Here is a 72,089-nt window from a genome sequence, read left to right on the forward strand (position 1 = left end):
ACTCTCCTGGGCCGACGCTGCGTTTAGTACCGCCGAACTCTCGCTCTCCTGGGCACCCGCTGTGTTTAGTACTGCTGAACTCTCACTCTCCTGGGCGCCTGCTGTGTTTAGCACCGTTGAACTCTCGCTCTCCTGGGCCCCCGCTGTGCTTAGTACCGCTGAACTCTCGCTCTCCTGGGCCCCCGCTGTATTTAGTACCGCCGAACTCTCGCTCTCCTGGGCCCCTGCTGTGTTTAGTACTGCCGAACTCTCGCTCTCCTAGGCCCCCGCTGTGTTTAGTACCACCGAACTCTCACTCTCCTGGGTGCCGTGGGTTTAGTACCGCAGAACTCTCACTCTCCTGGGCCTCCGCTGTGTTTAGTACCACCAAACTCTCACTCTCCTCGGCCCCCGCTGTTTTTAGTACCGTCGAACTCTCGCTCTCCTGGGCCCCCGCTCTGTTTAGTACCGCCCAACTCTCACTCTCCTGGGCTCCCGCTGTGTTCAGTACCGCCCAACTCTCGCTCTCCTGGACTCCCGCTGTGATTAGTACCACCGAACTCACGTTCTCCTGGGCCCCCGGTGTGTTTAGTACAGCCATGCTCTCGCTCTCCTGGGCCCCCACTGTGTTTATTACCACCGAACTCTCGCTCTCCTGGACCCCCACTGTGTTTTGTACCACCGAACTCTCGACCTCCTGGGCCCCTGCTGTGCGTTGTACCACCAATCTCTCGCTCTCCTGGGCTCCCGCTGTGTTCAGTACCGCCCAACTCTCGCTCTCCTGGACTCCCGCTGTGATTAGTACCACCGAACTCACGTTCTCCTGGGCCCCCGGTGTGTTTAGTACAGCCATGCTCTCGCTCTCCTGGGCCCCCACTGTGTTTATTACCACCGAACTCTCGCTCTCCTGGACCCCCACTGTGTTTTGTACCACCGAACTCTCGACCTCCTGGGCCCCTGCTGTGCTTTGTACCACCAAACTCTCGCTCTCCTGGGCTCCCATTGTGTTTTGTACCACCGAACTCTTGCGCTCGCCTGGGCTCCCGCTGCTTTAGTATCTCTGAACTCTCACTCTCCTGGGCTCCCGCTGTGTTTTTTTTACCACCGAACTCTTGCGCTCGCCTGGGCTCCTGCTACTTTAGTAGCTCTGAACTTTTGCGCTCTTCTGAGCTCCCACTGTGTTTTGTACCGCCGAACTCTCATGCTCACCTATGCTCCAGCTGTGTTTTGTACCGACAAACTCAGATTTCCAGCATCCGCAGTATTTTGCTTTTGTATTTTTATTTTATCAACTAGCTGTTTCCTCTGTGTAATTGTGTGTGAGAGAGATATGTCAATGTATTAAATACAGGTGATAAATGTAAAGTCTGTGGGTTGTATTGCAAATAATACACAGACTCCAAGATTAACAAATAAAACAGGTCTTTACTATTCAGAGGTTCGGGCGAATCTGCCCTAGTTAACGTATCACAACCCTTATATACTGGTGTGGTCACTATCGGTATTACAGTATACATGAGCCAACAAATAGTGCCAAACCTAAAGTAGTGCTCTTAAAGGCGAACGGTTACATTCTATAGTTCCCTTAAAGATAAACGGGTACATACACTACAATCCTCCCTTTTTAGCTTTTTACTTACAGAATCCCGTTAAACATACAATCTTCAACTTTATATAAACAGTTTGCAGATATACTCTCGATGGAGTCAACGTCATATAACAGTTTACAGATATACTCTCGATGGAGTCAATGTCATATAACAGTTTACAAACATACTCTCAGTGGAAACAGTTTACAGGTTCAGTCTCTGTGGGAACAGTTCATAAATTCAGTCTCTGGTATTAATTCGTCCCAGACAGTATCTTTTTGGCGTAGCCGGTTCACCTGGTAAACGTGACTCCTCCATAGCCTTTTTAACAGCTTGTACTTTCGTCCTGTTGAACCAGCAGTGCGGACTTATACAACCCACTGGCTGTCTTGATAACGTCCCCGGAATTTTTTTTACAAATTTAGCACCTTTCGTAGTGTTCGGACTGAGGTAGTAGAAGTAATAATATTTTAAACAGTTATTATCTCCGGCTTCTTCTTTTTCTTTTCTGCCTTTTTGAAACTCTCGAAGCTCCTTTCTCGGCGGCCAGCTGTAGCGCCACCAACTCTCTATGTTCCTTAGACCTTAAGTGCTTCATCCGCATTTCAGCACTTTGGGAGTTTTCATCACACTTTGGGCAGACCACCTCCTCGTAATATTCAGTGTCACTCAACAGGTCATGGTAATATTCGGTGTCGTCCTGAACTAGTCTAGCGAGAGGGCCTGCTACTTCTTCCTTACCCAACTGGACGTTAGCCGACTGTTGTTCCTTCTCTATCTCTCTTTCTTTAAAAGACTTCCTCATGCGTTCATATTCATTCCGCTCTTCCTGGGTTTCCTGCAAATCCTTCACTAATGACCTCATTTGTGATTTCAATACTTCCCCTTCCATCGGGGATTGATTGATCGGGCTATTCAATCCTTCTACTGGAGCAGCTGTTTCAACATTCTGTTGTTCACATAGACGTGATTCAGCGTACTTTTGGCATCCCAGTAAAATCTGTGTTGCAACCTCAGCTATTTCCATAACTTTTGAGAGCTCCGAACTCCTTCCCTTTGAAGATTGAAGCTCGTGTTCAGATTGTTCCCATTGCAGAGTCTTGTCCCTCAACATATGAAGGAGTTGGCTGACCGTTAACTCTTCCACGGGAACACTGTGGATCAGAGTCTTCTCCATTTCATCCACCTTTTCCTCCAATGCTTTCACCTTCTTTTCCTCTTGTACTTTGGCTTTCAGCGCTCGGAGAAGTTGCGCCTTGATGCTCTCTAGCTCATGTTCAGGGGCCATTCTTACAGTCTCTGTGTTTCTTACAGTTTCCTTTTCTTCCACTGACAAGATTCCCAGTTGAATCTGTTCTTCAAGTTGTTGAACCTCGGTCATTGCCGCCTCATATTTGTCTTGGGTTTCCTTCAATATTTTTATGAGTCCTTGGACATCTTGTCTTTCATGTTCTGCCATGTCTTTCACCTCTAATTTCTCATCTATGGATGGAACTTCTACCGATGAGTCTGTCTTGGCCTTGAGCTCATCAAGAATTTCCTGCAGCCTTTGGACTTCTTGCTCATGTTCAACCTTTAGTTGCTCATATGCTTCTACTGAAACTAACTTTTCGGAGGTTGCCAAGTTAACCCCTTCCAGGATTGTAGTCTGAGCCTGTTCATACTGTTCTTTCAACTCGTTACACGCTGCTTGCAACAAGTCGTAGAGATGAACTGGAATACCATCCTGACTTCCTGAAGATTCCTCTTCCTTTGGATCGTTCTGTGCATATTCTAGTTCCTGAACAGCCTCAGGGAGATGTGATTGGTACTTGGCCCTGATGGCTCTATGGTCACTCTCTGCTTGAGCTAGCTGTCTCTGTTGTCTTTCCAGGGTCTCCCATTCGGTGTCCCAGAACTTTTTCATCTTTTCCATCTTGTGTACGAGACGGGCACTCAACTGTTCTAATTGTCGTTGTACTTTGACATAAGTTTGGGACCGAGCTCGGTGTTCTTCCGTCGTGGATGAATCCTTAGCTTGAGCAGGCTCAGAATTCTCTGTCACCCTGGGGTTCTGCTCTACAGCTTGATTTTGCTTGGTAACATGGGCCTGCCTGCCTGTCTTCGTTTCCTTTCCCCTCATCAGCAATTCCCTTTTTGCCTTGTCTTCCATGTTTACATTGGTCATCACGTCATCCATTTCAGAATCTGAGCTGATAGCTTGCACCGAGTCCTCCTTCCCTATGGCTTTTAGGTAGTGCCATTCTATGTTTATTTTCTGCATCCACTCCCGCCCTAGGAGTGGTGGTCCTCCCTCAGGTAATACGTACAGATTCATTCGTGGGTGTTCTTTGCCCCTATCTCTCACTTTGACTCGTATTTTTCCCATGGGGTATACATTATGCCCCGTGTATGTCTGTAATACGAATTTAGTATTTTTTAAGGGTATGTGAGAGAATAGCCGGTGGTAGTCCTTTTGGTTGATGACTGATACAGCTGATCCCGTGTCCAGCTCCATTTGTACTTGGATTCCAGCTATTTTTAGTGTGACCCAGATCGTCTGTAGATCAGTTACTTTACCCACATTGTGGATTCTCAGACTATCCAGCTCCTGGCTGTTTGGGTCTGAGTCTGAATTTTGTTCGTCTGAACTCTTTTCAGCCACCTGATGCACCTTGTTGTACTTTTCTTGTGGTGGTGGCTTCCTTTGCTTGTTGGTCTTCTTTCCGGACCTGCATACCTTCGCGATGTGACCCAGTTTGCCACATTTCCTGCACTCTTGGTTCTTAAACCAGCACTGATTCTGGTCGTGCGTTGTCTTTCCACAACGGTAGCATTTGGAAGTGCTTGCAGTAATTTGGTCCACCCCGAGTGCCGCCGCCTTTAGCTGCATTTCCGCCGTTCCTTTCGCTGCAGCTTCGTGCGATGAAGCTATGAGGACAACCCTGTCCAGTGTGAGGTCGCTTTCTTCCAGAAGTCGCTTCTGCGTTCCTTCTTTGGCCAAGCCGCATACGAACTTGTCCCGCAGCGCCTCTGTCAAATTCCCTCCAAACTGGCAGTATTTCGCTAGCTTACGCAGTTCGACTAAGTATTCAGCATTGCTTTCATCTTTCCTCTGGGTTCTTGCGTAAAATTTAAATCGTTCAGCCAGCATCAACGGTGTGGGGTTCAAGTGATCCTTCAGCACTGCTACGATCTCTTCGAAGGTCTGGTCCACTGGTTTAACTGGTGCTATTAGATGTTTCAAGAGCCCGTATGTTTTTGCTCCCATCGAATTTAACAAAGTTATTGCCTTGTCGTCATCCTCAATTTCGTTGGCTTTGCAATATATTTCTATACGTTCCACATACGTGGCCCAGTCCTCTATCTCAACATCAAAATCATTAATATTTCCTCACTTAGGCATCTTCTTCTCTTCTCGAGAACAACACAAATATTTCTTTACTTATTATTATTTTTCCTCTCTTCTTGAGAACAACACCAGTATTTCTTTACTTATTATTATTTTTCCTCTCTTCTTGAGAACAACACCAGTATTTCTGTAAATTCTTATTATTTTTCTAAGATGGCGGTTTCCCGCTTCTGTCTTCTTCCCCGGCGGTTTTCCCGCGAAAAATGGCGGCTTTCCCGCGCTTCTCGGCTCTCCCCGCCCACTTTAATGGCGGTTTTCCCCGCGCTTTTCTGTTCTCCCCGCCCACGGCAATGGCGGTTTCCCGCTTCTTCCCCTGGCGGGAGGGGTACACTTTCCCCCACGGGCGATGGCCGCTGGCTACCGGTCCCCAGCCTGTGCGTCGGCTTCAGCGCTCTCCGCTGGCTTTCAGACCCCCAGCCCGCGCGTCGGCTTCAGCGCTCTCCGCTGGCTTTCAGATCCCCAGCCCGCGCGTCGGCTTCAGCGCTCTCCGCTGGTTTTCAGATCCCCAGCCCGCGCGTCGGCATCAGCGCTCTCCTTCCCGCGGCAGGCAACCGGCTCCGGGTACCCCCGATGACGGCGGACAGTTACAGCCTCTGAACTGGCTCTCGGCCAATTCCCGATTTCTCGGCTCTGTCTCACCCGGCCTGCTCCCGGTCTCAGCGCCTCTGGACCCGACTTTGTCTGGCTCCTTTCCCCCTTGACCGTGGTCGAGTGTACCGCCCTTATCCTCTGGTTTTACTCCTTCCTTATTTTCTTTTACTGTTCTCTTACTCACAGTCCGTGGCAGCCTTGCCTCTCTTGTCGATCGGCTCGCTCCTCACTGTGGCAGAAGGGACCGTCAGTGCCTGTTGCAGATGGAAGTTTTCAATGCCAAAATCTTCCTCTTTGCTATCGCTGCAGCCTCGAGTTTTCACCCAGCAGAACGACGAGGGCGGGTGCCTCACTTCGACGCTCCTTAGTTGCTTAGGAACTACTGTTGCCGCAGGGTACGATCGGCCTCGTCGCCATTGTAAAGTCTGTGGGTTGTATTGCAAATAATACACAGACTCCAAGATTAACAAATAAAACAGGTCTTTACTATTCAGAGGTTCGGGCGAATCTGCCCTAGTTAACGTATCACAACCCTTATATACTGGTGTGGTCACTATCGGTATTACAGTATACATGAGCCAACAAATAGTGCCACACCTAAAGTAGTGCTCTTAAAGGCGAACGGTTACATTCTATAGTTCCCTTAAAGATAAACGGGTACATACACTACAATAAACGGCTTTAGAAAGATTCAAGGAGGGCTGGAAAGTGCATAGCACAAGTTTATCCCACTGCAACAATATCCTCACTATAACACTCCCCATTACCCAATAAGGACTAAGGAGCATGGGCAAAAGTTAACGTCCAATCAATCAATGCTAAATCATAAAATTACTCCGCTTTAAAGCACAATTAGCATATGCACTATTTCTAACACAGAGAGCAAATAAACCTCTTTGTGTTTTTGATCCGACAATAATGCCCATATTTCCATTCCTATAATTAAAAATGTTATTTCAGGTACATACATACTGAACTTGTTGATTTCATGAATTCCCCATATATAGTTAATACTATTTTGCAATAGAGTTATTTAGGTGATATCTATTAAGAGATAAGCTTGGCCTAGAAATTGAGCTCTGTTGTGCCCAATTTTCAGGTGCTAAGTGACCTACTAATTCCCCCACCATATTGGGTAAGAACAAACAAAAGGCGTCCTTTACTCATGCCCAAAACAGGTGTTAAACCCTTTACATATGGAAACAAGGGGCCTAACACCAGTTTGAGGTCCCCTCTCCAAGGGTGGTGTGCCCTGAGGCAACCAGTGCATCATAAGCTGTACTCAGGGAAACCAGCCCTAGGGATCGCCTGCAACAAAGAAGGTAAGTAACTTACCTGAATGTAAGCACTTCTGCTCCTCCAGGCCTGGATCAGCCTCTCCAGCCTTCTCTCCCGACCTCCGATCGGACAACCCAGCCTCCTTTCCTGACCATCGATTAGCACCCATGGCCTAACTCTCATGACTCCCCCAACTCCCGTTCCCCAGATCCCTGATTATCCCAACCCTGGACCCATGTGAGGGAATAAGCCATGTTTCCAAAAGATACACCATAACATGAACAGAATACTGATATTAATACATGATATACTGGGTTTAAAAGTCTGGAAAGCCTCGGAGATACAAGCTGTAAACAGAAATACAGGCTTCTGAGATAAAGATCAGTTGATAACAAAGTTGTAAACAAGCTTTGAAATGGGAATTAGTTAAATATACTAAAACAATGAAAAATTGAAGCAAACTATTGGTGCTTCCGAAAGGTCTAGAGTTTGGAGGTAACACAATCAGAATGCCCAGTTTAAAGTGTTAAGAACTAACATGTAAAACAGAAACACAAACATTAAAAGCACCATGTGCCTTTGAAACGGCGACATCAAGTAAAAGAAACAACCTGCTGGTCAAATAGTTTTTTTGTTAAACTTGGAAGTCAGGAAACACGATTAAATATGCAACCAATTGAGATAGCTAGAAATGCATGAAACACTCTGGTTATAAAGTGTCTTTAATTTATACATATAGTAAATATGATACCAACAAGAAGGCTTTGAAGATATAACTTCAATAGATACACCAAGCAATTACATTGTGTTTGTATTGAACTTGGAGCAGTAAGGAGAGTCACAATGTCTGCTAAAAACCAGTAAAGCCAATATTAAGAATTGAATGAAAGCATTTTGTAAGAATGACATCAAATAAAGATAGCTGTCATATTGTTTTTATGATGGTTTTTGAAACACCTAAAGGTAGAGAAATAATTATGCATGCAATAGTTGAATTGATAGTAAGATAGAAAGCATTCAAACAGAGGTATCAATAAAGACAATTAGCTAACATCAGCAGAGAACTTCAAAGAAGAAACCAATGCAAAAAGAGTATAAAACAAAGACCTTTACAACAGAAAGGCAGAACTTGCTGAATGGGAAAAGCATTTATCAACTCTTCAGAGGCATCTTTGTAAGTCTTTAACTATGAGTCTCGGGAAGTCAAAGTAATTGATTTTGGTGGATGTTCTGGAATTAGAAATAAGTAAGAAATAAGAAATGTAATGAAGTAAAGATTTGAGAATAAGGATCTCTGAGAAATAAGAAATGTAAGCTAATTGTATTTTGAATTGTTAATGTTGCGACTAATTTAACAGCTGTTAACTGAATGTCAGCTCTTAAATAAAACTATATATTTTTAGAATTGTCTCAAAGAGTAATTCTGTATAAACTCGTGAACACAAATTCTGTACACACTTTTGTAAGGAGTTGAAGAATTCTGGGGGAGTATTCCGCCGGACCCTCATAATATCCAGAAGGTTACAGTCTAGTTCAAATTATTAAAAGTACTATCTGGAGGATGGTAACATCTTCAGTCATTCCTTTCCTTTAGGGAGAAATAGCCTGAACCTTTAGAGCCATTTAAGCGTCTTATGGAATTCGGCTACCTCTAACTTAAGTTGAGGGTGAACGTCTGGGGAATACGCCTGATCTGGGATAGCCCGGGAAGGGCTAGGACTGTAATTATCCCTTCCAATGGCACCCAACGAGTGTGTTAATGAGTTGATACAGAACCTATACTTATATTAATATCTATATCCATGTTGTAGATTGTTAAGTATAGAAGGAGTGTTTACTGACAGTGGTTCTAAGACCCAGATTTAAGTCTCTAGAGATGAGTCAGCCTACAGGGAGGAGGTCCAGCATCTCGTGAAGTGGTGCGCCGATAACAACCTGGCCCTTAACATCAAGAAAACCAAAGAAATCATTGTGGACTTCAGGAAGTCTAAAGGCGGAAGTCACACCCCCATCCACATCAATGGGGCTGTGGTGGAAAGGGTGGACAGCTTTAAGTTCCTCGGAGTCCACATCACGGAAGACCTCTCCTGGTCCCTCAATACCTCCTCTCTGGTGAAGAAGGCCCAGCAGTGCCTATATTTCCTAAGGAGGCTGAAGGGATGTAACCTGTCACCCCTGATCCTCTCTAACTTTTACCGTTGCACAATAGAGAGCATCCTGACAAACTGTATCACAGTATGGTATAGCAGCTGTAGCTAATATGACTGGAAAGCCCTGCAGCGGGTAGTCAAAACTGCCCAACGCATTACCGGCACCCGGCTACCGACCATAGAGCACATATACCAGAAACGCTGTTTACGGAGGTCACGGTCCATCATCAAAGACCCTACCCACCCCAGCCACAGTCTGTTCACCCTCCTGCCATCTGGGAGATGCTACAGATGCATTCGCACCCGTATGACCAGAATTAGGAACAGCTTCTTTCCCAGGGCTGTCATCCTACTGAACTCCACAAATAAACTCTAAAGCCTGCACATCTGCCAATGCACTTTATTACGGTTATGTTTATGTTAATGTATTACAAGCCAAATGTATGTTGAATGTTTAAATGTCTTAATCTAAATGTACACTCTCGGGAGCCGCAAGCCTACATTTCGTTGTACTGCACTTGTGCACTAACAATGACAATAAAAGTTGATTTGATTTGATTTTGATTTGATTTGATTTGATTTGATTTGATCAGGCCTTTAGAACTTAAATCTGAACTCCCTCAAATACCATTGAGGTCTAGAAGCTTCTTATAAAGTTCATATTAAATCCTAACCGAGGTTAGGCCCTGACGAAATATTAAACCCTAACCGAGGTTAGGTCCTGATGACATATTAAACCCTAACTGAGGTTAGGTCTTGAAGAAATGGCAAATCCAGTCGGAATTGGCCAAGTTTTTTTATTAGAAGATTTAAACGATTGCTTTATTAGGGGAAATAATCCTATCCCTGTACCTCATAGAGTCATAGAGTTTTACAGCACAGAAAGAGGCCCTTCAGCCCATCGTGTCTGTGCCGCCCATCCATCCCTGTCCAGTCTAATCCCATTTTCCAGCATTTGGTCCATAGCCTTGTATGCAATGGCATTTCAAGTGCTCATCCAAATGCTTCTTGAATGTTGTGAGGGTTCCTGCCTCTACCACCCTTTTAGGCATTCAGTTCCACATTCCAACCACCCTCTGGGTGAAAAAGTTCCTCCTCAAATCCCCTCTAAATCTCCTGCCCCTAACCCTGAATCTATGCCCCCTTGTTATTGACCCCCCTACTAAGGGGAAAAGTTCCTCTTTGTCTACCCTATCTATGCCCCTCATCATTTTGTACACCTCAATCAGGTCCCCCCTCAGCCTTCTTTGCTCCAAGGAAAACAACCCCAGCCTGTTTAGTCTTTCTTCATAGCTGAGGCGCTCCATCCCAGGTAGCATCCTGGTGAATCTTCTCTGCACCCTCTCCAAAGCAATCACATCCTTCCTATAGTGAGGTGACCAGAACTGCACACAGTACTCCAGCTGTGGCCTCACCAGCATTTTGTACAGCTCCATCACAACCTCCCTGCTCTTATATTCTATGCCTCGGCTAATGAAGGCAAGTATCCCATATGCCTTTTTAACCACCTTATCTAACTGTTCCGCTGCCTTCAGGGATCTATGTACATGTACACCAAGGTCCCTCTGACCCTCTGTACTTCCTAGGGTCCTACCACTCATTGTGTATTCCCTTGCCTTATTTGTCCGTCCAAAATGCATCACCTCGCACTTTTCAGGGTTAAATTCCATTTGCCACTTTTCCGCCCATCTGACCAACCCGTTTATATCATCCTGTAGCCTGAGGCTTTCCTCCTCGCAATTTACCACCCCACCAATTTTCGCAAAATCAAGTGATAATTTTTGAAATAGAAGGCTTTGATGCTGAAGGAGCCGTTAGAACTCATTGCAGGATTAATGTTGATCCCTAGAACCAGGGAATACAGAATATCCTGTGGGATAATCAAACGAATACTCCAAATCCAATAAATTCCTTAATGATAAGGTGCACACCTGCACAATTGGGAGGCCTAATGAACAGTGCCCAAAAAGGTGGTGGCAACCATGGCTGAATAGCAGGACCCGGAGCAGCCTATGCTCCTGGGGGCCATGGATTCCGGTTAAGGTGGCAAACTCATGATGAAATAAATGACAACAATCTTTGAGAAAACTATAGACAGCTTAGAATCCATTATAATCAATGCTGACAGGCACTATTTCACTCTTATCTAAATGCTGGAGGTGCAATGATTAATGGTCCAGTAAATCAACCCCAGCAACCACAAATTGCACCCCAAGTCAAGTAAACCTGAGCTCTATCTACACAATGTGTGGTAAACCAGGAAACACCAACCAGGAAAAAACCTGCTGGATTCTAACTAACCTTGATAAATTGGAAACCTGCTGCCAAGATTGGAATGCTCAAAACCTGAGGCAACTACTACAAATGATATTAAGTTCAGACTTAATTCCCCCATTAAACCAGTGCAACAACTGGTTTCAAATATACACTTATGTTCTCATGGCAACTCAGGGTGGGCATGTAATGGGTTCAATCAAGGAAATACTCACTAATACAGCCACAACTAAAGGGCTGGTAGCTGCCTACAGATTAGGCAAAGTACTTACAAAGGATAATTGGGACATTGTTCATGGTTGCCTGGCCAATCAATATCAAAATACAGCCCTCAAACTTGCCTGTGAGGGTGCTAATCAACAAAGATGGGATAATGTCAATTGCATTATCCAATTAAATCATGACCTCTTAGGTCTACCCCAAACTAAACCTATAATGAGATCAGAAACTAGGGATAAAAAAATGAAGAAGGTACCTTTGGTACTCAGAAAGAAGGATTGTATAGACTCAAGTCTCAATCCACCCTGCCCAGACACAATCTCATGGCTCGGGACCCCCAAGAGGGTATTCCAAAAGGTTTACTCCCCCAACCCGCCCACAATATGAGACAGGTTTCTCCCTAGAAAGATGGGATAGACGAGGGGCTAGACCTCAAAAGGAAAGTGAGGACAGTGGACTCCCTATGGGGACAGCTTTTACACTGGCCAAAGTTATCAAAGAGCCATGGGAGGGTACCGAGAAAACCGAAATTGGGATCAAAAAGATCCTGGCAGAACCAACGTCCACCTCAACAGGAGGATCATCAAGAAAGTAAATGGTCTGACAAACCCCATCAGGGATCTGGAAAACACAAAATCCCCAAGAGGGAGGAACAAAAATCAGTTAAAATAAAGATAAAGCAGTAAATGAACCTTAGCATCTTGAGGATGATCAATCCCAGCATTGAGGGCCTGGCACCCAGCCAGGACCTTTTGAAATCCCCTATACCTTGGCAACCTTGCCCACAAATGAACACAGCTTGATTAAACTTGTCCAGAAGGGGGAGGCAAAGACCTCTTGGAGCAATTCATTAATAAATACTATCCTTATCTACAAGCCATCCAAAATTAATGTGGAAAGATAGACTATCTCTCCATCATGGAGGATGATGAAAAGCATGAAAGAATCAGACAAATACTTATGAGACCGCTTACAGAATACCATCAAGTTATTTACTGTGATGGAACGTCAATGACGATTAAAAAAGAGACACCCCAACAATCCTCAACTAGGATGGGGGTAGCAGGAGGGACTTTGAAATTCCTATTCTTTATATCCAAAAGAATGACTGTTTAAATCCCTTGGCCATAAGACAGCGCAATATGCTGAAGCCGCAGCATTACGGTATGTTTTAAAGAAAGCAGACTTTATTAAACCCACACTGTGGGAAGACATTCTCCATTCGAGAATGGAGAAAAAGAAGTGTCAGGTGATTCATATAAACGGGCATACCACTGGAACAGTACACTCAAAAGGAAACAGCCTTACAGATGAACAAGTGAAATGTTCGGTCTGCATGATACCCCCTCAAGAGGGGCCTGCCAATGTTAGTGTAATCACTAGGGCAGAACGGGCAGCTAATCAGGATGAGGAACTGATTCAGCTATTAGACCCAATAACAGAGAATCCACCAGAATGTCCACCACGGTACTTTTACTCGGAAACCCCTACGGGTATTGTACTAGTTAAGTTGCCCAAAGGAAACCGGAAAGTACCCCCGAGCCACAAACGAGAACAGCTTGTAAAAGAAGCTCACAAGGGCATAAGTCAATCATATTGTGGTGCCAGAATAACATTCTGCAAATTGACCCTCTTATATTGGTGGCCAGGCATGCTTAAAGCCTGTAAAACATACGTGACAAATTGTGAGCCATGCTATTCGACTAATAAGTCATCACTAAATTAAGCCACCACCATTGGCACCTGTGAAAGCTGATGAGCAAATGGGAAAATTCTTTATTGACTTTATTTGACCACTTCTCCCATGTTTGGGATATAGACATGTTCTCGTTTGTGCGGATGGATGCACTTCCCTCGCTGGCCCCTACAAACTGTTTCGGAAAACGCACTCGCCAGGGCTATTTTTGATATAATTACGTAGCTGGTGCACCCAAAATCTTACAATCCGATTAAGGCAGAGCCTTTGTCTCTAAGGTCTTCAAAGACTATTGCAAACAAAGGGGGATTGGGTTAGAGCACAGCACGCCACGTCATCCGCAATTAGCAGGGCTGGTGGAATGTAAAAAATCGGGAAGTAATAAATTTATTGGTCAAACTGTTGAGAATCAGGGAAATAAGTGGACCGCCAGCATTCCGGAAGTACAGCTATCACTCAATAATGTGCCCACATCTGCATCAGGGACAGTGTCCCCTAAGAAACGCCATATTATCTGATGTATGGGGTTGAGATGCATACACTGCTTACCCATAGTTCTTTTATTGCCTCTACACACTCTGAGTCCTTGACCTGACAGCGACAGTTAGAAAAAAAACGTAACAAAGGAGATTCATCAAATTGATCAGAGGATAAGGGAAGAAAATAGGCAGAAAAAATTGACAAATAAAGTATGGCAACCCATAGTAGGAGAATGGGTACAGGAAAAGAAGTTCGAGAAGAAACCTGGTTTAAGACTGAAGTGGAAAAGTCCTGTTCAAATACAGTCTGTTATTAACGAAAGAACAGTTCAAATACATATTAACCAGCTGAATGGCAAGTCTATTTTTAAAACTGTCTCCACAGGCAATATCAAAAGATATCCTGAAGGATACCGAAAAGGAGGAACAATACAAGGTGCAGTCGTACACTTGTCTTTAAAGACCCAGCTTGGGGCACGGCACAGGAAATGGATGCGATCAAATTACTGACGATGGGAAGTCAGAAGGTGTCGCCGACACTTCTACATGTTGCTTGGCAACGCATCAGGAATTGGATTTGCGAAAAGCAACAACCGAAACAAGGAAAGATCAACGATTACTTCAGTGAAGGAGGAGAACACAACGGATAAAGAATGAATCAACTGAGTGCCTGGTAAGGCCTTAACGACAACATGCATTGGTACACATACCGGATCGAAGGAACAGCGTGTAAAGCTTCAACTAGTTTCAACTGACGTTTTCTAGACTCGTATGAATAACTCACCACTACGGAACGTACATCTGCCGATTGGACACTCTAAGGACTTTGTTGTTTCGCTCATAGCATGACTATGTACTTATCATCCTTTTAAATTGCGTACAATTTAAAATAAGACAAAACATTGTCCTAGGATGACTTCAAAGGAATTTTCATGTAGCACATGATTTTGCATCTCGTGAACTTAATATGCTATTGTAACCTCATGAGGATCATTGACCAAGCTCTGCCCTGATGTTATTAGCTCATCTTTTGGTCAAGAAGGGGGTGTGAGGGAATAAGCCATGTTTCAGAGAGATACACCATAAGGTTGCAGTCTAGTTCAACTTATTAAAAGTACTATCTGGAGGATGGTAACATCTTCAGTCGTTCCTTTCCTTTAGGGAGAAATAGCCTAAACCTTTAGACCCATTTAAGCGTCTTATGGAATTCGGCTATCTCTAACTTAAGTTGAGGGTGAACGTCTGGGGAATATGCCTGATCTGGGATAGCCCGGGAAGGGCTAGGACTGTAATTATCCCTTCACCCAGACCCCATGTTGCCTTGCCTCCCGATCCCTGGCCCAACTCGATTCCAGACCCACTTAGCTGGGGGCCCTGCGACATTAGCAGCAACCTGATTTTTCGCTAGTCTTGGCCGGCAAGCTCTGATGCCACGTCAACTCCATTATAATGAGGCCTGATGACCAATATCTGGGGAGCCTCGGATCTCACCATTCTGGCGTAGGGCATGAACCCTGTGCCCCTTTCTGGGCCAAGATCTACAGTCCACTGTATTGTTGGCACATTTTAAAAGTTTCTGAAATTTTGTGGGAAATGAACAAATTCCCATCCTCCTGCTGTTGTTAATGTCATTGAAGGGTGGGGACGAACTAATGAGCACTTGAATCAGGCACTGTTTATCATCAGGATATTACACAGTTTTGTTTGATCTCTGCATTATGTAGGGTTATTTTTGTGATTCCGTGAAAGACAGAGATTGACACCGTTTTCTCTGCTTAACAAATAGTATTGCTATCATAGATGGTGTTTAATGTTCTGGATATAATTGAAACAGTCAACTGAATGGTAAATTCATTTACTAATTTGTCAAGGATTTTAATTGTCAACAAAGTGATCAATGCCATTGCTGAAGTACGGAATCTTGCCCACTTTGACACGCTAAGGGGAAGAACTGATAATGTCGCTCTCTGTAGCAAGAACATAAATACAGTCAAACAGAACCTGTTTCCGATGCTGCTACACATAGTGGCCAGAGCAATTTTTCCTCCACTGCATCAATGTCCAGCATTTCCAGGTCAGTCAAGGCACAGCTTAGATATGGCGTACAACTCTATGACACACAAAAAAATTAAGGCGGAGTGTAAAACAGACTGCTGATTCGCTATTGTCTTTTTTGCGCTACTGCTGAAGATGAATGTCTATCTCTATCTTTGCTGCCCCAAACAATGTGTATTAACTTTAACCACAGAATATCACCGCTAGCACCACACAAGACTTCTTTTCTTTCCCACACAGCCATCTTAAGGCCCATCTGAAATAGATCATCTGTTTCGTATGAAGTAGTCAGATTATGCGGAGCGTTTATTGTTGGAGACTCACATTCACTTGGAATTGCCTTGAAACTGCATAAATACCTACCACTGAGAACCATTACTTCCATCAGAGAGGAAGGAGACTTTTAGCTCATCCATTTGGGCTGGACTTGAACCCACAAACCAAAACTGAAAGAATAGTAATTCATTAAGACATCCAGACCCTTTTCTAAAAAAAGGATTTAAATATATTTAGCCATAATTTGCTGTGGCAGAGCATTTAATAGCATCTGCCATCAGTTAGACTTGCTGTTACACGTTTAGGTTATTAAATATTTTGCGTGGCAAGTTGCTGAAAGTGCAACCTGATAACATCACAACGAGGGAAGCAGAGCATCTGGGACATAAGTGAACAGGGCAAGCAACTGTCCTTAACCAATCAGATTGAAGGACTGTGAAATTGACAGCGCAAGGACTGATAAGGAAGTGTAAGTTAGAGTGGGTGAATTCAAGATCAAATCAGGTACAGAAAGAGAAATAAAGAGAGGGAAAGAAAGATTGTATTATGAGAGAGAAAAAAAAAGAAAGGAAAAGTAAACATTTTTTTTATTATTTAAAATTTACATCTTATAAATCTTCAACAACAATTTAAACCTGAAGGAATGAGATTCCACGCTTATAATAGTTAATTTTCAGTGCCAGAGAGGCTGCTTGGCAGTAATTAACACTTATCATATCGTTAAAACAATATTTAGACTGAAATGGCCAAGAGTTAACTTTCTGTGGCGCGTTTAGTTTGTATCCACCACGCAAATACAGGAACTTTACGCCATTCAATGCATTTCAATGGTGAGACAGATAGCTAGATGGCATTTTCGCGAAGCTAATGTCGGAGTGGCACAACTCCGACAGCAACTTTTGGATATTCACATTTAACCGCACATCTGGCCCTCACCTGAAGTTGCTTTACCATTTGCGCATAAATAATGGCGAGCACCATTAGCCTCACTGTTATATTGACGGCAAATTATGACTTTTTTTTACTGCTACCAAACAAAAGTGTCATTCTCAAGTAGGTAAAACATTCTACTTGGAAAGTGGATAGCAAAGAGAACAAACCTTTTTTTTAAACTAGTTACCGCATTTCTAGCCCTTGAAAAACACAAGGGCCGGAATTTTACCAGCGCTCAGAGTGCGGGTTTGGAAGCGGGTCCGCTGTCAAAATCACAAAGTTTGACAGCGGATCAGTATTCCGCTGTAAACCCGCCTCCTTGTCAGTTTCCCAAGTGTTGGGTCTGTCATCCCTGAACAGACCCGACACCAAGCGGCGGGTCAGCCAATTTAGATACTTAAAAGCTTGTTAAAAGATAGTTAAGCACCATTTTCCCATGTGCTTACCATTTTACCAGGTTTTTAATGAGGTTCCCGGAGAGCGCGGATCACGTTAGGTAAGTATGTCGTGTTCTCAATGACTCTGCATTGCTGTGAATAGGTGACAGATGCAAAAGTGGTATAAAACCTAACATTTCACAGCTGTTCATTTCCCAATCTTAGAAGCTGGAGCTTTCATGATTTGGAACCCACTTTTGAGCTTTATGGAGTTTGGAAGTGTTTGGAGTAAACTCTCTATCCACTGTCACCTCCTTGGAGCAAGCTCACTCACCATTGACAGATCGCTTCTGTCATCTCAACTTCAGCTGCCATCTATTCCAGCAGCATCAGTGTCCTTGAAAAAATCTCACCTTGGTCCTCAGAATCCCTCCACGATCAGCCCCAACACCAACATCACCAGGCACACCAACATCACCAACAACAACACCAACCTGCTCCTCAATCACCTGATGCTGCATTGGAAACCGGACATCAGCACCCGACCACATTGCTGCCCGGGAGGCCAGCGATGGCCTCACCATGTCCAGATATGCTTCACTTAACACTGTACAATGTGGCTGCCACATAATGCACCAGAATGGCACCATCCTACACCAGCACCATAAAGCATCCCTGCAATGCCCAAGCCATTCCTTTCACACTCATCGCCATTGTGGGGGGTAACGTTATGTCTCACCATTCACTGCAACTGACTAAGCCACTTCCAAAAGTGCACATAAATCTGTCCAAGATGGCAAAGTGTGGAAAATAAAGATTTCAATGTTTGACACCACATTAACAGAAACTTTACAGGAACCTTGGAGAAAACACCCAAGTGCCTACCATTATGTGTTGTTAGTTGGCATGATTGGACAAGGATGAGGGTGAGTGTGTGGGGTGGCTAGTGAGATGGGGATGTGATGATGTCAATAGAGAGAGAGGGATGGGTGGAGGCGCAAGGTAAGTTGGTGTGAGTAAGGATGTGCAGGGGTAGGGTAGGGAAGGCAGAGTGATGGGATGTGATGAGTGGCACAGCAGGATGAGGTTGAGTGTGGCTTTGCAGTAATGTTTCGTGATCTAATGGGATCATTGAATGGTTTGTGCCACTGCAGCCAGGTCCTCCTGACAATATCCCTGCTTGTGCCCTCCTGTGCAATGTGCAACCAGGCTGCTTTGATGTTCTGGGGAGGTCTCTTCCATCCTTTGGAAGGGAAGGAAACCTCCCTGCATCAGGTGACTCACCCTATAAGCATATGGAGGGAGTCATGAGAGAGCTTTAGTGCAGCCTACACCTTTGTGCAGTGCTTGTCAGTGTTTGCAGCACCTCAATACCGCAGAACACTGACAGCTCAACTGTCAAAATGAAAATGAACACAGTCCCCTTAAGGAAACTGGCTGATGGCGCATCATCAAATGACTTCATCAGACCTGCTTCCTTTTAATTGGCCGGGAATCTCGCAGGGCAAGCTTAACAAGCCCAATCAACAGAAAATTCTTCTCACACAGCAGGGTGGAACCGGGTGCAGGGTTGCCGTCCACCACCTACCTTGGCCTCACTTAGCCTGCCTCGGTAGGCGAAATCATGGTCTAGCAGTTCCCACCATAGATCTGAAACCTGTTATGTCTATAACAAATTTAAGCAATTTTGTATCTTGTAGCTATTGGAGCAGATCTGCAGGTGCTGCTTAATGAGGGCGATGGAGGGGAGGTAGCAGGTGGCCCTACACCATGCGGGTATTTAGTAATTGCAATTCCTACCTCAACCTGACTGAGGAGCAGTGTGTGAGCTACCTCCCCGAACCAAGGAAAGTTGCCACTGAGCTGTATCACCTGTTGCAGAACCAACTGAAGGCAAGGATAGCACTAGGGTATCGACAGCACTGCCTGTGGCTGCCAATGTGACTTACTTTCTATACCACGGGTCATTCCAGGCTGCAACAGGTGACATGTGTGACATCACCCAGTTTGCTGTCCACTGCTGCATCAGGGATGTGATGGAAGCACCGTTCTCCAAGAGGAATCAGAGATTCACTTCAGCCATCCCTCCCCTCCCCAATGCACCAACAGTCACCAATGCCCATCACATGAATGCCCTGAAAGTGTACACCTTCTTGGAGCAGGAAAATTGCTCGTCCCATGTGATTGGGTACATTTCCCAATCAGAAATGGACCAAAACCACTTTTGCCCCCTAATTCTCTTGATGTCTATCAAGAAGGACTAACACATCTTTGAACATATGCTGCACTGTTTTCTGAACAATTTGGCTCTAAATGGCCAAAAACTTGACAGAAATAATTATTTAGATAAAAACTAATAAAGAGATAAATAGCTATCCTAACGACTTTTCCTGTCACACAGCATCACTTCACTGGGCTTTCATCAACTGTATCAGATATTTTGGTAACATTCTCAGAACAGGAGATTAACTGGCAGGCTTCCTTTATTCTCATCATCACAGTGGTGTATTTTTCTTCCTGTGTGGCAGTCATTCCATGTAATAATTTTTTTTACAACAAAGAATAACAATCTACTTTTAATGTTTCCTGCCTTTAGTCCTGAGAAATGACACAAAGAATAAAAACAATTTTGAACCTATCTTTTAAATCCTAATTGACCTCACATACTGCATCGCTGTTAAGCCTCTGAAACTGGGCCGAGTGTGTGGTTCGACTCTCAGCTAATGAAGCCGGATAAACAACTTGCAGTTTTGCATCATCTAACTATGAGAAAAGTTCCAGCTGATTAAATGATAATACATTTAAACATTTAAATACATTTGATTCCTTTTTACAAGTTTTTGACTGTGCATGACAAACTCAACTGATACATAGGGCGATGTGGCCATAACAGACTTGCTAATGGAACATTACTGTCTGTCAGAGATCTAAGAATACTGTGGATATTTATTCCGTATAAATTAATAGAAACACGAGTGCGGAATTCCATGCACCATTTGGTCATTAACTATAAAACTCTAACTTTTAGAAATAAGAAAGGCTTGCATTTTTATAGTGACTTTGATGAATTCAGGCTGTCACAGAGCGCTTTACGGCCAATTAAGTACTTTGGAAGAGTAGTCATTGTTGTACTGTGGGAAATGCGGCAGGCATTCTGCGCACAGCAAGGTCCTACAAACAGCAGTGTGAGACTTTATAAATAGCTGAGAAAACAGAAAAAGAGGGTTATTTTGGCCAAAGGGTGAAAACAGGTACTAAAATGGGTGCAGTACTAATAAGATTAGCAGTTTAAAAGTCTGGATTTAGCACACAGTTTTGGTCTTCGTTGCTGATTATCATACTGTAACTTGAACTTGCCTGGAGGTGCTAAACCAGAAACCTGCAGGATTAGCACTCAAGTTTTGATAACACGCAATTTCCCTGGAGCAGTATATATGCGCTCCTCGCACCCACTTCAACTGAATGTGTGGAGTGCACTGGCTGGCACACAGCGGCACATTGCAGGATGGCTCAGGGACCGAGGGAGAGGGAGCACAGGTTCTCGGACGCGGCACTGGTGATCCTGGTGAAGGAGGTCCAGAGGAGGAGGGATGGCCTGTACCCGCAGGAGTGAAGGATGCCACCTCGCCCTCCTGTCCCTCTCTCCTGCAGCAGCTGGTGCTGTTCTGCCTGGCTTCATGTCCTCCACCAATTCCTCATGCAGACCAAGAGGAACCCCTAGCAAGATGTCGATGACCAAGCACCCACTTTCTCCTGGTGACTCCTATAAGGTGTCCAATCAGGTAGAGTAGCACAGCACTCTTTTTAGGTGAAGTCCTCAGAGAATTTCCAGAATAAATGTTGCTAGAGTGTTGGTGAAGTCTTGACAAATTGTCCTAGAAAGTCTCCCGATGTGTTTCAGAAGTCCTCTTCACAGCTCCAGCAGCAGTGAACATGAAATGGTGGGTATCCCTTTAAGTAGAGCTTGAAATCGACAGCAATGCCGTGTTTATTTACAAGCAGCTGGTTGCAGTTAGGAGAGGGGGTTAGTTGAAGTGCTAGCCACCAAAACGTCATACAGTTTCTTTAATGAGTGCTAGCAGGCATTTTAAGTGGCAATTAGCAGCTGTTCCTAGCGCACGCTTCAACTGTTTTACCAAGATGGCGTCTTGTGCTAAATGCAGCTAAACCAGCGTTGCAGCTTAAGACCTCATCTTGGCCACGTTGGAGGCTCTTTAGCTCCTAAAGCATTTGATGAAAATCAGCCCCTATAATGTTTTTTAACGGAGCAGCCAAATACGATGTATAAGTGTTTCTGCTTGTTGATGATGCTATATTGATAATTGTGACGAAAGATTTAACTTTGCAGATCCTATATACCCAGGTTAAGCACTACTGGAAGTCACATTTCAAGATCTCAACTCACAACAGTTTGTTTTTGAACAGATAATTTTCTATTTAGAGTTCAAATGTCATTAATGCTCTTTATTTTACTATGCCTCTTCAAAGTTGTTTGATTTCAAATGAATTTTTAAAAATTAAATTAAAAATTTGGAAATAATGTAATTCAAAGTACTTGTTACTAATTACAATAAAATGAGAAATTCCCTAGATTCTGGAATGGTCCCAGCGGATTGGAAGGTTGCAAATGTAACACCACTATTCAAGAAAGGAGGGAGAGAAAAAACAGGGAATTACCGGCCAGTTAGCCTGACATCAGTCATCGGGAAAATGCTGGAATCCATTGTTAAGGAAGTGGTAACAGGGCACTTAGAAAATCATAACATGATTAGGCAGTCAACATGGTTTTATGAAAGGGAAATCGTGTTTGACAAATTTATTAGAATTTTTTGAGGATGTAACTAGCAGGGTAGATAAAGGGGAACTAGTGGATGTAGTATATTTGGATTTCATAAAAGGTTATTACACAAGATTAGGGCTCATGGGGTTGGGAGTAATATAGTAGCATGGATAGAGGATTGGTTAATGGACAGAAAACAGAGTAGGGATAAATGGATCTTTTTCAGGTTGGCAGGCTGTAACTAGTGGGGTGCTGGAAGGATCAGTGTTGGGGCCTCAGCTATTTACAATCTATATTAATGACCTAGATGAAGGGACCAAGTGTAATGTATCCAAGTTTGCTGATGATACAAAGCTAGGTGGGACAGTAAGCTATAAGGAGAACACAAAGGGGGCGATTTTGCCTGCCCTGGGGAGGTGGGTATGCATGCCACCATGCCATATTCTGAGGAGGCGGGTAGCCATCCCATGCCGGGTCCCATCTCCTTGGAGGTGGGAAGAGATTAAAGCCTAGTAACTGCCTGTTAACAGGTAGTTAACAGGCAGAAAATAAGATTATCCCCTTTTTGCCCTCACAATTGTGGGTTTCCCAAAGGCTCCAAAACACACCAGCTCAGCGAGGCGAGTACTGGGTCTGCGGGGGTTGGGGGGGTGCAAAAGTGTGGTGTGAAGGTAAGTGATGGGTGCAAGAGTGTAGAGGTGAGTATCTCAGGTAAGTGCAAAGTGTTTTTAAAAGTGTATTTAACTTAATTTCTTCCTGCGAGCTTCAGTCGGTTTGTATGCAGAGAGTCTCGGAACTCCGTGTTACAGATGAGAGATGGCCGTTGCATTCTCAGATGCAACAACCATCTCATTTCTGTAAAACAAAGAAGGTTGGTGAGGTCTTGAATGCAAGACCTCATCAGACTGCAGAGAATGTCACCGTTTGACAGCTTCACAAAGCTATCAAATGGTGACAATTCATCTGTCTGAAACGTCATATGTTGATATGCTCTGCAATCGGCTTTCCCTTAATTGGCCTGCTAAACCTGCTGGGCAGGCTTATTGCCCACCCACTTAGTCTATCTAAATCCCTTTGCAGACTCTTTGGGGGCGATTTTATTAATGGGTCAATTAATGGTAACAAGGTCAATCAAGGGAAAATAGCGTGGGTTGGCCACAAATTGATGGAGGCGGGACATCGACCCGCCAAGCAGCAGTCCCGCCTCCAACGCGCCCCCATTAATAAAATTGCCCCCAAAGAGTCTGCAAAGGGATTTAGATAGACTAAGTGAGTGGGCAATAAGGTGGCAGATGCAGTATAATTTAGGGAAATGTAAGGTTATTCACTTTGGTAGGAAGAATAGAAAAAATGAATATTTTTTTAAATGGTGACAAACTTTCAAATATTGGTGTTCAGAGAGATTTGGGTGTTTTCATACAAGAAACACAGAAAGCTAGCATGCAGGTACAGCAAGCAATAAGGAAGGCAAATGGCATGTTGGCCTTTATTGCAAGGGGGTTGGAGTATAAGAGTAAGGAAGTCTTGCTACAATCGTACAGGGCCTTGGTGAGACCACACCTGGAGTACTGTGCACAGTTTTGGTCTCTTTATCTAAGGAAAGATATACTTGCCTTGGAAGCAGTGCAACGAAGGTTCACTAGATTGATTCCTGGGATGAGAGTGCTGTCCTATGATGAGAAATTGTGTATAATGGGCCTATACTCTCTGGAGTTTGGATAAATGAGAGGTGATCTCATTGAAACATGCAAGATTCTGAAGGGGAGATGCTGAGAGGTTGTTTCCCATGGCTGGAGTGTGTAGAACTCGGGGGCATAGTCTCAGGATAAGGGGTAGGCCATTTAAGACTGAGATGAGGAGGAATTTCTTCACTCAGAAGGTTGTGAATCTTTGGAATTCTTTGCCCCAGAGGGCTGTGAATGCTGAGTCTTTGAGGATAAGTTCATTGAGTGTATTAGGGATGGGTTTCTTGAGCAGCATGTAACTAAACTGACCAGGGGGCAAGCAATCTTAGATTTGGTCCTGTGTAATGAGACAGGATTAATTAAAGATGTCCTAGTAAAGGATACCCTTGGAATGAGTGACCATAACATGGTTGAGTTCCATATTCAATTAGAGGGTGAGAAGATTGGATCTCAAACAAGTGTGCTGAGCTTGAATAAAGGAGACTATGAGGGTATGAGTGAGGAATTGATTAGAGTGGACTGGGAAAATAGATTAAAGGGTAAGACGGTACATGATCAGTGGTGTACATTTAAGGAGTTATTTTACAACTTCCAAAAAAGATATATTCCACCGAGGAAAAAAGGGTGTAAAAGAAAAGATAGCCATCCATGGCTAAGTAAAGTAATTAAGGATAGTATCCGACTAAAAACAAGGGCATATAAGGTAGCCAAATCTAGTGGGAGAACAGAAGATTGGGAAGTCTTTAAAAGACAGCTAAAAATAACTAAAAGATTGATTAAGAAAGGGAAGATAGATTATGAAAGTAAATCAGCAAAAAATATAAAAACAGATAGCAAAAGTCTCTATAGTTATATCAAAAGAAAAAGGGTGGCTAAAGTAAATGTTGGTCCCTTAGAGGATGAGACCGGGAAATTAATGGTGGGAAACATGGAGATGGCAAAAATGCTGAACAAATATTTTGTATCAGTCTTTACGGTAGAGGATACTAAGAATATCCCAACACTGGACAAACAGGGGGCTAAAGGGGGGGAGGAGCTAAATACGATAAAAATCACGAAGGAAGTGGTACTTGGTAAAATAATGGGACTCAAGGCGGATAAATCCCCTGGACCTGATGGCTTACATCCTAGGGTCTTGAGGGAAGTGGTGGTAGGGATTGTGGATGCATTGGTAATAATTTTCCAAAACTCCCTGGACTCAGCAAAGGTCCCGGCAGATTGGAAAACTGCTAATGTAACACCCTTATTTAAAAAGGGTAGTAGGCAGAAGGCTGGAAACTATAGACCTGTTAGCCTAACATCTGTGGTTGGTAAAATTTTACAGTCCATTATTAAGGAGACAGTAACGGGACATTTGGATAAACATAATTTAATAGGACAAACTCAGCATGGTTTCATGAAGGGGAAGTCATGTTTGACAAATTTGCTTGAGTTATTTGAGGAAGTAATATACAGGGTGGATAAAGGGGAACCAATGGACGTAATGTATTTAGACTTCCAAAAGGCATTTGACAAGGTGCCACACAAAAGATTATTGCTCAAGATAAAAAATCACGGGATTGGGGGTAATATTCTGGCGTGGGTGGAGGATTGGCTCTCTAACAGAAAGCAGAGAGTTGGGATAAATGGTTCATTCTCAGACTGGCAATCAGTAACTAGTGGTGTTCCGCAGGAGTCAGTACTGGGTCCCCAACTCTTTACAATCTATATTAACGATTTGGAGGAGGGGACCGAGTGTAACATATCAAAGTTTGCAGATGATACAAAGATGGGAGGGAAAGTAGTGAGTGAGGAGGACATAAAAAACCTGCAAAGGGACATAGACAGGCTAAGTAAGTGGGCAGAGATTTGGCAGATGGAATACAATACTGGAAAGTGTGAGGTTATGCACTTCGGCAGGAAAATCATAGAGCAAGTTATTATCTTAATGGCAAGAAACTGGACAGTACTGTAGTACAAAGGGATCTGGGGGTCCTGGTGCACGAAACTCAAAAAGTTAGTATGCAGGTGCAGCAAGTGATCAAGAAGGCCAATGGAATGTTGGCATTTATTTCTAGGGGGATAGAATATAAAAACAGGGAGGTATTGCTGCAGTTGTACAAGGTATTGGTGAGACTGCACCTGGAATACTGCATACAGTTTTGGTGTCCATACTTAAGAAAAGACATACTTGCGCTCGAGTCAGTACAAAGAAGGTTCACTCGGTTAATTCCGGGGATGAGGGGGTGGATATATGATGAGAAGTTGAGTGGATTGGGATTCTACTCATTGGATTTCAGAAGAATGAGAGGCGATCTTATTGAAACATACAAGATTGTGAAGGGGCTTGATCGGGTGGATGCGGTGAGGATGTTCCCAATGATGGGTGGAACTAGAACTAGGGGGCATAATCTTAGAATAAGCTACTCCTTCAAAACTGAGATGAGGAGAAACTTCTTCACTCAGAGGGTGGTAGGTTTGTGGAATTTGCTGCCCCAGAAAGCTGTGGAAGCTACATCATTAAATACATTTAAAACAGAAATAGGTAGTCTTATGTTCATTAATAACTAGACATTCTTATTATGAGCACAGCTAGCTTCTAGCTAGTCATTTATTCAGTACACGTTCTCTAGGTACAGTATCTGTAGAGGTGCAGCATGTGTACTCCTGTGTGCAGGCTGCCATCTTGACTGCTGCCTTGTGGGTAGCCTAGTGCCTCATGGGTAATGTAGTCTTAATATATATACAGCTGGGTAGTGTAGTCTTATATACAGCTCTACAAAGCTCTACGGCTCCACCTAGTGTCCACTATAGAATGACATGTTATTGATCATTACAGATAGTTTCCTAGAAGTAAAGGGAATTAAGGGTTACGGGGAGCGGGCAGGAAATTTGACATGAGTCTAGGTTCGGAATGGTCGTGGCCCTGTGGGTAGTGGAGCGGGCCCAGGGGCCGTGTAGCCCGGTTCTGCTCCTACTTCTTGTGTTCTAATTCTGTTAGATTTCAGGAGATGGTTTTATTCCTGTTCCTGGCTGGGGTGGAGATCGCCTTTACAGAAGGTAAGTACTGTAGAAAATATAGGGACAGAGTGATCTCCTGGACGAGTTTCGATCACCTAGATGGGTCGGAGAGGAATTTCCCAGATTTTTTCTCCCAAATTGGCCATTGGTTTTTTTTATCTGGTTTTTCGCCTCTCCCGGGAGATCACATGGGTTTGGGTGGGATGGAGAGTGATAGTAGATTTGAGGTTAGGATCAGATCAGCCATGATCTTATTGAATGTTGGAGCAGGCTCAAGGGGCCGATTGGCCTACTCCTGCTCCTATTTCTTATGTTCTTATATTCAAGGCTGAGATAGATAGATTTTTGGACTCTAGGGGAATCAAGGGATATGGAGATCGGGTGGGAAAGTGGAATTGAGGTAGAAGATTAGCCATAATCTTATTGAATGGCGGAGCAGGCTCGAGGGGCCGAATGGCCTACTCCTGCTCTTATTTCTTATGTTCTTATGTTCTTATGACATACCCGAGGATGGTGATGGAGGAATCTGGGACATTCCATCTGAGGCTATGGAGAGATTTAAACACGAGAATGAGAATTTTAAATTTGAAGTATATCAGCAAGCCAATGTATATCAGCACGTGGGGTGGGGGGGGTGCGGGTAGGGGTGGGTAGAGGGCGGGGGTTGCAAATGGGACTTTGTGTGGGATAGAAAATGGACAGCAGTTTTGGATGAGCTGAAGGTTACAGAGCATGGAGGATGGGAGGCATCCAGGAAAGCATTGGACTGGTCAAGCCTGGAGGTGACAAAGATATGCATGAAACTTTCAACAGCAAATAGGCTCCTCCTTAACGTGTCTTCACATTGTTCCCTTTGGGGAACTGTATGAAGTGGTGGAAGGATTTCTGGCCGCGTTAACACTCCTTCCGTGACCGTAACCATCTTCGTACCAGCCATTAGGGTGGTTAGTCCTATGGCGGGAGGGTTTTACAGGCTCCCACAACCCATACGAGGGGGGGGGCCACCCACACCCACGGACGCAAGTATCCCGCTGGATGTCAACCCAGGATTTAGAGCCGGAGCTCCGACTCCACTTAGCAAATAGGCTGAGGTAAGGGCAATGTCGCATGCTGGGAATACACAGTTTTTGAAGGACAAAGTATGGAGTCATCAGCTCAGCTCAGGGTCGAATGAGACACTGAGGTGGGGAACAGTCTGGTGCAACCTAAGACTGGCCAAGGAGGAGGATGGAATCAGTGACAAGGGTAGGATATTTGAGGTAGGGGCCAAAGACCATGATTTAGATCTTCCCAATGTATAACTGGAGCAAATTGCAGCTCATCTAGGACTGGATATCAGACAAGCAGACTGACAACACAGAGGCAGTGGAGGGGGTGAGAGAGATGGTAGAGTGATAAAGCTGGTTGGTATCAGCTTGCATGTGAAAGCTGACCCCATGTCTTCAGATGATTTTGCCAAATGTCGATAATTAATACAGATGAGGAATTCCATCACTAACTGGTCAAATGTTGGACTGAAAATAAATTCTAATAGCAGGCACACTTGGCCACACAAAACAAATTATTATTAATAAATGTCTTCAGTCACAATAAAGCAAGCATGAATATAGCTTAATTTTATTACTGCAGATATGGGTCAAATGATATGCTAATACATGGGGCTACCCAGTTGTCGGCATTTCTGTTGCATCTTTATGAAAAAAAGAAGTGTTCTTAATTAATGCTATGTGTAAATTTTTGAACATTAAGCTTCACTTTTATTACTTTAGTCATGCTTCCCAGCATTACAGTAACTCAGTACCAGAGGCTATCTTTTTCCAAGAGGCATATCATTTTCCAAAGTAAATATTAACAAAGTAAGCTAAGGAGACTAGAAATCAACTGAACAAATTGGTGTGGGCCCAGGGAGAACTAATTAACAAAAGCTGTGAATTAAAAGTACGAAGAATATAAAGGCAGGAGTTATGTTTACATCATTACATTTTTGCTGATTTTTTTGTGCTTGTGCTGAGAGTTGTAAATGCTGAGAATTAAAACAATTATTCCAATTTTCTAATATCCTAAGCCAGGCATAGCAGTCATTAGGTGCAGAGTGAACTCACTCTACTTTGCCCCAACAGCCCAGTTGATATCCCTTACTGCGCCAGTGTGCAATTTTTACTTCCCAAACATCCTAATGGCCATTCTGAATAAGATTTCCAATCTATTACTGGTTTTGCTGAATTATGGATAGTTTTGCCTATTAACTACTGGGTAAAAACTGCTAAGACTGCTAAAAATTACGACCTTCATAACCAGTATGGCATTTAATGAACTTTAATGAACTTGGGAATGACCAAATGGACCCCAAGGGCCTTTTCTAGTTCTGTACATTACTATGTTCCCAACAGCTTTCATTTTATAGCACATATAAAAAAATGATTCAAAGCATTTAACAAGGAAGGAAAAAGTTGCTACCAACAGAAAAATTGAGGAAAATTGGGGATGGGAGTGGGGGAACCAAAGGCATGGGCAAGAAGAGTCTTTAGCAGACAGTTGAAGTCAGAGAGGAAGGTAGTGAAACAAAGTTTCTGAGAGAGAAATCCAAAAGATAGGAATGTAGTGACAGAACTCCGATGGTGAAGCGGAGAACAAGTTAAAGGAAAGACGAGTGCAAAAAGGGACATGTTGCTGAAGAACATTTCTAAAATAGGATTGGCTGAGGGAAGTAAAGGTGAGGACAAAGATCTAGAAAATGATTCAGTGAGTGAGAAGAGTTTAGAAAGGATTGGTCAACAGGACCTTGTATTGGAGAAGGCATGAAAAGTAGAAACTTAGCTTAGTTGTAGTTTGTGATGGGTGGAGCCAAGGACACCTATGAGGGGTGCAGGGCAGAAGCTTGAGATGATGAAGGCTTTTTAAAAATTCGTTCATGGGAAGTGGGCATCATCGGCAAGGCCAGCTGTAGTGTATGTACCTTTAAGAGGAGAACTACTTTTACAGCTCCTGTATACTGTAGTACCGGCAGTGACCACACCTGTATATAAACCCTGAGTAGGGATCTGTACTGTTAGTTTTTAGAATACCCTCATCCAGTAAACACCCATTGATTGTTAATCTGCAGTCTCCGTCTATTTATTGAAGAACACCATACCTTAAGATTCACGGATTTAACAGTGGCGACGAGGCCGATTCGAACCTACCTGCAACTCTGCATTTCCTCCCAGGGATTCGCTCCTGGAGGACAGTGGAAGAAAGTCGAGGCCAAAAGCACGGGCGTCGACCACGAGCAACCGCCCAGTCATCTGGCAGAGAGTGAGCATCGCAGGGGAGGCTGTTGAGAGCTGGGCTTGGTTCTCCAGCCACGACGATCCAGCAACAGGCTGGCAACAGGTACGGCGCAGACCCTTCCCGGTCAGCGGCGGCTGGAGCCGACCGACGGCACAGAAAAGGCCGAGCAGCGTCGACAGGGTAAGAGAGAGGGTAAAGTGCACAGGGTGCAGCCGGGGGTTGACGACCGAGCGGAATCGACGGAAAACAAAAAGAGAGAGAGGGTAAAGCACAGCCGGGGTTCAGGACCGAGCGGCGGCAACGAGAGAGGCGTGCAGGAAAACGCGCAGAGCACAGCCAGTGCTCAAGGGCTGAGCAGCGTCCACGGGGGAAGAAAGGAAGCGCGGGAGACGCCATTTGAGCCGCGGAGAAGAAGGGAGAGCATGGGAGATGCCATTTTTGAAGCCGCATCGGAGAGGAAGGGTGAGCGCGGGAAGAAAGGGGAGCACGGGAGACGCCATTTTTAGCCAGCGGAGAAGAAGGGAGAGCGCGGGAGATGCCATTTTAGCCAGTCTAACCACACCCAGGGATGCCGAAGAGTGGCAGTGTCACAGCGTTCGACAATGAAGTCAAAGATTGGGCGACATATGTGGAACACATTGAAGTGTACTACAGGTGAATGAAGTGCCAGATGCCAGGAAAGCACTGGTATTGTTGAATTCCATGGGTGCAAAAACATATGGCTTACTGCGAAACCTAGTAACCCCAGAGAAGCCAGTGGATAAGGATTTCGAAAGCATAGTGGCAATCCTACAGGACCACTTAAACCCCACACCGCTGCTGATAGCAGAAAGATGAAAGTTCCACAAAAGGAACCAGCATAAAGACGAAAGTAATGCTGAGTATTTAACGGAACTGCGCAAGCTATCGAAACACTGCCAGTTTGGAATGGGACTAGCAGATACGTTAAGGGACAAGTTTGTGTGTGGGCTTCAAAGTGAAGGAACCCAGAAACGGCTTCTATCAGAAAAGGATCTTACACTGGACAAGGCTTTCAGCATGGCAGTATCACATGAAGCAGCCGCACGGGGCGCTGCAGAGATACAACGGAGACCGCAAGAATATGGCACCAATGAAATGTCATATGGAGCAGTAAAGTGTTATCGCTGCGGCAGAACAACACACGACCAGAAGGATTGTTGGTTCAAGGACCAAGTGTGCAGACAGTGTGGAAAAGCATGACACATAGCAAGAGTCTGCAGGTCGGGAAAGAAAACCAGCAGCATGAAATCTCCACAGGAGAAGTACAAAAAGGTGCATAAGGTGACGGAGAGTAGTTCAGACGAACAGAAAAGTGATACAGACTCCGGAAGCAAGGAGCTGGGTTGTCTGAAACTACATAATGTAATCAAAATGGAGGATCACCAAACTATCTGGGTCACACTCAAGATAGCTGGAGTCCAAGTGAAAATGGAATTGGACACAGGATCAGCCCTAACAGTCATAAACCGAAGGGACTACAAGCGGCTATTCTCACATATACCCTTGAGAGATACAGAGATTGTCTTGAAGACGTACACGGGGCAAAAAGTCTACCCCAAAGGAAAAATAAGGGTGAACGTGATATACAATGGTAAGGAAACACCAAAAATGGATCTATATGTATTGCCAGATGGAGGACCACCACTACTAGGACGTGAATGGATCCTGAAGATACAGTTAGATTGGCATTCCATACAGGCACTGACGGTAGAGGCCAAAAAGGATGACGACGTCGCACCTGGACGACTATCAAAAATGCTAACTGACGCACAAGAAGTGTTCCAGGAGGGACTCGAAACACTAAAAGGCACAACAGCGATGATCAAAATAGAGGAAAATGCAAGCCCAAAGTTTTTTAAGGCCAGACCGGTACCTTATGCGATCCGCCCAGCCGTCGAAGCAGAGCTGGAAGGTTTGGAATGTTCAGGAGTACTGTCCAAAGTGGACTGGAGCGAGTGGGCTACACCCATCATTCCTGTAATGAAGAGGTCATTGAGTAATACGCCTGGGGAACTGTGGTGATTATTCCTTGATTAGTAAAAGTATTGTGATTCGTTGTTTGTTAACTGCCTTGGGATATGTGTTGTAATCTCATTGGTAGTTGATGATCACATGATGTGTTGTGGCTACCTTAAATTCAGTCCTTTTCTAGCTTTAGTTGGGACTGGATGTGGAAAGATATGCTGCTGATTTTAAAGTTAATAAAGCCTAGCTTTGGAAGGCCAATCTATTCTTTATTTCAATTTATTAACTTTATGTTAGAATGGAGCGATACCTTCAACCAGAACGATTCAAGGCTGACCCCAATTCTGCTGGAGTGGATGATAAATGGAAACATTGGTATTGTACATTTAAAAACTTTTTGGGCGTGTTGGATCAAGAGGCTCTAAATAAGCTGAATATGCTGATCAACTACATTGACCCGGATGTATATAAATATATTTTGCACTGTAAAACTTAAAGAGGCTATTTCTACATTGGAAAAGATTTTTGTTAAACCAAACAATGAGGTATTTGCACGTCATCTTCTATCTGCCCGTAGGCAGCAGGTGGGAGAATCTTTGGATACTTATTTACAAGCACTTCGGTGCCTTAGTGTTGACTGTAATTATAAGGTTGTGACGGCTGAAGAATATAAGGACGAATCAGTACGGGATGCTTTTATTAATGGATTACTGTCTAGATCAATTCGTCGGCGGTTGTTAGAAAATAAGACTCTGGATCTTAAAAGTGCTTTTGAGCAAGCTTCTACATTGGATGTGGCTCAGAGAAGTTCGGATTCTTATGCTCTTTTTAATCGGCCTGCGACTATGGTTTTGGCAGTTTCGGATGAAAAGAAATTATGTGGACTTAATGGGAGTGGTTTACTAGATTTTGAAACAGTTTCTACTTCGGCGGCCATTGCCTCTAGGATTCAGAAGTGTTATTTTTGTGGGAATATCCGGCACCCTCGTCTGAAGTGTCCTGCTCGGGAGGCTGTGTGTAGTAAATGCGGCAAGAGAGGTCAATATGCACGTGTGTGCAAATCATCAGGTTCAATGATGGGAGGGTCTTCCTCCACTACCTCTTCTGTGACTATTCAGCCTTTAGATAGGGCGTTTATTGCATCAATTTCTGCTGCATTTGCTCATGGCCTAAACAAAGCTATAGTTACGGCTCAAGTTAATGGGTTGGAAGTGAAGGCCCTTATAGATACGGGCAGTACTGAGAGTTTTATAAGTCTTCAGTTTGCGAAGGAGAAGCATTTGAAAATTTCGCCTGTTACGTATCAGGTGTGTATGGCTCAGACAACCCTTACTTCACAAATAGCTGGTTGTTGCTTTGTGAAAATGGTTCTTCTGGGTAATACGTATACTGATATACGCCTATCTCTTTTGCCTAATCTCTGTGCGGATATTTTGATTGGACATGATGTGCTTCAGTTACACGAGTCTCTTAGTCTTTCATTTGGAGGGACTAAGACACCTTTATCTATTTGTGGATTAACCTCTTTATCTATTCCTCCATTATCACTTTTTTCCAATTTGATGTCGGATTGTAAGCCAATTGCTACCAAGTCAAGAAGATATAGTAGTCAGGATAGAGAATGTATTAATTCTGAAGTTCAACGTCTCTTATTGGAAGGAATCATTGAACCTAGTTGTTCGCCTTGGCGAGCACAGGTAGTTGTCACGACTAATGAGAGACACAAGAAACGAATGGTGATAGACTATTCCCAAACTATTAATAGGTATACTCAATTAGACGCGTACCCTTTGCCTAAGATTGATGAGCTTATCAATAAAGTATCTCAGTATAAAGTTTTTAGCACTATTGATTTAAAGAGTGCTTATCATCAGATTCCTATTGTTAAGAAGGATCAACCATATACGGCCTTTGAGGCTGGTGGAAAGCTGTATCAGTTTTGCCGCATACCATTTGGTGTTATTAATGGTGTTGCTTGTTTTCAACGGGCAATGCATGCTTTTATAAGTGATAACTCCCTCTCTGACACCTTTTCATACTTAGATGACATCACAGTGTGTGGCAAATCAAGGGTGGAGCATGATTCTAATTTAAAAAGATTCCTTCAAGCTGCGGAAAAAGTTGGTTTAACTTTTAACAAAGAGAAATGTATCTTTTCGACTACTGAGGTAAATTTATTGGGGTATATTATTTCGGGAAATAAGATTAAACCAGATCCAGAACGTCTGTGACCATTGATCGATTTACCTTGTCCTACTAATTCTAAGGCTTTGCAACGAGTTGTTGGACTGTTTTCTTATTATTCTAATTGGATTGCAAATTTTTCACGGAAGATCCGGCCTCTTATTCGGGTTACGACATATCCTCTATCATGGGAGGCCAGGACATGTTTTGAGGATTTTAAAAAGGATATTTTAGGAGCAGTTGTGCATTCCATTGATGAGCAGGTTCCCTTTGTGATTGAGACGGATGCTTCAGATTTTGCAATTGGGGCTACTTTGAACCAAAATGGAAGACCTGTGGCCTTTTTCTCATGTACTTTGAATAATAGTGAAAAAAGACATTCCTCAATAGAAAAAGAGGCATACGCAATAGTAGAAGCATTGCGTAAATGGAGACATTATTTATCGGGGCGACATTTCACGTTGGTAACTGATCAAAAATCTGTGTCCTTTATGTTTGATGTTAAACATTTTGGAAAGATTAAAAATGATAAAATAATGAGATGGAGGATTGAGTTGGCATGTTACCATTTTGACATAGTTTATCGTCCGGGGAAGGATAATGTTGCTGCTGATGCACTGTCGAGGGCTTATTGTTCTGTGATTCACGGAGATACGCTTATTAATCTTCACAATGCCTTATGTCATCCTGGGGTTACGAGGATGATACACTTTGTACGCAGTAAGAACTTGCCTTTTTCAGTTGAAGACGTCAAGCGGATGACTTCATCATGTTCTATCTGTGCTCGGTGTAAACCGAATTTCTTTAAGCCTCAACGAGCTCATCTTATAAAGGCTACTTCTCCTTTTGAACGTTTGAGTGTCGATTTTAAGGGACCTCTTCCTTCAACTACTCAAAACCGATATATATTTACTGTTGTGGACGAGTTTTCAAGGTTCCCTTTTGCTTTTCCTTGTGCAGATGTATCAGCTGCTACAGTTATTAAATGTTTGACTCAACTTTTTGTCATCTTTGGGATGCCTGCGTATATCCATTCTGATCAGGGAAGTTCTTTTATGTCTTCCCAGTTGAAGGAATACCTTCAGAGTCGGGGAATTTCTACTAGTAGAACTACCCCGTATAATCCCCAGGGTAATGGACAGTGTGAACGATACAATGGGGTGATCTGGAAGGCAGTTATGTTGGCGTTGACATCCCGGAACCTTAAGAATACACAGTGGGAAATGGTGCTGCCTGATGCCCTGCATTCCATTAGATCATTGCTTTCAACGGCTACTAATGTGACCCCCCATGAAAGGCTCTTTAACTATCCGCAGAGATCTACTACGGGATATTCGGTACCTTCATGGCTTACTATGCAGGGACCTGTGTTGCTTTGATGCCATGTTAGATTGTCAAAATATGACCCCTTGGTGGAGGAGGTGGAGCTGTTGGAGGCAAATTCCCAATATGCTCATATTCGATTCCAAGATGGGAAAGAAAGTACTGTTTCAATTAAAGACTTGGCTCCGTGTGGGGGCCAGCCCTCTTCTGAGGATATTAATAATGGTCATGATTCGGATAATGTGGATGCTGTTACAGATACTACGAATATTTCCAATCCGATTGCAGATAATCATACTTCTATTAGTCAGCCTTTGATAGATATTTATGACCGTTCCAGTTCATCTTCTGATGGGATTTCTAATCTGGAAACCGTTGAGAATCGGGATATGGATAGCCTTCCTGTTGAAGATACTTCTGTGCCTTCTGGCGTGGGAGGGCAAGGAATTTCACCAAGGTTAAGAAGGTCGACACGAGCAAGATATCCGGTCGACCGATTGAAAATGGACTTTTAAATTGATAGTAATGTTTTAAAAATTGTTGAAATATTATAGTATATTGTTTTAGTTGAGAGATACTTAATACTTATGCGTAATGTTATTATTTGTTGTTCATTTAGTATTGTGTTATGTAAATAGTTTTATTCTCGTGCATAGTTTAGTTGTAAATAATTAATTGTAAATTGTAAAAGTTATTAGGTTGGAGTATATTTTAAAAGGAGGGGTGAATGTGGTGATTATTCCTTGATTAGTAAAAGTATTGTGATTCGTTGTTTGTTAACTGCCTTGGGATATGTGTTGTAATCTCATTGGTAGTTGATGATCACATGATGTGTTGTGGCTACCTTAAATTCAGTCCTTTTCTAGCTTTAGTTGGAACTGGATGTGGAAAGATATGCTGCTGATTTTAAAGTTAATAAAGCCTAGCTTTGGAAGGCCAATCTATTCTTTATTTCAGGAACCAAAGAAGGTTCGCATCTGTGGGGACTTTAAGGTGACAGTGAACCCAGTCCTTCACACGGTACAAATATCCGCTTCCGCGGATTGAAGATATTTTCGCCTCGCTATCTGGAGGAAAACGCTTCACTAAGATTGATCTGGCCCAGGTGTACCTGCAAATGGAGGTAGAAGAAGCCTCGAAACAATACCTCACGATCAACACTCACAAAGGTCTCTACCAAGACAACCGGCTGGTGTTCGGGGTAGCATCAGCTCCGGCTATTTGGCAAAGGGCAATGGATCAAGTCCTGCAAGGGATTCCAGGGACCCAGTGTTATTTGGACGACATCCTGGTCACGGGCAAAAATGACAGTGATCACCTCACCAACCTGGAGCAGGTGCTCACTAGATTGAAGGAATATGGGCTACGAGCTAATCGCCACAAATGCGAGTTTTTCCAGAAGCAGATCTCGTATTGTGGCCACGTTATTGATGAAGAGGGGTTACATAAGTCCCCTGAAAAGATTGAAGCAGTAGTCAAGGCTCCAGCACTGGAAAATGTGTCACAACTGAGGTCGTTCCTCGGGCTGGTGAACTACTACCATAAGTTCATACCAAATTTGTCTACAGTATTACACCCACTGAACACCCTACTGCAAACGGGGGTACCATGGAAGTGGAATGACGAATGTAAATGAGCTTTCCAGAAGTGCAAAGAATTGATCACGTCAAAAGAGGTGTTGGCTCATTTCAACCCAGCACTACCAATTCGGTTGGCGTGTGATGCATCACCCTATGGTATTGGAGCGGTGCTGTCGCACAAATTCCCAGACGGGTTGGAGAGGCCAGTAGGCTTTGCGTCTCGGTTACTAACCTCAGCCAAGCGCAACTACGCCCAGATTGACAGGGAGGCCCTCAGCCTAGTATGGGGAGTGAAAAAGTTCAACCACTATCTGCACGGGCAGAAGTTCACCTTGCTGACTGACCACCAACCACTTGTCTCCATCTTTAATCCAAAGAAGGCGTTCCGCTGATGACTGCGCAACGGCTACAAAGATGGTCACTTTTTCTAGGGGCGAACCAATATGAAATCGAGTATAAGGGCACGAAACAGCATGGAAACGCTGATGGGCTATCATGCCTGCCACTGCCTACTGCGGAGGAAGTACCAGCAGTGGACCCTGTTGAAATATTTTATTCAACTATAATTGAACGCTTGCCAGTAACTAACGCGGATATAGAGAAGGAGACCCGAAATGATCCGACACTGTCTCGGGTATATGATTTGACGGTGAAGGGATGGCCAACACATGGCGACTCACTGTTGCCAGCATTCTCATCCAGAAGAGAACAGCTGTCAGTATGCCAGGGGACATTGATGTGTGGATCCCGAGTGGTAATCCCACCCAAGTTAAGGGAGAGAGTGCTCAATGAGCTTCACGAAGGCCATCTGGGAGGGGTGAAAATGAAAAGCCTTGCTAGGGCTTATGTGTGGTGGCCGGGGATCGATCAACAAATCGAGGACCTACCAAAGAGCTGCTCAGGATGCCAGAAGGTCCAAAATGCACCACCACATGCCCCTCTACACCCATGGGAGTGGCCCTCCTCTCCATGGCAACGGGTGCATATTGATTTTGCTGGTCCATTCATGGACTCAACGTTCTTAATAGCCATGGATGCACACTCGAAATGGCCTGAGGTGATCACAATGTCCTCCACCACTACGGAGAAAACGATTGCAGTCCTACGGACCATATTTGCCAGGAACGGCTTGCCAGAACAGATTTGCTCTGATAATGGACCACAGTTTGTGTCCGAAGAGTTTCGGAAATTTATGAGAAGGAATGGGGTAAGGCATTACACATCCGCCCCATATCATCCAGCCACAAATGGATTGGCTGAGAGGTTAGTACAAACCTTTAAAAAGGCAGTAAGGGCCATGTGTGATGACGACATTCCACTGCAGCATAAGGTGGACAATTTCCTGTTAGCCTACAGAAATGCGACACATGCAGTTACCAACCAAACCCCGGCCATGATGTTCTTTAACCGAAGGTTGAGATCTCATCTGGATTTGCTCAGACCAAATGTACGAAGAGATGTTGAAAATAAGCAATTCCAGCACATCAATGAGAAGCCGACAAGGAGCTTCAATGTAGGACAACCAGTCTTGGCCTGCGACGACCGAACAGAGAAATGGCAACCAGGAACAATATGCACACGGCAGGGGCCACTAATGTACACAGTGGATGTTGGGGAGAACATTGTGAGATGCCATGTCGACCAGATCCTAGCGTCACAAGAACGAGTCAACTCCATGTCTCACGTACCTGGTGATGAACCCAACATACCGGTAGCATCTACCCCAGAAACAGTAGCATCGGAAGCTGATGAACCAACCAACGACAGGGGGCCAGAATCGCCTCCGCACCAAGAACAAGACACTCAGGAAAGGCGCTATCCAGAAAGGATCAGGAAGCCGCCCCAAAGACTGAATCTATAAATGGACTATTTCAGTTAATGTGCATGTTAAAAGTGTTAACTGTTAATTGAATGTTATGGTACTGTTAATCTAAAAGGGGAGGAATTGTAGTGTATGTACCTTTAAGAGGAGAACTACTTTTACAGCTGCTGTATACTGTAGTACCGGCAGTGACCACACCTGTATCTAAACCCTGAGTAGGGATCTGTACTGTTAGTTTTTAGAATACCCTCATCCAGTAAACACCTGTTGATTGTTCATCTGCAGTCTCCGTCTATTTATTGAAGAACACCATACCTTAAGATTCACGGATTTAACACCAGCATTTATTGCCCATCCCTAATTGCCCTTGCAAGGTGGTGGTGAGCTGCCTTCTTGAACCGCTGCAGTCCGTGTGATGAAGGTACTCCCACACTGCTGTTAGGGAGAGAGTTCCAAGATTTTAACCCAGCGACGATGAAGGATATCATGTCCGTAGCCAAAGTTGAAGCCAGGTGGTCCATCCGGTTTTATTTTTACATTTTGCAGCAGTTGTATACAACTGAGTGGCTTGTTAGGTCATGTCAGAGGGCAGTTAAGAGTCAACCACATTGCTGTGGGTCTGAAGTCACATATAGGCCAGATCAGGAAGGAAATCTGCCTAAAGATGGTTTTTACAACATCCGATAGTTTCACAGTCATCATTACTGATACTAGCTTTTCTATTCCAGATTTATTTAATTAACTGACTTTAAATTCCATAGCTGCTGTGGTGAGATTTGAACTCACGTCTGTGGATCATTAAATTCAGGCCGTTGGGTTACTAGCCTAGATAACATAACCACTATGCTACCATTCCCACATGGATTAGGGTTTCAGCAGAGGTAGAAGAGAAGTCAGGATGTAAGCAGCTGGGTGAATGTAGTTTTGACTATTGACTCAATATGGGGTAGAGAGCTGAGTTCAGGGCCAAATGGAAAGCTAATCTAGTGCAGCATCAGATCTAATCTGAGAGGGTAGATTAATGGCATCAAGCCAGAAGTCCATAAGTGCTGGTAGGAGCTAAAAAGGATGCCTTCAATTTTGTCAATATTAAGCTGAAGGAAACCAAGACTTATCCAGGACTGAATGTCAGGTAGCCATTTTCAGCGGCCGTCACTGGCAACTGGAGTTAACGGCCACTGAAAATGGCTGCAATGCTAACGGAGCAAAATTGATCTGGGGGGATGGAGATTGTTGGCCAGTGCTTACCTGCCATGCAATGCCGTGCAATGCTGTCCTGGTGGTGTTGCTGGAGGCATCCGAAACAAAGTTCCTGTCCAGGTGCGGCATTGGAGCTTCGCACAGCCTCTGGAAGCAAGGCTGTGACGCTTGCAAGGAATTGTGGGCAATGAAGAGGCCTGAGAATTAAAGGGACCATGCACACTGAAGCAATACAAATTAAAATGCAGTTTGCAGCCCTTTAAAAATATTTAACATTAAAAAACACACTGCTCAATGTACGACCCCCCACCCCCAATCACTCACCGACCAACAATCTGCACCAGCAAGCCAGGGAAGGGGCACCCAGGGTCTCGCACACAGCACTCCAGCTTTGTGCAGGGTTCAACATTGCAAGACAGGTCCTCTACCCACAGAGGCCAGGAGGCCCTCCAGAAAGAACGATGTGGAACCACATCACCGAGGCCGTCACTGCCAGCAGTGTCACCCCCACCACCTGGCTCCATTGCCCAAAGAAGCTTCATGACCTCAGACCACTGGTCAAGGTCAGTGAATGCATCTTCAAAAGTCGTCCCTACCAACTGCATCACTAGCCTCACACACTGCTCAATGTACGACCCCCACCCCCAATCACTCACCTACCAACAATCTGCACCAAAAATGAGGCACACCTCCCATTTCTAGCCTCACCTCATCCCTTGGAGGAGACGATGCAGGCCGTTCTTAACAAGGGCGAGGCTGAGCCCTTGGCCAGCAGTGGGGCTGAAAGGATAAAAGATGCTGGTATCCTCGTACATTATCCTCCTTCTGGCATGCACCTCATACTTTCCTGCACTCCCATCACCACCCTTGTGCCTTCCTCATTTCACATACCCAAGAAATGCAGCCGGCCCAGCCAGTGGGTGACAAGAAGAGGGAGAGGAGAGTGAAGAAGAAGAAGATTAATTTGACACTCCCAGCCACCAGCTCCTCGAGGTCAACCAGCAAAGCCATTTGCAGTGTGCCCACTGAAAGTCAGCAGCCTTCATAAGAACATAAGAAATAGAAGCAGGAGTAGGCCATTTGGCCCTCCGAGCCTGCTGGCTGATCTTCTACCTCATCTCCACTTTCCTGCACTATCCCCATATCCCTTGATTCCCTTAATATCCAAAAATCTATCGATCCCTGTCTTGAATATACTTAATGACTGAGCCTCCTCAGCACTCTGGGGTAAAGAATTCCAAAGATTCACCACCGTCTGAGTGAAGAGATTTCTCCTCATCTCGGTCCTAAATGGCCGACCCCTTATTCTGAGACTGTGACCCCTGGTTCTAGACTCCTCAGCCAGGGGAAACATCCTCCCTGCATTTACCCTGTCAAGCCCTGTAAGAATTTTGTATATTTCAATGAGATCACCTCTCATTATTTTAAACTCCTGAGAATATAGGCCTAGACTACTCAATATCTCCTCACAGGACAATCCCCCCATCCCAGGAACCAGTCTGGTGAACATTCATTGCACTCCCTCTATGGCAAGATTATCCTTCCTTAGGTAAGGAGACCAAAACTGTACACAATACTCCAGATGTGATCTTACCAGGGTCCTATATAATTGCAGTAAGACGTCTAGGGGGAAAAATTTGGTTGCTTTGCGCCCCATTAACTCCTAAGAGTGCCCTGCTTGCGCCCCGGTCCTGATCTTCAGTAGCGCTCCCTGACTTACCGCCAGACGCTATGTCTGATGGGGTCAGGGGGGGCCTACCTGCGGCCATAGTGGCGCTAATTAAAGGCGAGGTGCTGGGTGGCCATTTTTGTTGCCGGCCGCCTGCCAGCATCTGCCCCCGTTGCCGTCCCGGCCTACTGAGCAGCCCCCCAGCAGAGTGCTGGCTGCGCTCCATGAGCCCGGCACTTCTCTTGAGTGCCGGGCTCTTTTGCTGGCACTCTGATCCCTGGTGGCCCAGCTGGGCCCCGGGTCACGCTGCACAAGGCCCCTCCCCTTTAAGAAGAGGAGGAAGGCCTGCAGTACCGCGGCATGTAGCGTCACGATATTCCCTCACAGCACCCCAAGAGGGAGGCGGGGCACTTTCAGTAGCACCCCGCTTCCCTCTTGGGGTGCTACCGATGAATTTCGGTTGCAGGGGCGCGACTCAATTTTTCCCCCCTTTACTCTTATACTCAAATCCTCTTACAATAAAGGCCAACATACCATTTGCTTTCCTAATTGCTTGCTGTACCTGCATGTTAACTTTCAGTAATTTGTGTACAAGGACATCCAGGTCCCTCTGAACACCAACATTTCCCAATCTCTTACCATTTAAAAAATACTTTGCTTTATTATTTTTCCTACCAAAGTGGATAACTTCACATTTCTCCACATTATATTCCATTTGTCATGTTCTTGCCCACTCACTTAGTTTGTTTATATCCCCTTGAAGCCTTTTTGCATCCTCCTCACAACTTACATTCCCACCCAGCTTTGGATCATCAGCAAAATTAGATATATTACATTTGGTCCCCTGGTCCTAATCATTGATATAGATTGTGAAGAGCTGAGGCCCAAGCACTGATCCTTGCAGTACCCCACTAGTTACAGCCTGCCAACCCGAAAATGATCTGTTTATTGCTACTCTCTATTTTCTGTCCGTTAACCAATCCTCAATCCATGCTAGTATAGTACCCCCAATCACGAGCCCTAATTTTGTTTAATAACCTCTTGTGTGGCACCTTGTCAAATGCCTTCTGAAGATCCAAATACACCACATCCACTGCTTCCCCCTTATCTATTCTGCCAGTTACAACCTCAAAAAACTCTAACAAATTTGTCAAACACGATTTCCCTTTCAGTGTTGACTCTGCCCAATCCTATTACTAATTTCTAAGTGCCCTGTTACCACGTCCTTAATAATAGATTCTAGCATTTTCCCTACTACTGATGTCAGGCTAACTGGTTTGTAGTTCCCCGTTTTCTCTCCCCCTCCTTTCTTACATAGTGGGGTTATATTTGCTACCTTCCAATCCACGGGAACCGTTCTAGAATCTATGGAATTTTGGAAAATGACAACCACTGCATCCACTATCTCTATTGCCACCTCTTTCAAAACCCTAGGATGTAGGCCATCAGGTCCAAGGAATTTATCGGCTTTCAGTCCCATTAATTTCTCCAGTACTATTTTTTTACTAATACAGATTTCTTTCAGTTCCTCATTCTCACTAGACCCTTGGTTCACCACTATTTCTGGGAATTTTTTTGCATCTTCTTCCGTGAAGACAGACACAAAGGGGGTGATTTTCATTCAGAAATCGGGAAGGAGGCGGGACTACAACTTTCGGGGTTGTAGTCCCGCCTCCATCGAGATGCGGCCAATCCATGCGATTTTAACTTGATTGACCTTGTTGAGCCCGCCCAGCGGGTTCAGCAGACCAATTAAGGGCCACCCGGCAACAGGTGACATCACAGACTGAAATTTCATCTGTGAAGACGTTTTGACAGATGAAATATCAGTGTTTCACAGCTGTTTGAAGCTGTCAAACACTGACAGTCTTACTTCTAACCTGAGTCCTTCTACACAGACTCAGTTAGAAATCTCACTGGCACAGAAAGCTGCAGGCTGTCACTTTTGACAGATCATAGCCATTCTGCATTCTGTGCCGGTTAGATGATGGACTCCCGAAACCTAGAGGAAGGAAGGCTGAAAAGGCAAGTACAGGTAATTTAAACTTCTTTACACACTTTAGACATACCAAACACACTTACCTTTGCACTCATGTACCCATCACTGACCTGAACATCAACATCTTGACCCCTCCAAGTCCTTCAACCCGACGGCCCGACTCCTCTAACTTGGCGTGGTTTGGAGCCTTCGGGAATCCCACACTTCAAGCTAAAAATAGGGATTAGGCTAAAAACTGCCTGTTAACTACCTGTTAACTGGCAGTTAATTGGCACTAATCCCTTCCTGCCTCGGGTAGGTGGGTCCCAGTGCGGGGCGGGTACTCGCCTCCTTTGAAACTTACATGGAGGCGGGTTGGGGGCGGGATGGTGTCGGGACCCCCGAATTGAGGACTTTAACCCCCTGCACACCTCCAATCCCGACTCCACGGGTCAATGAAAATCGACCCCAAAGTATTTGTTTAATTTCTCTGCCATTTCCTTATTCCCCATTGTAATTTCTCCTGTCTCAGCCTGTATGAGACCCATGTTTAGTTTCGCTAATCTTTTCCTTTTTACATACATAAAAGAAGCTTTTACAGTCTTTTTTTATGTCTCTCACTAGTTTACTCTCATATTCTATTTTCCCTTTCTTTATCAATTTCTTGGTCCTCCTTTGCTGAATTCTAAAATCCTCCCAATCCTCAGGCTTACTACTCTTTTTGGCAACATTATAAGCCTCTTCCTTTGATCTAATATTGGCCCAGAAATTCGGGTCGGGGGCTTCCCGCGGGTGCAAGCCTCTGACCTGCACTTACCTTGCGCGCCGGCAGTTGAGCTGTAGGGCCCCGTGGAATTCCACTCCGGGGCCTGGCCCAGCTGCCGGCGCGCTGTGCTTGCATGTCCCAGGGGCGTAGTTAGTGCGATGCGTCCCCTGGGATCACGTGAGCCATGGGCAGCCAATCGGAGGAGGGAAAAGCCCATTCATAAGATTGACAGGAAGACCTGTGAAAACTTATGAATACTACGGGCCCCAAAATAGCAGTAAACCTTCAAATACATTTTTTTTTAAATCACACTTTTTAAATAAACTATAAATTACATTAAATAACTATTTTAAACAATAATTTTAATTTTTGAAAAAAATAATTTTATAAAAAAACAGGGCTAAAAATAAACTTACCTTGCTTTAAAGTATTTAAAAATAATAAACCTGTGGAAAAAATGTTTTAATTTTAATTAATTGACCACTTACCTTATAAAAAGCAGGCCTTACGCCTGCTTTTTAAATGTGTAAACCCTGCAGGCTTAACCTCGCGTGAAAACCTGCAAAAAAAACCTAAGTTCAAAGCGCACGCGCAGCCTCCCCTGCGCGCACGTTCGACCTCTGAACCCCTTCGATCAGAGGATCGGAAGTGCCGGTTTCCCGCGCATGCGCAGTGCATGCAGGAAACCGGCATTTCAATTCGGCCTACGGGTGAGTACCCCGTGCGTACTCACCTGTGGAGAGGCGAATTTCTGGGCCAATATTATCTTTAACTTCTCTTGTTTGCCACGTTTGGACCACTTCTCCTGTGGGGTTTTTGTGCCTTAAAGGAATGTATATTTGTTGTAAATTATGCATTAATTCTTTAAATGTTAGCCATTGCTTGTCTACCATCATACCTTTTAACATAGTTTCTCAATCTACCTTAGCCAACTCGCCCCTCATACCTACGTAGTTTGCTTTGTTTAGATTTAAGACCCTAGTTTCGGATTTAACTATTATGGTCACTCTTCCCTAAAGGCCCCTTTACTGCAAAGCTATTAATCCACCATTGGTCAGGATCACGACTTGCATGTTGTTGTAAAGCAGGCAGAGGATGGTGACAAACTTTTGTGGGCAGCCGAATTTGAGGAGGACGCTCCATAATCCCTCACGGTTGACAGTGTCGAAGGCCTTTGTGAGGTCAAAGAAGGCCATGTACAGCAGTTGGTGCTGTTCATTGCATTTCTCTTGTAATTGGCCCTCAAAGCCTCCTTGAAAAAGTGCAACATCCCCACCGACACCTGGAAATCTCTGGCCCAAGACCGCATAAAGCGGAGGAGAAGCATCGAGGAAGGCGGCGAGTACCTCGAGTCTCTTCGCCAGGAGTAAGCGGAAGTCAAGCACAAGCAGCGCGCATTAACCTAAGCACCCCACCTACCCGCCCCTTCAACCACTGTCTGCTCCACCTGTGACAGAGACTAGATCCCGCATTGGACTCATCAGTCACCTGAGAACTCATTTTTAATGTGGAAGCAAGTCATCCTCGGTTCCAAGGGACTGCCTAAGAAGAAGAAGAAGAATTAATCCACGAGCATGCTGCAGACACTGGGGTAGCACTGCGTTATATCAGTAGGATAGGCAAAGGCATACACAAGGCACTCACTAAGAGAATGCATATGGGTGATGAGTTGATTTCTTGATGTCACATTGGATGGATGGATGTATATAGGTGGATTGGAAAGTTTGCTTTCTGGTGACTTTTACTTCAGCATCATGGCCAAGAAGACGTTGTGATGGTCAGTAACAGATGGTAAGGTGTGGGACTAATGTTGAAAGGGGAATTGGAGTTGTGGTCACTGGGACCGCAGGCGGATGATTCCATCCCGGATATCCCACCACAAAGGGGCTGTCTGAGATGCATCCTTCCATCTGCTTCCTCTGCTTCTGCTTCCTCCTCTTCTGCTTCCTCCTCTTTGGCTTCTTCCTCTTCTGTGCCTTCCTCTTCCCTCTGCAAGCGGCTGCTGCCAATGTGAAATGATACCATAAAATGCTGGAAATACTCAGCTGGTCGGGCAGCATCTCGACCTGAGACGTGAAATCTGTTTTTCTCTCCACGGATGTTGCCTGACTTGCTGAGTATTTGCAGTATTTTCTGTCTTCTCAAAGGCCTTCATTTACCATCCAAGCCCTTGCAAGCAGCCAGCATCATTCCCTACACACTTAAAAAACTTTTCACATCTATTGCAGCAAGCCATCAGTTCAATAAAATCAAAAAAATCTAGTCCAAAACCTTAAATCCAAACTTACCTGAACGATGTGTGTGTCCTTTTAAGAGGTGCAGACATTACCACTGTCAGCCTGCTTGCACTCCAGGTTAACCTGGTGTATTTAGGACCCAGCACTGAATTCAGAACACTAGGGTCGAAGTTTGCGCTTGAGACGAACACCTATTTATGTCACAACGCCACAATTTTCTCCAGCATGGCACTGGCAGTTACCAGCACCGAAAAGGTAAGCATGAAAACGGCAGCCGCTCTGGGACCCGCCAGCAACTGGCGAAAGAGCAGCGGGCACCATTTTAGCACTATTTAATAGTGCTATGGTGTGGCGCTAAGGCCACGAATTTCTAGCTCATGGTGTTTTTGACAGTGATGGAGAAGTAGGTTTGGATGTTGTTGATGTACATGCGGAAGCTGACCACGAGCGTCACAGCTCTGGAAATGAGAATACAAAAGCAAAATAATGTGGATGCACAATAGGGTTCCCCTTGTCCTCACCTTTTACCCCACCAGCCTTCACATTCAACGGATCATCCTCCGCCATTTCCGCCATATCAAGTATGATCCCACCACCAAACACATCCTCCCCTCCCCTTTCAGCATTCGGAAGGGACCATTCCCTCTGCGACACCCTGGTCCACTCCACAATCACCCCAAAACCCCCTCCTCTTCCTACGGCACCTTCCCGTGCAAGTGCAGGAGATGCAACACCTGTCCTTTTACCTCCTCCCTTCCCACCATCCAGGGCCCCAAACATTCCTTCCAGTTGAAACGGCAATTTACTTGTACTTCTTGCAATTTATTATATCATATTCGCTGCTCATTGGGGAAACCAAACACAGATAGGGTGACCGCTTTGCGGAACACCTCCGTTCAGTCCGCAAGTGTGACACTGAGCTTCCGGTCGCCTGTCACTTTAATTTACCGCTCCACTCCCACTCTGACCTTTCTATCCTCGGACTCTTATACTGCTCCAACGAAGCTCAATGTAAGCTCGAGGAACAGCACCTCATCATTCGATTAGGCACTTTATAGCCTTCTGGACTCAACATTGAGTTCAACAATTTCAGACCATAACCTCTGCCCCTATTTTTTCAGACGGCAGCTGTTGATGATTCTGCTATTCCCATTTACAACTCCTCTAGACCCATCTTTTGTTTCTTTACTTGTCCCATTACCATTTCCTTTTGTTTTGTACAATCATACCTTTTGTCATTTAATCACTCCTGCCTTCCACCCTATCACAGACCTTCCCTTTTGTTCTTTCCTCCCCTCCCCCCTCCTTCCCTGCCCCTGCACTTGCTTAAAATCTGTTACATCTCTAACTTTTTCTAGTTCTGACGAAAGGTCATCGACTTGAACCGTTAACTCTGTTTCTCTCTCCACAGGTGCTGCCTGACCTGCTGAGTATTTTCAGCGTTTTCTGTGTTTTTTCTGGAAATGTGAAAGCTGGCAAGATCTCAAGTGATGATGAGGTTGAAAGAGTTGTTCCATTTGTGGTTAGGGGGAGTTTATGTGGAAGAGGGATGTTAGGAGGTTCAAAGAAACCAGATGAAACAGAATAAGGCGAGTGGTTGAAATGACCTAGTATAGGAATCGCACACTGCAAAAATTGAATGAGGATAAGAAGCAATTTAGGTATGGAAGGCCTCAGTGGGCTGGAGAGGGGAGGGCGGAGACACTCATAAATAGTTGAGCTATTCATGAACTATGGAATATTATCTGCATTCTGTTCGGTCAGAGTTGTACAATTTTGGGAAAATACATAAGAATTTCATTGGCAACCCTTGACTCACCAAATGCAAACTGATATATTTGTCCTGATTCCCTCCTGATCAGCAGAGCAATAAAATCCAATGTTGACATTAATGGAGGAAGATGAGACAGTGTCTTGTGTACTTCAAATTTTTTTTATTAGTCTTGTTTAAAAGTTTTGTGTTGATAAATTGTATTGTAAATTATCATAAGTTTGTTGTAGGGAAAATAAATATGTCTTATTTCCGTTATAGATTACATTTTTTTTACAGGATGTGCAATTTATTCTAGATTTATGTTTGCAACAGAAAGACCAGCACAGCTAATTGATTTTCCCTGTATGGTATCAAGTCTGAAATAGTAAATGTATCAGATTCAAGATCGGATATCGACACAAACTATAAAAAGATACAAATTCAGTATGCTTATTTTATTCATCTGTGCCAGTATTTTCATACCTTAGTTCCAAAAAATGTAATTCCTTAAATGACCATCAAGACCGCCCTTTCTTTAAATTACAGCTCATACAGAATGCCTTCATGATGGCCAAGAGACCTCATTCTGAAACAAAACCTGCATTGTACTTCAGATCCGTCTGTGCCCCATAAACAAATAAAACATCATGAAATTAATTCCACATTGCAGTTCACTAACTCTAGATCATTCCCAAACAAATTTAGAGTTTTAACAATGAAATATCACTTAAAATGGCCAGTACTTATTTACAGACTTTTTTTTTAACTACAAAATGCTCCACTGCTAATCATGTTGGCCTTTGCTGCATTAAATGTTCAGCTAATTTCATTCAAAACCTTATATTTGATATAATTTATCCATTCTGTACCCCTCCCCTTCAAATCTGCCATCATCATCCTCCTCCTCAACAAACTCACCCTTGAACCCTCTGTCCTTACGAACTGCAGCCCCATCTCCAACCTCCCTATCCTTTGCAAAGTCCTTGAACTTGTTGTCGTCTCCCAAATCTATGCCCATTTTTCCTGCAACTCCATGTTTGAACCCCTCTAATCAGGTTACCACCCCTCCCACAGCACTGAAACGGCCCCTATCAAAGTCACAATTGACATCCTATGTGACTGTGGTAAACTATACCTCCTCATCATTCTCAACCTGTCTGCAGCCCTTGAGACGGTTGACAATACCATCTTCCTCCAACTCCTCTCCTCCATCATTCATCTGGGTGGGACTGCCCTCGCCTGGTTCCATTCTTATCTATCCAGTTGTAGCCAGAGAATCACCAGCAATGACTTTCCTTCTGGCTCCCATACCATTACCTCTGGAGTCCCCCAAGTATCTGTCCTTGGCCCACTTCTATTTCTTATCTGCATGATGCCCCTCGGTGACATCATCCAAAAATACAATGTCAGATTTCACATGTACTCTAACAACACCCAACTCTACCTTACCATCACCTCTCTCGAACACTCCACTGCCTCTGATTTGTCACATTGCAGTATTGGTTGAGCAGAATTTCCTCCAACTATATATTGGCTTTGGTCTCCACCACAAACTCTGTTTCCTAGCCAATGATTCCATCCCTCTCCCTGGCAACTGCCTGAGGCTGAAACAGACCATTTGCAAACTTGGCATCTTATCTGACCTTCAGATGAACTTCCGACCCCATATCTGCTGCATCACCAAGGCTGCCTACTTCCACCTCCGTAACATCGCCAGTCTCTGCCCCGCCTCAGCTCATCTGCTGATGAAACCCGCAGTCCATGCTTTTGTTACCTCTAGACTCGACTATTCCAATACTCTCCTAATCATAATCATAATCATAATCAACTTTATTGTCATTGATAGTGCACAAGTGCAGTACAACGAAATGTAGGCTTGCGGCTCCCGAGAGTGTACATTTAGATTAAGACATTTAAACATTCAACATTCATTTGGCTTGTAATACATTAACATAAACATAATAAAGTGCATTGGCAGATGTGCAGGCTTTAGAGTTTATTTGTGGAGTTCAGTCGGATGACAGCCCTGGGAAAGAAGCTGTTCCTAAATCTGGTCGTTCGGGTGCGAATGCATCTGTAGCGTCTCCCAGATGGCAGGGGGGTGAACAGACTGTGGCTGGGGTGGGTAGGGTCTTTGATGATGGTCAGTGACCTCCGTAAACAGCGTTTCTGGTATATGTGCTCTATGGTCGGTAGCCGGGTGCCGGTAATGCGTTGGGCAGTTTTGACTACCCGCTGCAGGGCTTTCCGGTCATAGGAGCTACAGGTGCCATACCATACTGTGATACAGTTCGTCAGGATGCTCTCTATTGTGCAGCGGTAAAAGCTAGAGAGGATCAGGGGTGACAGGTTACATCCCTTCAGCCTCCTTAGGAAATATAGGCGCTGCTGGGCCTTCTTCACCAGAGAGGAGGTATTGAGGGACCAGGAGAGGCCTTCCGTGATGTGGACTCCGAGGAACTTAAAGCTGTCCACCCTTTCCACCACAGCCCCATGGATGTGGATGGGGGTGCCCTCCCTCCCACCTTGCATCCTCTATATACCTGAGCTCATCTAAAACTCTGCTGCCCATATCCTAGCTCGCACCAAGTCTTGTTCACCCATCACCCCGTGCTCACTGACCTACATTGGCTCCCAGTATGGCAATGCCTCTATTTTAAAATTCTCATCCTTGTTTTCAAATCCCTCCATGGCCTCACCCCTCCCTATCTCTTTAACCTCCTCCAATCGTACAACCGTCTGAGATCTCTACGTTCCTCTATTTCTGGCCTCTTGCGCATCCCTGATTTTCATCTCTTCACCATTGACAACTGTGCCTTCAGCTGCCTAGCACCTCTGGAATTTCCTCCCTGAACCTTTCCGTCTCTCTAACTCTCTCTCTTCATGTGAACTCGGCCATTTTCATAAACTGAAAGGGATTCCATTCCCTCAATGTGCAGCTGGTGTGCAACCACAGGCAGCGCATCATACAGGTGAATGCCTGTTATCCTGGCAGCAGTCACGATTCCCTCATTCCGTGGCTGTCCTCTGTTCCAGCCGTATTTGACCTACCACAGCAAGTCAAGAGGTGACTACTGGGCGACAAGGGTTATCCACTCATGACATGGCTCATGACTCTGGTTCGGAACCCACTCACACGTGCACAGCAGGCCTACAATGAGAACCATGCTGCCATCAGGAACATTATAGAGCACATCGGCATCCTCAAGCAACACTTCCGCTGTCTGGACCGCTCTGCAGAAGCCCTACAGTGGTCAGCTGAGTGGGTATCAGGATTTGTAGTAGTATGCTGCATGCTGCACAGTCTCGCATTATGAGGGAACAGCCCTTGCAACCACCTATCAGGTGAAAAGCTGAGGAGCAGGAGCACGAGGAAGATGAAGAAGTGAAGAATTTGGAGGATCAGGAAGAGGAAAGGAGGCTGCAACATAGACTACCCCTTTCTGCCCAGGTTCTACATGATCAAATAATTAATGAGCGATAACAGTAACCCCAACCACACCTCCACATTCACCAACAGTCCCACATTCCTTATCTTTCTTCTGTCACTGAACATCATCCTCTTTCCAACAACACAAAAATAAAAACCACCAGAAATTGCACCTTCCAATCCAATATATCAATTCAATTATTGCATAATGCATATAGAAATAAACTAATCATCTTTGTACATTCCCTTAGTGCCTGTCTTCCATGTGCCTTTGCCTATCCCAGTGCTCCTTCGAGGTGCTTCCCCAGTGGCTGCAGCATGGCTGGTGGAAGGCTGCTGACATTCAATTGAGGAGACTGCAGATGGCCTTGGAGGATGACCTCGAGCAGCTCTGGGCCTAGAGGGCCCAGCTTCAGACTGCACATCTCGGCCTGGACAGCAGCAGTCTGGGTTGGTTGACTTACAGGCCACCGCAAGGGCACTGGCAGAGTGGCAGGGGCGAGAGCACGAATGCTGTTATCCAGGTTTGGGTTGCATGGAGCCACTACCACTCTCCTGTGGCAGCACCTCAGCAATCCTACTGATCTGTTAGAGAACAGATTGATGGATTGTTGTGTCGCCCTGGAAGCCCCTTTGAACAGTTGTATCTGTAATGTATGTAGCTTTAAGGGGGGCAATACTTTTTACAGCTCATGTATACTGTAGTACCGGCAGTGACCACACCTGTATATAACGTTGAGTAGTAATCTGTACAGATCAGTTGCAGTCTGAGCCACTGATGTGCCTCAATGAGTCCGAGACTCAACGTTAACGGAGCAAAGCAAGGCTTTTATTAACTCAGAAAGTAATACACAGTGGAGAAGTGTCTCTCATCCAGAGATCTGCTGTACTGCCTGTGAGACACGCTGGGGCCTGCTTAAGTATGGGCCAGGTATGGGCGGAGCCCTACACACAATACAATACAGGTAAGGAAATGAAACTGAAACTAAACTCCCCTGCTTGCCACAGTCACAGGCACAATCAAACACAGAGAATACAGAGTGCCTGATGAATGGCATATTTCATCACATTCACCCCTTCTACAGATTTAGTCTGTTCGGGGGTTTGATAGTCCTCTGTGACCGACGTAGCTGTTGTGGTGCCGCGGGTGTCGGCTGGGTGTCCCCGGTGGCCTCCTGGGTCTCTGCCGGGGGCGCCGCCAGGGTTGTTGAAGGGGTAGTTGGTGGGGGCAGCGTTGGTCGATGTTCTTCCAGGGGCGATGAAAGGATAGTGGGTGGGTAAGAGTTGCTGTGATCGTTGTTGCTGTTGTTGTCGTGGTTGTTGTCGTTACCGGCTGGGGCGACGTCTTTTATGGACACGGTATCCCCCCTTCCATCGGCGTGCCGGACATACGCGTATTGGGGGTTGGCGTGGAGTAGGTGCACTGACTCCACGAGAGGGTCCGTCTTGTGGCCCCTCACATGCCTTCGTACAAGTACCGGACCTGAGGTGGAGAGCCATGACGGCATGGATACGCCTGAGGTGGATTTCCGGGGAAAGACAAACATCCATTCATGAGGCGTGGCATTAGTGGCAGTACACAATAGCGACCGTATCGAATGGAGCACATCTGGGAGGATTTCCTGCCAGCGGGAGATAGGGAGGCCCTCGGTCCTTAGAGCTAGAGTGACTGCTTTCCATACTGTCCCGTTCTCTCGCTCCACCTGGCCGTTACCCTGGGGGTTGTAGCTGGTGGTACGGCTCGTGGCGATCCCCCTGGACAACATGTACTGGCGTAGCTCTTCACTCATGAAGGACGCCCCCCTATCCGTATGGATGTAGCTCGGCATACCGAACAGGCAGAACAGGCTGTTGAGGCATTTAATGACCATGGCGCTGGTCATGTCTGGGCAGGGGAAGGCGAATGGGAAACGGGAGTATTCATCCACAATGTTCAGGAAGTAAACATTGCGGTCGACTGACGGGAGGGGGCCCTTGAAATCTAAGCTGAGCCGCTCAAAGGGCCACGTAGCTTTGATTAAGTGGGCTCTATCTGGGCGGTAGAACCGAGGCTTGCACTCAGCGCAAGTGCGGCAGTTCCTGGTCAGAGACCGAACTTCCTCAATCGAGTAGGGTAAGTTGCGGGACTTTATGAAGTGGAACAGCCGTGTGACCCCTGGGTGGCAGAGGTCGTTGTGGAGGGTCTGTAGCCGATCCCCGGTGGCGCTGGCACACATCCCTCGTGAGAGGGCGTCGGGGGATTCGTTAAGGGCCCCTGGCCGGTAAATGATGTCATACTCGAAGGTGGAGAGCTCGATCCGCCACCTGAGAATCTTATCATTTTTAATCTTCCCCTTCTGTTTATTATTAAACATAAACGCTACCGACCGCTGGTCGGTAAGTAGGGTGAAGCGTTTGCCGGCTAGGTAGTGGCGCCAGTGGCGCACTGCCTCCACAATGGCTTGGGCCTCCTTTTCCACGGAGGAGTGTCTGATCTCGGGCCCTTGGAGGGTCCTCAAGAAGAAAGCTACGGGCCGCCCCGCCTGGTTGAGGGTGGCCGCCAAGGCAAAGTCAGATGCATCACTTTCCACTTGAAAGGGAGTGTTCTCGTCCACTGCCTGTAGCGTGGCCCGTTCAATATCCCGCTTAATGCTTTTGAAGGCGGCGTGGGCCTCAGCAGAGAGCGGAAAAGAGGATGCTTTCAAGAGGGGGCGGGCTTTGTCGGAGTAGCTGGGGACCCATTGGGCATAACAAGAAAATAACCCCAGGCACCTTTTCAGGGCTTTGGGAGTGTTGGGCAGGGGGAGCTCCCATAGGGGGCGCAATCGGTCGGGGTCTGGTCCGATTTCTCCATTCTCCACCACGCTGCCTAGTATGCAGAGGCGCGTGGTGTTGAAAACGCACTTGTCCTCGCTGTAAGTGAGGTTGAGTTTTTGTGCGGTTTTCAGGAACCTCTCGAGGTTCGAGTCGTAATCCTGCTGGTTGTGACCGCAGATGGTGACGTTGTCGAGGTAGGGGAAGGTTGCCTGCAAGTGGTGGTCATCGACCATGCGGTCCATCTCCCTCTGGAAGACCGAGACCCCATTCGTCACCCCAAACGGGACTCTGAGGAATTGGTAGAGGCGTCCGTTCGCCTCGAAGGCGGTGTACGGGCGGTCCTCTGGTCTGATAGGGAGCTGGTGGTACGCTGACTTGAGGTCGATGGTGGAGAACACCCGGTATTGGGCAATTTGGTTCACCATTTCTGATATGCGGGGTAGCGGGTAGGCGTCTAGTTGGGTGTACATGTTGATCGTTTGGCTATAGTCGATCACCATCCGTTTCTTCTCGCTACCCCTCACCACCGCCACTTGGGCGTGCCACAAGCTGTTGCTGCGTTCAATAACGCGCTCCCTCAGCAGCCTGTCCACCTCGGTCGCGATAAACCGCCTGTCCTCCCAGCTGTACCTCCTGCTTTTGGTCGCTATTGGCCGGCAGTTGGGAGTAAGGTTCGCGAATAGCGAAGGCGGCTTTACCTTCAGGGTAGCCAGACCGCACACTGTGAGGGGCGGCTGGGACCCACCGTAATTGAGCGTGATGCTTTGGTGCTGGATCTGGAAATCCAGGCCCAAGATCATGCTCGCACATAGACTCTTCATGATTAGTAATTTAAAATTATCGTATACAGCTCTGTTAACGGACAATTGTACCGTGCAGTAACCCAAAATGGTCGATGTCTGGGTTTTATCAGCCATAGAGATGGTGCCCCGAGCAGGGACCACCGTTAGAGAGAGTTGTTGTGCTAGTTCAGGGTGGATAAAACTCTCCGTGCTTCCACTGTCAATTAAACATTTAACCCCGCACCCGTTTACCTCGATGTCCACCATTGATTTGGATAGCGGGTGCGGTCTGGTCTGGTCCACTGTGAACGATGCCACTGTAGGGCCCTGATCGAGACAAGATGGCGTCCACACTGTCTGCTCACAAGATGGCGGACCCCACGAGGTCGGGCAAGATGGCGTCCAAGATGGCCGCTCCCACAGCGCACACGCGGCGGTGGCGGGTTTTCCAGCAGGGTTCCCTCTGCACACCTTCCCGAAGTGCCCCTTCTTACCGCACTTAAAGCAGGTGGTGCCTTTCGCCGGGCACAGGTTTCTGGTGTGCTTCGGCTGCCTGCAGAAGTAGCAGTTGGGGCCCCGACGCGTCGCGGCTGTCGTAGGGCTTCTGGGGGGAGAGCGGGGCCCCAACGGTGTCGGGCTGCCGGGCGGGGAAGATGCCTTCCAAGATGGCGGCGCCCTTGGTGCACACGTGGTGGTGTGGGTGGCGCGGGGTGAAGAGTAGGCGTCCGAGTTTCTCTGGGCCACCTCCAGGGATCGCGCTGTGTCCACAGCCTGTTTCAGGTCCAATCCCGTTTTTTTCAGTAGTCTCTGCTGGATGTAAGTGGAGCTGAGGCCTGTGATAAAGGCATCACGAACAAGCTCGTCAGTGTACACTGCGGCTTTTACATCTTGGCACTTGCAGTCTTTGCCAAGCGTTTTCAGGGTGACTAGGAACTCATCCAGTGATTCCCCAGGTCGCTGTGTGCGAGTAGCGAGCAGATGCCTAGCGTACACCTCGTTCGTAGGCTGCTGGTAATGCGCCTTTAGGATGTCGCAGGCGGCCGGGTACGTGTCGGTGTCTTGGATGAGGGGGTAAACCCGGTGGCTTACCCAATTCCGCAGGATTCCGAGTTTCATACTTTCAGCGTCCGTAGCGTCTGTGATGGCTGCGGAATTGTCCAGGAAGAATTCCATACACTTAAACCAGTGTCCGAATCGTGCCGATGCGTCCGAAGCATGCGGGTCCAAATCCAAACGTTCGGGTTTCAAGAGTTGATCCATTGCGTTGAAAATTGAGTTAATAAAATTGATGTGCCTCAATGAATCCGAGACTCAACGTTAGCAGAAAGTAATACACAGTGGAGAAGTGTCTCTCATCCAGAGATCTGCTGTACTGCCTGTGAGACACGCTGGGGCCTGCTTAAGTAGGGACCAGGTATGGGCGGAGCCCTACACACAATTCAATACAGGTAAGGAAATGAAACTGAAACTAAACTCCCCTGCTTGCCACAGTCACAGGCACAATCAAACACAGAGAATACAGAGTGCCTGATGAATGGCATATTTCATCACAGCCACATTGAGTAAACACCGTTTGTACCATTCTCTGCAGTCTGTGTCTGATTATACACGGACGTAACATTGGCGACGAGGCAGATTCGAACCTACCTGCAACTCTGCATCACCTCCCAGGGATTCGCTCCTGGAGAACAGTGGAAAAAGGTCAAGTCCAGAAGCACGGGCGTCGACCATGGGCAGCCGCCCAGTCATCCAGCGGAAGTTTGAGCATCGCAGGGGAGGCTGTCGAGAGCCAGGCTTGGCTTTCCAGTCACGGTGGTCCAGCGAAACGGGCTGGCAACAGGTACTGCGCAGACCCTTCCCGGACAGCGGCAGGCTAGAGCCGGACCGAGCGGCACAGAAAAAGGCCGAGCAGCGTCAATGGGGAGAGAGGGCAGAGCGCACAGGGCGCAGCCGGTGTTCAGGACCGAGCGGCGTCAATGGGGGAGAGAGACAAGAGAGAGCAGAGCGCAGCCGGTGTTCAAGGGCCGAGCAGCGTCAATGGGGGAGAGAGGCGCGCAGGAAAACGCGAGGTGCTGCCATTGCCACGAGGACAGCAGAGAGCGGCATTGGCAGCAGCGCAGGAGCAGCGTGTGAAACCCACAGGGCGTCGCCATTTGCCACGAGGACCACAGAGAGCGGCGTTGGCAGCAGTGGGGGAGATGCCATTTTAAGCCGCAGCGGGGAAGAAAGGAAAGCGCGGGAGATGCCATTTTAAGCCAGTCTAACCACACCCAAAAATGCCGAAGAGTGGCAGTATCACAGCATTCGACAATGAAGGCGAAGATTAGACGACATATGTCGAACGCATAGAAGTATACTACAAGGCGAATGAAGTGCCAGATGACAAGAAAGCGCTGGTATTGTTGAATTCAATGGGTGCAAAAACGTATGGCTTACTACGAAACATTGTAACCCCAGAGAAGCCAGTAGAAAAGGATTTTGAAAACATAGTGTCAATCCAACAGGACCAATTAAACCCCACACCGCTGCTGATAGCAGAAAGATTTAAGTTTCACAAAAGGAACCAGCATAACGATGAAAGTAATGCTGAGTATTTAACGGAACTGCGCAAGCTATCGAAACACTGCCAGTTCGGAACGTGACTAGCAGATACCTTAAGGGACAAGTTTGTGTGTGGGCTTCAAAGTAAAGGAACCCAGAAACGACTTTTATCTGAAAAGGACCTTACGCTGGAAAAGGCTTTCAGCATTGCGGTATCATATGAAGCAGCAGCACGGGGCGCTGCAGAGATACAACAGAGACCGCAAGAATATGGCACAAACGAAATGTCATATGGAACAGAGAAGTGCTATCGCTGCGGCAGAACATCACACGACCAGAATGATTGCTGGTTCAAAGACAAAGTCTGCAGACAGTGTGGAAAAGTAGGACACATAGCACGAGTCTGCAGGTCGAGAAAGAAAACCAGCAATAAGAAACCGACCAAAGGAAAGTACAAGAAGGTACATAAGATAACGGAGAATAGTTCAGACGAACAAAAGAGTGATAACAACTCCGAAAGCAGGGAACTGAGTTGTCTGAAACTACATAATGTGATCACAACAGAGGATCACCGAACCATTTGGGTCACTCTCAAGATAGCAGGAGTCCAGGTAAAGATGGAATTGGACACATGATCAGCCCTAACAGTCATAAACCGACGGGACTACGAGCGGCTATTCTCACACATACCCTTGAGAGACACAAAAATTATTTTGAAGATGTACACGGGGCAAAAGGTCTACCCCGAAGGAAAAATAAGGGTGACCGTTATATATAACGGTAAGGAAACACCAAAACTAGACCTGTATGTATTGCAAGATGGAGGACCACCATTACTGGGACGTGAATGGATCCGGAAAATACAACTGGATTGGCATCCTATACAGACACTGACTGTGGCTGACAAAAAGGATGACGACGCCACACCTGGGCGGCTGTCAAAAGTCCTAACTGACACGAAAGAAGTGTTCCAGCAAGGACTCGGAACACTAAAAGGCATGACAGCGACGATTAAAATTGAAGAAAACGCAAGTCCAAAATTATTTAAGGCCAGACCGGGACCTTATGCGATCTGCCCAGCCGTCGAAGCAGAGCTGGAGAGTCTGGAACATTCAGGTGTGCTGTCCAAGGTAGACTGGAGCGAGTGGGCTACACCCATCATCCCTGTGATGAAAAAGTCGTTGAGCAGCACGCCTGGGGAACCAAGGAAGGTTCGCATCTGTGGGGACTTTAAGGTAACAGTGAACCCGGTCCTTCACACTGTACAATATCCACTTCCGCGGATTGAAGATATTTTCGCCTCACTATCTGGAGGGAAACACTTCACTAAGATTGATCTGGCCCAGGCATATCTGCAAATGGAGGTAGAAGAAGCATCAAAAAAATACCTCACAATCAACACCCATAAAGGTCTCTACCAATACAACCAGCTGGTATTCGGGGTAGCATCAGCTCCAGCTATTTGGCAGAGGGCAATGGAACAAGTCCTGCAAGGGATCCCAGGGACCCAGTGTTATTTGGACGACATCCTGGTCACGGGCGAAAATGACAGCGATCACCTTGCCAACCTGGAGCAGGTGCTCACTAGATTGCAGGAATATGGGCTCCGAGCTAACCGCCCCAAATGCGAGTTTTTTAGAAAACAGATCTCGTATTGTGGCCACGTTATCGATAAAGAGGGGTTACATAAGTCCCCAGAGAAGATTGAGGCAGTAGTCAAGGCTCCAGCACCGGAAAATGTGTCACAACTGAGGTTGTTCCTCGGGCTGGTAAACTACTACCATAAGTTCTTGCCAAATTTGTCTACAATACTACACCCACTGAACACCCTACTGCAAACTGGGGTGCCATGGAAGTGGAGTGACGAATGTAGACGAGCTTTCCAGAAGAGCAAAACACTAATCACATCGAAAGAGGCATTGGCGGCCCATTACAACCCAGCATTACCAATTCGGTTGGCATGTGATGCGTCACCCTACGGCATTGGAGCGGTGCTGTCGCACAAATTCTCAGACGGCTCAGAGAGGCCAATAGCCTTTGCGTCACGATCACTAACCTTAGCCGAGCGTAACTACACCCAGATTGACAGGGAGGCCCTCAGCCTAGTGTGGGGAGTGAAAAAGTTCAATCACTATCTGCACGGGCAGAAATTCACCTTGCTGACTGATCACCAGCCTCTTGTCTCCATTTTTAATCCAAAGAAGGGCGTTCCGGTGATGACTGCGCAAAGACTACAAAGATGGTCACTTTTTCTAGGGGTGCACCACTATGAGATTGAATATAAGGGCACGAAACAGCATGGAAATGTTGATGGGCTATCACGCCTGCCACTGCCTACTGCGGAGGAAGCACCAGCAGTGGATCCTGTCGAAATATTTTATTCGACTATAGTTGAATACCTACCGATAACTAACGCTTGTATCGAAAAGGAAACCCGAAATGACCCGACACTGTCTCGGGTATATGATTTGACGGTGAAGCGATGGCCAGCACATGGCGACTCACTGTTGCCAGCATTCTCGACAAGGAGAGAACAGCTGTCAGTGTGCCGGGGGACATTGATGTGTGGATCCCAAGTGGTAATTCCACCCAAGTTAAGGGATAGAGTGCTCAATGAGCTTCATGAGGGTCATCTGGGAGGGGTAAAAATGAAAAGCCTAGCCAGGGCTTATGTGTGGTGGCCGGGAATCGATAAGCAAATCGAAGGCCTGACCAAGAGCTGGTCAGGATGCCAGAAAGTCCAAAATGCACCACCACAGGCCCCTCTACACCCATGGGAGTGGCCCTCATCTCCATGGCAACGGGTGCATATTGATTTTGCTGGTCCATTCATGGACTCAATGGCCTAGAAATTCGGTTGTTTGCGCCAGCGGTTAGCGCCTAAAGAGACCGAGAATTGGGGCATTACCCAATGTTGGGGCGGGCGCAATGAAGATAGCGACAACTCCCATATTGACTATACATTTAATGCCTGCGCTAAGTTTTTGCGCACGCCCGCAAGCGCAAGCAGATCATGACATCATTTCAGTGTGCAACGCCTTTTAGGGGCGCCTGAGCGGATATTGGGTGGCGCCCGGAGCCTTTACGCCTAGCGCTTTTAGTGACAGTTCGAAGGAGCGTTAGCAGGCCCTTCTCGGAGTCGGGGGGCGCTATTTAAAGGGGACAGCTCTAGTATAGAACCTTCAGCCGCTTGGCCTGTTCATTGCGATCATTGGTGGAGAGAGTTGGTGAGCTACTGTGGAGCAGAGTTTTTGGAATTTAGCATTAGAGTACTTGGGACCCTCAAACCTGTCCGGAGCAGTTGGAGCACTAGACCTAACAGCCTTTTGACCAACTGGCATCGGAATGGGAGATGCTTTGGAGGGCGACGGCCTCATAGCCGAACACTATGAAGGGGCAGAGAGACGGCGGGAGAGAGGGCCGGGATTGGCCAGAAGGAGGAGGGGCAATGGAGGTCGGCCAATCCGAGGGTATGCTGCGAGGGTCTTTAGGCAGCAGGTGTCATACCTTGACATGTCGGAGGAGCAGTGTGTGCGAAGGCTCCGAATCGGGAGGGACGTTGTTACTGAGCTGTGCCACCTGCTTGCTGAGGATCTGCAGCCGCGTCTACGGTGCAGGACCTCTCTGTCAGTGGCCGTTAAACTGACTGTTGCCCTCAATTTTTATGGCAACGGATCCATTCAGTCAGCCATTGGGGACATTGCGAATATCTCTCAGGTTGCAGTGCACTGTTGCATCCGGCAAGTTACAGCTGCCCTTTATAGGCGAAGGCGTCAATTCATCACCTTCCCTCTGACCCTGGAGAAGCAGGCGGAGGAGGAGGAGGAGCATGCGGACAAGGAGGAGGAGGAGGAGGAAGATGGAAGGGCTCCTGAAAGTGGAAGGGCCATCCGTCAGAGGCTCATGAGGACTCGTATCAAGGCCCCTCTGGCGGAATGATGAGTGTCTTTACTCCTGCGCACTTTGGATGTTTGAAAGCCTCTAAAGGCCAGCATCACTGTAATTAGTCACGTGCACCACAGCACATTAAAACTTCTCTTTATTGTCACAAAAGTCTTTCATTACAGCAAAACAACGTCATGTCAACGGAAACCATAACTAACAAAATAACAGTTAACTCTTCGGCAAAGCCGCAAAACTAAACAAGCCATTTCCAACAATTACAACAGGTGAGGGTGTCCTTGAATTTGGCCAAAGAAACATCTCAGCACCTCCCTCTACTGCTGGCCCCTTGATGGAGAACGACTTCTCTTTCGCGGTCGGCCCCTTCCCTCCCTGCTGCTCCTACGTAATTGAACCCCAGTAGCGGGGTGAAGGCTGGGGGACGCCTGCTGACTGTGTGGAAGCGCAGAATCCCCTGAGGGACGGCCTGGCTGACCTCTGGGCTTGGAGGGTGCGGACGCAGGATGCTTGATCTGAGCATGGCTGGAAGCAGTGTGCCCTGCAGGTGGTGGCAGCTGCACTGCAGACGTGCCAGCGCTGGCATGTGCAATGGTCACCTGCCGAGAGAGGACACCTGCACCATAGTCAGACGACACACTGGCTCTCTGAGGGGATCGGCTCGGCTCATCCGCCACAATCACATGCTCCACTGATTCCTGACCTTGTATGGGGCTGGAAGGACCCGGGGTGATCCTAGCTGATGCAGATAGGGTGGCTGCAGTGAGAGTTCACGTTGCCTCAATCTGGGTGTGGACGAGGCCGGCAAGTGACTGCGTGGCAGCAGTGAGGACCTGTGTGCCAGGTGCCAGTGCTTTGGAGAAGCCCTGGACAGCTCTTTCCATTGCTTCGGACAAGGCCGGTGCCAACCGCTCCACTGCCTCGGACAAGCCCTGGGCAAACCATTCCAGGGATTGTCCGAAGCCCTGAACAGTCCTTTCCATAGTGGCCTCGAAGCCCTGGACAGTCCTCTCCATTGTTGGCCCAAAGCCCTCGACAGTCCTCTCCATTGCTGCCCCGAAGCCCTGGAGAGTCCTGTCCATTGTTGCCCCGAAACCCTGGAGAGTCCTCTCCATTGTTGCCCCGAAGTCCAACACACTCTTTGCCAGTGTATCTATTGACAGAGGCATCCTCCCCACTGCAGCCATCAGCTCAGTGTGCCTGAGCCGGGCCTGGGTGATCATTTCAGCCAGACGACGCACCTCCTCTGCACTCTGTGCAGCAGTCATCACTACCTGCCTTGCCCTCCAGGGAGACGGTGGCCGAACTTGCCTAACCCCCTTGCGTTGCTGCATGCCGCTTGTTCCGGCAACTGGCTGATCCTCAGAGCACCCCCCCTCCCCTCCAGGGAAGTACTATCCCCAGTCTGTAGATGTGTATGCTCCCCTGAGATTGGAATGGATGGTCCGGCTTCCTCCTGATCCTCGCCTCCGGAGGCACTGGCACTGGCACTGGCAGCTTCAGGGCGTTGAGCCCGAGTTGGTGATGCATCATCTGAAAGCAGGGAGGTGGAAGAGTGGCTTTAGCAAAAGGACAGGTTGGCGGAAAGGCATGCCAGATTGCGGCAAGGCTCTGACATGGCTGCACACTGAGGAAGCATGCTGGCGGGGGGACCAAGTGGAAGGAGACAGCTGAAAAAGGTGAGAGCCTTACCCTCGCTGTTGAGAATGGGGTCGGCAGCTGCAGTGGTAACAGGACCAGACAGACGTCCTCCAAGAATCTGGTGCATTCTCTCCTCGAGATCCGTGAGAGTGACCACTTGTGGAGGTCCGCCATCGGTTCGACGCTGGTCCTTTCGGATTGTCGCCAGCTTGGACTGCAGGGGAAAGAAGGGGAAGTTCTGTAACATGATGCCTTGAGAGATCATCTCATGCCCCCCATGGTGCAAGAGCCCTTACATGATGCCTTGGGAGATCATCTCATGCCCCCCATGGTGCAAGAGCCCTTACATGAGGCCTTGAGAGATCATCGCATGCCCCCCATGGTGCAAGAGCCCTTACAAGAGGCCTTGAGAGATCATCGCATGCCCCCCATGGTGCAAGAGCCCTTAAATGAGGCCTTGAGAGATCATTGCATGCCCCCCATGGTGCAAGAGCCCTTACATGAGGCCTTGAGAGATCATCGCATGCCCCCCATGGTGCAAGAGCCCTTACATGAGGCCTTGAGAGATCATCGCATGCCCCCCATGGTGCAAGAGCCCTTACATGAGGCCTTGAGAGATCATCGCATGCCCCCCATGGTGCAAGAGCCGTTACATGAGGCCTTGAGAGATCATCGCATGCCCCCCATGGTGCAAGGGCCCTTACATGTGGCCTTGAGTGAAATGTCCATGTGTGTGCCCAGAAAGGGCCATGGGTGCTTGCTGACAGATGGCCATTGGGGCATCATGGCAACAGGGTCCTCGAAGTCAGGTGCAGATGGAGGGAATCAGAAGTTTGCATAACCAACACTCACCCTAACAACCCGAGTGAGGTCGTTGAATTTCTTCCTGCACTGAACAGGGGTCCTGGTCGCCATGCTGCTGGAGTTGCCCCTCAGAGAAACCTACCTCCAAGATCACCGGTAAGCCTTTTGATTCGGCCTCTTGCCATTGTCAGGATACAGAACATCTCGACGGCGCTCAACTGCAGACACCAACTGGTCCAGAGCCTCAGTGCTGAAGCGCTCTGCTCTCTGTCTTACCTTCTCCATCCTGACCAAGTTTCTTGCGCCAGAGAAGGGCGAGCGCCGATTCTGAGGCCTACAGGGCGTTGAGTGTGGCAGCTCAGGCTGACTGACACACCCCTTTAATAGCCGGCCGGCGCCTGGAAGTCTCGTGGTTTCCGGTAATTGAGATCACCTGCGCTGCGCCCGTCCGCACCGATATTGGGTAGCGCCTGAACTTTTGCGCCTTAGGAGCCCCGTGCAACATCTGATTTCACGCCTCAATCCCCTTTGGGGGCGATGCAACCCAATATCTCGCTAGGCAGCGATAAGTTTCGTGTGGCTATAAACTTTGCGCAGCGCCAGTTCTAACGCCTCAAGCGGGGCTATACCCAATTTCTAGGCCAATGTTTTTAATAGTCGTGGATGCGCACTCGAAATGGCCTGAGGTCATCAAAATGTCCTCCACCACCACGGAGAAAACTATTGCAGTCCTACGGACTATTTTTGCCAGGAATGGCTTGCCAGAACAGATTTGCTCCGACAACGGACCACAGTTTGTGTCCGAAGAGTTCCGGAGGTTCTTGAAAAAGAATGGGGTAAGCCATTACACATCCGCCCCGTATCATCCAGCCACAAATGGATTGGCTGAGAGGTTCGTACAAACCTTTAAGAAGGCAATAAAGGCTATATACAATGACAACATTCCGCTGCAGCACAAGGTGGACAATTTCCTGTTCGCCTACCGGAATGCGACACATGCAGTCACCAACCAGGCCTCAGCCATGATGTTCTTTAAACGAAGGTTAAGATCTCGCCTGGATTTGCTCAGACCAAACGTACGAAGAGATGTTGAGAGTAAGCAATTCCAGCACATCCATGAGAAGCGAACAAGGAGCTTCAATGTAGGGCAACCAGTCTTGGCCCGCGACTACCGAACAGAAAAATGGCAGCCAGGAACAATATGCACACGGCAGGGCCCACTAATGTACACAGTGGACGTTGGGGAGAGCATCGTGAGATGCCATGCTGACCAGATCCTAGAGTCACAGGAACAAGTCAACCCCATGCCTTGCCCATACATACCTGGTGATGAACCCGACGTACAGGTCGCATCTACCCCGGAAACAGTAGCATCGGAAGCTGATGAACCAACCGACGACAGGGGGCCAGAATCGCCTCTGCACCAAGAGCAAGACACTCGGGAAAGGCGCTATCCAGAAAGGATCAGGAAGCCTCCCCAAAGACTGAATTTATAAATAGACTATTTTCAGCTAATGTTGCATGTTAAAAGTGTTAATTGTTAAATGAGTGTTATGGTACTGTTAATCTAAAAGGGGAGGAATTGTAATGTATGTACCTTTAAGGGGGGGAACTACTTTTTACAGCTCATGCATACTGTAGTACCGGCAGTGACCACACCTGTATATAACGTTGAGTAGTAATCTGTACAGATCAGTTGCAGTCTGAGCCACGTTGAGTAAACACCGTTTGTACTGTTCTCCGCAGTCTGTGTCTGATTATACATGGACGTAACAGTATCCAGAGCCACAATGGTAACATTCTGTGCTTGCAAGGTAACAGTCTGCGCTTCCACTACAGCACTCAGACCTTTGATTGAAGCTGTTTGTACTGAAATGCAAGCTTGGACCTCGGCCATCAGGCGCTGCATCACAGGTGTACTGAAGGAGGTGACCACCCATTCACTCCAAGGATGGACTCCAAGCTCTGTGCAAAGTGACATGCTCAGTTAGTGCTGGACTCCATCATGTCCCTTGACATCATGCTCCTGGATATTATGCACCAAGCATTTGATTGTGTACACCCATCAGCCTTCTTCTGTACCATGGCCCATCAAAGTCCTCATTTGACTCCTCTGCAGTAGAACTAGTGTGCGACCTCATCCTCCAGCAAGCTGACACCTGAACTATCGTTTCCCCTGACCCTGACTCCTGCGCACTTGTGCTCCGTGTCTCACCACGTGCAGTATCAGTCTCTGAGCTGGTGGGTGTGAGTGTAAGATCGAGTGGCAGTGTTTCCTCATCTTCACTGTCTTTTCCTCTTGACCTTGCTGTGCGCAAATTGGTTGCCGCATTTCCCACATTACAACAGTGACTCCATTTCAAAAGTACTTCATTGGCTGTAAAGCTTTTTTGAGACATCCGGTGGTCATGAAAGGCGCTATAAAAATGCAAGTCTTTCTTTTTTTTTCCTCCTCTGACTGGGAAGGTTCCAGTTCTTGCGTCTCTGAATTGTAAAAGGGACAAGGGCTGGGTTGTGGTCAGGGGAGAGGAGAAAGTAAAAAGTGGTTGCTTACACCAACTGCAGCTTGTGAGTCAGAAGAGATTGTGGGATGAGGGAGAAGTGGGAAGAGCGAAGGAAGATTAGATATGCAGAGACCCTCATCACCGATCCCTCGAGCCACAGCCTCAGCAATGCCCCTTTCCATGATGGCTAGCACTGTCTCCTCCATGGGGTTTAAAACATGCAAGCGCTCTTTTCCTTCTCCAGTTCTTTCCTGCTAACTCCTGTTATGCGCCACCTTCTCCTGCAAGAATGAGGGAAGTATATCAGTGTGTGTCCTGCAATATATTTAGGTGATGTGGCTGTCATGGTTGAATAGCTGCCAGTGTGTGCAAGCTGTGAGTTGTTGGTGTGAGGCTTGCAACAGTGCTAAGTGTGGGAGAGTGAGGTAAAGCTTATGAATTGAAGGGTTGAGTACTGATTAATAGAGTGTTTGGTAGGTGGGTGTTGGGGTGTAGTGAATTGAGCTAGTGGTGCATTTGGTAGGTTGTGCTATTTATAGATGAACTCACTCGCCTTGACAACTCGTGAAAGATTGTTAAACTTCTTCCTGCGCTGCATCCATGTTCTTGGAACAACACTTCTAGCATTGATTGCCACCATTCCTTTTTCCACTGCCTCCTTAAGCATCTGTCTGGAGGAGCTCCTGCCCCCCTGCAGATACAGGATGACTCTCCTTCTCTCCACATTTTGGACCAAGCCCTCCAGTGCATTGTCAGAAAACCTTGGTGCAAGCTCTTTCACATGTTCAGCCATCCCTCAAAGTATTACAACCCAGATTTACTTTTCAAAAAACTCCCACCACTTCTTGAAGCCTAATGCACCTTCCCTTTAAGAGATGCAGGCTGCCTTTAAGTAGCACTAGCCACTAGCGATATCGGGCCCCCTGCTGATGCATGCAGCCAATGAACAGAGCGGGTAGTGCTGGCTGATTGCAGCAATCATTTAAAGCAGCAGGCAGCACAAATTTAATGCACTGCTGACAGTACATTGAATGGGCGTGGGTTAACCGCGGTCCACGATCCCCACGCCCGTTTTCAGGGGTTAGCCATTTTTTACTTTAAAGGCGCTATTTAATACAAGTTGTTGTTGTGGTTGGGGATCAGGTGGGAAAGTGGAGTTGAGGTCGAAGATAAGCCATGATCTTATTGAATGGTAGAGCAGGCTCGAGGGGCCTTATGGACTACTCCTGCTCCTAATTCTTATATTCTTACGTTCCTCTCATCTGAGAGGATAGTGAAATAATCATTAATGCTAGTTTGTAACGTTAAACCTGATTTTCTTAATTTACAATAGCAATTTATCAAAAAAGTTTAATATATTAATTTTACTCATTTTTTTTCCTGATGGTTAATTATTTGATACTAATTTGTTACACAATAACTGTATGGTTGACAGATATACAGTCATGATTATTACTGATAGGTTCTTCAGTTTGAAGGCTTGATCTGGGGGCTTAACGAAAACAGCAGGCCACAAAAACCTTTACACTCAATCCCTCCCATTACTCTTACTCACCCCAAATATAATTAGCTGAAAATAATAAACAACAATGTAACTAAGCACATGCTCAAAGTCTTCCCCATATTTTATAAGCAGTAACTAAACACCGTTTCATGAAGTTTTAATATGGTTCCACAGAAAATCCATATCCTATTTCTCAGGAAGCTCAGAAAAAGACCAACAGTGCCTACCAAAAAACACCCTCAGAACATTCAACATTTTGGTATTGCCAAGTAGGTGCACCTGTGTCTGTAAACGTGCGTGTAATGTTCTTGCCAGGTGTGTGTAATGTTTTGGACAGGTGGATGCAGTTTCTACTTCATTAAACAGCCAAAAAGATTTTTTTAAATGCTTGTGTAGAGGATAAACATCAAAATAGACTGGTTGGACCAAACACCCTGGGGGAAAAATTGGGTCGTGCCCCCTCTGGGACGCTAACTTCGCTGGGGCACTAAAAGTAGTGGTCCGAAAAAGTTAGCACCCCCGCACCGGAAATTGAACAGTAGCGCCCCAAGCAGCAGGTGGGGTGCTACTGGAAGCGCTCCCCCTCCCTCTTTGGGTGCTACCATTCAATGTCGCAGCGCTACGTGCAGCAGCGATACGCGCGTCAGCACGTAGCGCCGCTGTACTACAGGCCTCTCTCCCCTGATTAAAGGGGAGGGGCCTAGCACAGCACGCACCGGGGCCCTGCTGGACCACTGGGGAGCGGGGTGCTGGCAAAAGAACCCGGCACTCAAGAGGACATATCGTCCGGTGGTAGGTCAGGGGGCACAAGCAAAGTTTGTGGCCGGGGCGCGAGCGGGGTGCTGCACTCGGCAATGATGTCATCGCCGGAGGCGCAGCGCTGTAGGGCACTAGTGGCTACCGCCGCCACTAACCGCCCGCTGAATTTCGCGGGAGGCGTTAGCAGCGCCATGCCTGGGTGTGAGGTGCTTTGTGCCCCACTAACGGGAGGCATAAAGCAACCCGATTTTTCCCCCGTTTCAAATGTTAGAATTTGCTGTCAAAGTAACGGCGAGCTCAATGCGCACGCCGTTATTAGTGTGCAAATAACCCAGCAATTTGTGGCGAGGAAGAGATACCCCATGAGTTGTGAATCGCCACAAATTGCTGGATGATTTGATGTTAGCCTCGCAAAAATGGGAGCTTGCAGTCAGCCTCCCCGTGTGTTTCAAGAAATTGCTGCATTTGTGCTTTTAATATGAATGAAACTCATCACAGAAAGTTGGGCTTGTTACTTGACGACGTAAGGACGCTTTTAATGATGGGATTTATATCCCTGCAATGCCACTCAACCTCTCTGGCCCAGAAAGGGAACAATTGAAACTGTGGAGTCTCATTCCTGCAGGTAGTAAATTGTTCCCAGAGCTTTACAAAATTAAAAATTCTTTTTTTTAATTACTTTTCAATTCTGTTTCTTTTTTCTTTCTCTCTTAATCCACTTTTTTTCCCCTTTATTTTTCTTTCTGTACCTAATTTGACTCTAACTCACTCTATTTCCTACACTATCCTTAAAACACATTGGGCTAGATTTTCAGTATAGACAGTTTTGGGGCGCTAACCTTAGCGCCCGCCCGAAGTTAGCGCCCGCCCCAAAGTAGCGCCCCGTTGCCGGAAATTCAGTGGCTTCGCCCTAAGAGGTTGGTGGAGCGCTAAAAGAGGCGTTCCACTACTATCTTTAGGCGCTAAGCCGGCGGTGCAGAGCGCAGCGCCCGAGCTCGGGCGCAGCGCACGGCAGACACTCTGGTGCCAGTGAGCTCTTAAAGGGGAAGGGTGAATGTGTTTTTTTCGGAGGAGGATGAGGAGGAGGTGGTGGTGGTGGTGGTGGTGGTGGTGTTGGTGGTGGTGGTGGTGGTGTTGGTGGTGGTGGTGGTGATGGTGGTAAACATAAATACACCGTTCACAACAACACACTGGATCCTTCCACACAACACATGCAGACTGCCGTTTATAGTGCAGGAGGAGTGCCCTTTAATTTGCGCTCCCCAGGGTGTGTTGCGTTCCATTTTACAAACGCTCTGGACGCCAGCCGCAGAATGGGGCGGTCCGACTGAAGTTTGGATTCGGGGCGGCCAAAGGGCGTTGCACGAGGATGTGACGTCATTTTCTGCGCGCGCATCCGGGCGGCCGCTAAACTTTGCGCCGGCGCTAACGGGCAACTTAATTTGGGGCGGGGCGCAAACTGCGCTGCGCCCGGGCGCTACACGAATAGCGCCCGAAAATCACTTCTCTTAAGGCGCTAACTGCTGGCGCAAGCAACTGAAAATCTAGCCCAATGGTTAAGGATATAGACTGTTGGTCCCATCATCCACCAAGGTCTCAGATGCCCCCTTTATCAGCTCGCACTTCCAGCAATTTGCAGCGCAAAGACTATTCGAGCTGAAGGGTGAGGAAAAAGATCTAACTAATGGGGCACACTCCAGATGCCCTGCTCCAGCAAATTCTGGAGATATGTTAGAATTCCTAGGTAAGTTTATGCAATTTAGCCTGCCTCTGATGCAGTCTGACCTGGCTGGCATTGTTCATTGTTCCTCCTCTTGTTCTTCTGAAAAATATAAAGTGCTAGAAATCCATAATCCAATATAACGGAGATACCAAAAAGTGGCAGTGGCAGTCCTGAGCAACTAACTGGAACAGGAAAGAAAGAAATAGCAAGAAAAAAAAAAGTTCCGAAATAACCTCAAAATGTTACGACAAATCTTACGATAGGGGCTCTTCAAATGCACCTCTATAAATAGCACACCTGCTAATCCTGAATGCCCATTTTATAAGGTATCTGACAAAAGCTTCCCTTTTTTGCCTTAACCTACCCTGTATGCTCCTTGACATCCAGGGAGCTCTAGATTTGGGAGTCCCACCCTTTTTCTTTGTGGGAACATATTTGCTCTGAAACCTCACTATCTCCTCCTTGAACACCTCCCACTGTTCTGACACTGATTTACCTTCAAGTAGCTGTTTCCAGTCCACTTCTGTTAAATCACATCACAGCTTAGTAAAATTGGCCTCTACCTAATTGAGAACTTTTACACCTGGTCTACCTTTGTTCTTTTTCATAACTACGCTAAATTTAACTGAATTATGATCACTACCACCAAAATGGTATCCCACTGATACCCTCTTCCATTTGCCCAGCTTCATTCCCTAAAACTAAGTCACAGCTAGTTTCTTACCTGCTAGTGGGAAACTGTTTGTTCACAGTACTTTTGTTGAGAGTTGACTTTCTACACTTTGGAGGTTTCTTCAACACTCTGGAGGTTTGATCTACACTTTGGTGGTTTGTTCTATCAGATCAGGATGAGTGCTGCTTGTGCTGCCTTAGATTGGACCTCAGATGAGGGGCAACATGACCAGCAGCAGCACCACACTATATAATTATTAGGATTTTGGACGGACATCTAAATAACATCATCGGGGAAAATCTTAATATAATTAACAGCAAACTGGTGGGCACTTCTGGCATCACAAAAAAACCCAACTGGAAAGTTGAGTAGGATGTTATATGGGCAGAAATCTAGCGTAATGGATCTCTAGCCATTTTCTAAATTAATTTTGCCTATCAGGAAATCTACCCTTGCATGTCCTATAGTAAATGTACATTCCAAGTAGGATATTAGAGGCAAAGGGGTTGAAT

The sequence above is a fragment of the Somniosus microcephalus genome, chromosome 4 (assembly GCF_052327205.1).
Source record: "Somniosus microcephalus isolate GS21.2 chromosome 4, FLI_Smic_1.0, whole genome shotgun sequence".
Lineage (NCBI taxonomy): Eukaryota > Metazoa > Chordata > Chondrichthyes > Squaliformes > Somniosidae > Somniosus > Somniosus microcephalus.